Source organism: Amphibalanus amphitrite, unplaced genomic scaffold (assembly GCF_019059575.1).
Source record: "Amphibalanus amphitrite isolate SeventyFive unplaced genomic scaffold, NRLGWU_Aamphi_draft 000985F_arrow, whole genome shotgun sequence".
NCBI classification, from domain to species: Eukaryota; Metazoa; Arthropoda; class Thecostraca; order Balanomorpha; family Balanidae; genus Amphibalanus; species Amphibalanus amphitrite.
The window spans coordinates 43,442-115,530 of NW_024882479.1; the positions used below are offsets into that span (position 1 = coordinate 43,442).

Here is a 72,089-nt window from a genome sequence, read left to right on the forward strand (position 1 = left end):
TCATGTGAAGGTCAGGTTAGGTATTTGATCTTTACTGACATTGATTCATTCTTATGACTTTTACATGTTTCTAGCCTAGTTTTTGGAGCTAATTTCGAATTTAGCAACCATTTGAACTTTTACGAAGTAGTTTTTGTGCCTTCGTAACATGTTACGAAGCTGTCAGTGGTGGTTGACGCCCAACTACTATGAATACCCGACAGGACCACTACTGGTTGACCTGATTCGATCCGACCCGATCTGGCCGACTGCATGAAGACATCATATGGGATCAAAATTAACATAAAATTCGTGATCAGAATCCTGAAAAACTTAACCCCACTCTACGAAGCCTCACTTTACGAAGCTCTGACAAGTCCCGATTTTCCCGACTTTTGAGTCATTGTCGTGGCCTGCAAGGTCAACCAATGACCTGGGACCTTGAAATGGGGTATCGCCGGCTTCCTCTCGTCACAAGCAACACGCTCGTATTTCCGCAAAGCTCTAGCTCGATTAGAGGCCGAAATGACTTAGGCATACCGACATTACCGACCATCTTTTTCGGCATCAAGGCAATATTCATTTACCTCCATAAAACCTGTTTAAAGACTGCAGCTGAAGTTCACTTTCGGAGTGTTCGCTTCAGTTGGGACAGGTCGTGCGCAAGCTTGGACGGACACGTGACCACCTCCTCCCTTCCCCCTCGCTCCCGTCCCCTTCTCCAGCTGTGCCTGCGACCCAACCACGCCCTAGGCAGTCGGCTCGGTCCGATCCTCACCGGTCGAGCCACGGCGCCGCTTGAGTTTGTGCCGGGTGCAAAACTGGAGCAGAAACTAGCGCCGGAATTAGTAACCAGCACGACCATCGTTAGATGGCAGGAGTGAATGCAATAAGCGGTTCCAGGTTTCAGAAGGAGTGGGGCAGGAAATAGCGCTAAAAACAATGTTTTGCCGATACAACCATAAAAAGCTGATTAAATTAGGAGACCATTATATCAATTTGAAGCCTTTCAAACGGCGGTTTCAACAAGCCTACAATCTCTCCCCAAATCGCCTCCAAAGGTGTCACAGGCCAAGAATACTCTGAAATACTAGTGTGTACAGAAGCAACTGCGGGTCCCTGTACACTCGGGGGCAGATTGATGTTCTACAACTCTTTATCCACCGGGTTCCTATGGCTCAACATTGGCAGCAGCCGCCTGGTACCGGTAGACTGTGCCGCTTCACTTACTTGTCAAGCGGCACAGCCTACCCACCCGTATGACACCGGTCTGGGTCGGTGGCTGTAAGGCGATGTGGGCCGCCTGTGACGTCAGCGCAGCGGTGAGGGCCGAGCCCGGAGGCATGGCTCGGGTCGGCGCGGCGCGGCGGCTGGCGAGGGCTGGGGAGTGAGGTGGGGTGGGAGCACGGACATCGCGCGGCTGAGCGAGTGTAGTTAACTTTCGCGTCTCAAGGCGCCAATTATTCTACCTAACAATTGTGCTAAAGCAGTTGTTAAAATGTCCTATCCCCAAGACAGCGCCTATCATCATACTTGCAATGCACATTACGACACACTTAAGCGTGGTAATGGGACAGCCGATAGAACTTATGTCACTCGTGCATCGAGTTGCGGAGCTATATTTTGTATAACATATTAGTATTAAGGCCTTGATTGAGCAGATTGGTGTCTATTGTTTCGCACGGCAATCGTCCAGAGACGTAGGAACTGGGGGTTATGAGTAGTGCCGCAGCCAACGCCCCAATTTAAAGCGATTATTACTGTTGTTCTAAATGTGGTCGCAGCCCCCAATAGCAAACCGTTCCAACTAGGAGCCAAAAAGTCGGCCACTCAGGGGGGGGGGGGGTTCGAACCGGGCTTCTCCCACCGGCCAATTCACGACACGAGCGTTCATCCACTGAGCTACCGAGGATGGTCCCCATGTGCACAAAACAAAATGACATTTACCCGCTGAACACCAATGACAGTATTGTGACATTTGATCGCGTTTGACCGCGGTGGGTGGTCGCTGGTTTCGGCAGCCCAGTGGATACACGCTAGCGTCGTAGGGTGACCGGTTGGAGAAACCCGGTTCGAGCCGTCCCAGGTGCGCGACTTATTTGTTCCTAGATGGAACGGTTTGCTATTGGTGGCTGCGACCACACATCAGAGAAACAGTAAGAGTTGCTTAAAGTTGGGACGCCGCGCTATCCCAAAACCCCAGTTCCCACGTCTCTGGACGTTTGCTGTGCGAAATAATAGACACCAATGAGCGCAATCAAGACCTTAATACTTCTGTTAAAAACAATGTAGCTCCGCAACTCGATGCACGTGTGATATAAATTCTATCGGCTGTCCCAATGCCACGTTTAAGTGTGTCGTAATGTGCATGGCAAGTATGATGATGGCGCTATCTTGGGGATAGGACATTTTAACAACTGCTTTAGCACAATTGTTAGGTAGAATAATTGGCGCCTTGAGACGCGAAAGTTAACTACACTCGCTCAGCCGCGCGATGGTCCGTGCTCCCACCCCACCTCACTCCTCAGCCCTCGCCAGCCGCCGCGCCGCGCCGACCCGAGCCATGCCTCCGGGCTCGGCCTTCATCGCTGCGCTGACGTCACAGGCGGCCAGGGTTGAGCTCGACTCAAAAAAATTTGCCGACTCGACTCATCATTCAACTTCAGAAAGCCCTGACTCAACTCTGACTCAAACAGGGAGCTGATTTTTTTCCTTGACTCGACTCATGACGCAAGCGGCTCAATGAAAATATTAGTTGACTCAAACTTGACTCAATTTTTTTTTGTTGAGTCAAGTGTGTTGACTCAAAATTGACTCAGATAAAAAAGTTGTTGAGCGGGGGGGGGGGTGAAAAAAAATCTGGCAGCAGGGCCAGGCCTAAGTTGTTAAGCGGGGGAGAATGAAAAGCTTATATATTGTTTCTAGAAAGATGAGTCAGCTGACTCATGTTCGACTCATGTTCCTAAATGTTTTTGACTCAACTCAATGTCAAAAGTTATTTTACTGACTCAACTCTGACTCAACTTAACACCTTAATATTTTTGTCTGACTCAACTCTGACTCAACTCAACAGCTCAACATTTTATCCGACTCGACTCAAACCTGACTCATCTGAGTCAGAGTTGAGTCAAATCTCTGACTCGACTCATGAGTCAAGCACAACCCTGCAGGCGGCCCACATCACCTTCCAGCCACCGACCCAGACCGGTGGCATACGGTGTGGGTAGGCTGTGCCGCTTGACAAGTAAGTGAAGCGGCACAGTCTACCGGTACCAGGCGGCTGCTGCCAATGCTGAGCCATAGGAACCCGGTGGATGAAGAGTTCTAGAACATCAATCTGCCCCCGAGTGTACCAGATTTGTCCGGTTCGATGTCGTCCATGTGATATCACGGGCTGATGGTGATGGAAATACATGATTGGTGGCTTAGTAATTTTTATTCAGGAATCTGTGTTCAGGCCTCCTGTTAGTACATGAGAGCCTCAGGAAGGAGGTATCGAATGCGCAATTTTAACTGAAATGGCATTCGCAAGTGTTTATTTTATTGCCACAACCACGATTCTTACAGATAGCCACAAACAACAATTATAAACGATGTAGGATGTTATTATTGTAATCGTCATGCATTCTATATGCATCGTCCTCCATTGTATTGTACATCTATTTAGCATTGACCTTCAGTAAGTTTGTACTTTGTTGTCATGGGTGAGGGCAGTCAAATCGATCACCTGGGCTGAATGTACGTACTGTCGGCTGAAACTGCAAGCTGCATGCCAGGGGAGGGAGGTGCCTGCACACTGCCCGGCTCGTGTTGTCACGTTACCATGGTAACTCTGATGACGTCATCAAATTATCGCGTCCCTCCGCCAGGTTAATGGGTTGGTTGCAAGGCCATGCTAGTTCGGCCTCATGAAAAACGACACAGGGGTGGCACTGCGCAGTGTTAGCGCTGTGACCTCGTACAGAGAGTGGAGGACTGGGACGAAAGGTGTGCTGAGGAAAGTAAGTGTAACCGCCGCCCAGAGGTCATTGGGCAGCGATGTTTTCTTTTCACCAATTTGCCGCCTCCAATTAATAGAACCTTGAACATGGGGCGTGGCACGCGGTGAAGCGTGGCCATTGACACATACGATTGTGATACTGGGACGTCAGATCCCACAAAAGTAAGATTATTGTCCATTGATAATTGATTAATGTATGCATTGCTTTGAAATGATTGGTTTTTGTGTTGTTCGTGTGTCCATGTGTATTATTTTTGTTGATGCTATTGTTTGTTTCCGGTTTTACGTACAATATAGCGGTACCTAGTAGAATGGTGGTTTATTTGTAGAAATTGATTTGAATGGCCGTTACAGTAAAACTTTTTGGATCTAGTCCTGATTTTGAGAGACTTTGTAGTTGAAAGATTGTCTTTATTTTGTTCTTTTAACAGTTTCAGTTGCACTGAATGAATATCAACTGGTTGTAGATTCTAGGGCAGTCAGTGGTTACGCAGGGTTGTTAGTAGGATTCCCCCTGTCGTATCATGCATGATGGTTGACTAGTAGAGGTGTTTGTAGCTAGACACACCTGTATTTGTCACTTTGACCTTGAGTTTTGGCCTCAGCACCTGGACGTCTGACCTTGACGTGTTAACACTGGTTTTGGGTCACAATTTTTTGTGCTTCATTTTTTGTTTTGTTATTGCAGTATTTAAACTATTATCTGCACCTCTTACATTTATTTAAGTAGTGAAACTAAATCCTGTGCCATCTTTTCTTGAGCAATTCCTTGCCTGGTCCACAATGAGTGAGGAACAGAGGATGTTGTCTGCGAAGGGCAGGGAGCTGCGGACCACTGAGAAAGGTAGATGCTACCAGGCTGCTCAGAAGTCAAAGCTGTACAAGCAGTTATTGAAGAAGCTGAGATCACGTGGCAGCTTACTGTTGGAGTCTGTTGAGCAGGAAGAAAAGCCAGAAGTGATCAGGAAGGACTTTGATGTCTGGAAGCATGATTATGTTGATTTTGTGCAAACATATGAAGTGATATGCTCCCTGATGGAGGGTGAAGAGAGAGAAAACCTGGATCATGACAAGAGCCTCACTGAAGTGAATGAGCTGAAAGGCAAGGTGGAGGCTCACCCGTCTTCAGTCTCCGCAGATGATGCTACTTCTGCAAGATCTGACGCTGGTGGATCACGTTCAAGCAAGTCATGTGCCGGCAGTGAAGTAAAGGCACAGGTTGTGCTCATGAAGCTCAAGATGCAGCAGGACAGAGCAGAGCTGGAAGCAAGAGCTGCAATGAGTAGAAGAAGGCTGCATCTGAAGCAAAAACAAGAACAGCTGCTGCTGGAGCAAGAACAATTGGATATAGAAACAGAAAGGAACATAAATGAAGCCAAGCTGAGGGTGGTTGACCAGTTTGATGTTGACAGGGAGGAGGGAGCAAGTCAAGACCCAAGTGATGAAGTTGGACCTGGTGCAAAGGAGGAGAATACTGAAGTGGTCACTGGAACTGGAGCAATACCAAGAAATGATGTCTCCATTGATGCTGCAGTCCAAGTGAAGGATAATGTCCAAGGCACAGGAAGAAACGACAAGACAGCCAATAGTCGAGTGGAGGATGATGAACCCAGCACTCAAGCAGCACTACACAGACTGGCAGATCTGCTTACTGAGCGACACAATGGTAGTAGGCTTCCCGTGCTGGAACCAGGCACCTTCAGTGGCAACATTGAGGAGTTTCCAATGTGGCTGAAGTCTTTTGAAACCTATATTGAACATCAGACATCCTCTCCCATCGAACGCCTTCACTTTCTAGGAAAGTACACAGCGGGTGAAGCCAAGACAGCCATCCTGGGCCTGCTCCACCTGAGGACAGATGAGGCTTACTCGCAGGCGAAGGCGAGACTGAATGACAGGTTCGGAAACGACTTCATCATATCCAACACGTATCGCATGAAGTTGAGGAGCTGGCCCGCAATAAATAATGAAGATGGTCGTGCTCTCAGAGACTATGCTGATTTCCTCGAGCACTGCCAAGCGGCAGCTGCGGGTCCTCTTCGCCACCTAGGAATCCTGGATGACTACCTGGAAATTCAGATGATGGTGAAGAAGCTGCCCAAGTACCTGGTGGACAGATGGAAGAGGGAGGTGGACAAGTGGCTCTACGATGAAAAGGGCGTTGCTAAAAGGAGACATCCACCGTTCTAAGAGTTTGTCCGTTTTGTCGGCATCGAAGCCAGGATTGCTTGCGGACCAGTGGATGTACCCAAGTGTGAAGAAACGCGGCAAGCCCCACAGAAGACACAGAGTAAGGCCAGGACTTTCATGTCCACAACGGGTGTGAAGAGGGCCAATGGAGGAACTCAAGTGGACACAAGGAAGCCTTCAACATGCGAACTGTGTCAACACCAGCACAAGATCAGCGACTGCGACACCTTCAAAAGGATGACTGGAACTGAACGGAACAGCAAGGTCAACGAGCTGGGACTGTGTCGAGGCTGCTTAAGAAGAGGACACAGGTGGAGGGAATGTCGCTCAAGATGCAAGTGTGATGAATGTGGCAGGTGGCACCCTACGATTCTGCATGATGAGTCACTTCTCAAGAAAGCTGAGGTTCAGCCTGAAGGCCAACGGAGGACGTCCCACGCGGCACCGCAGGCGACTTCATTCTGCTCGGGCTCTGTGTCAGATGCTGAAGGAGGAGGCTGCTGTCACTCACTGGTGGTGCCAGTGCTACTGAGTCATGTTGACAACCCGGAACACAGCGTGCTGGTGTATGCTGTACTGGACGCTCAGTCTGATGCCTGTTTTGCTTCAGAGCCTGTTTGTGAAGCCCTGAAAGTCGACGGAAGAGCCACGAAACTGGAGCTGAGCACTATGACGGGGAAGTCGGTCATCAGCAGCCGAGCGGTACAGGGTCTGGTGATCCAGCCCCTGACAGCAGATGAAGCCATCAGACTGCCATCAACCTACACTCGTCCTGAAATCCCATGCTCCAAGAAGGTTGTTCCTAAAAGGGAGACAGCCATGAAGTGGAAGCATCTGGAGATAGTAGCCAGTAAAATACCGGAGTTCTTCCCTGACGCACCAGTGGCTCTGCTTTTGGGGACCAACTGTTCACGCGCCATCAAGCCACTGGACGTGGTTTCTGGTATGGACGACGAGCCCTGGGCGATCCGAACCCACCTGGGGTGGGACATCGTTGGCTGTCTCGGTGGGAGCAACGACCCGGACGCGACGTGTTATCTGGTGGACACTAGCGATGGTCACCCCAAACGTTGTCATTTCGCCTTCAGATCACAGGTGCGCGAGGTGAGCCCCCTGGAGGTGCTGAAGGTGCTCGAATCCGACTTCCAGGAGACTGGCCGAGAGGATAAGACAGCTTTATCGATCCAGGATCGACAGTTTGTGAAGAAGATGAGTGAGGGGACTCGAGCACCGCGAGGATGGCCATTTTCAGATTCCGCTGCCACTGAAGAATGACAAAGTGTCCATGCCAAACAACAAGACAGTCGCCATGCAAAGACTCAAAGGACTGAAGGCGAAGCTGGTGAGAAACGAGGCCTACAGACACGACTACACCGGCTTCATGGCGGCGACGTTAGAGAAGGGCTACGCAAAGAAAGTCCCCAGTGAAGAACTGGAGCTGGATGATGGCAGGGTTTGGTACATTCCGCATCACGGGGTGTACCACCCACAAAAGAACAAGACTCGAATCGTATTTGACTGCAGTGCAGAGTTTCGGGGTCACGTGCTAAACAGCCACCTCTTACAGGGGCCGGACCTCACAAACAGCCTCACCGGAATCCTGTGCCGTTTCCGTAAGGAGCCTGTGGCGGTTTCCTGCGACTTGGAGGCGATGTTCAACCAAGTGGGAGTCGACGTCAGGGATCGCAACTTGCTCAGGTTCCCGTGGTGGGAGGATGGCGACTTGAAAAGAGACCCAACTGAGTACCGGATGAAGACTCACCTATTCGGTGCCACCTCGTCACCCGCGTGTGCAATGTTTGCACTCAGAGCTGCTGCTGATTGTCAGCGAGGTGACACTGAAAGAGAGGCCGCCGACTTTATGAAAGGTGATTTCTATATTGACGACGGTCTCATCTCTGTACCAGACGCCGGAACACAGACACCGACATGTTATCCATCCACGTCACGAGAGTCAGAGAAGTGACCAGAAGAGGAATACATTCAGTGGTAAGTTCGTTTTTTGACCCACTGGGCCTGGTGTCTCCTTTCATCTTGAGAGGGAAATTGCTACTGAGGGAGCTGTGTCGTGAGGGCTGCGGATGGGAGCTGGTAGAATAGGCACCTAGTAGAATGGCGGTTTATTTGTAGAAATTGATTTGAACGGCCGTTACAGAAAGGTAAGCGATTCAAGTTTAACCCGCGCCCCGGACTGGGGTCCTATATTTCCACGCACTGCTGGTGCGGTGTCATAACCCTCGCCGGCCGGGGGTGGATGGGGTGCCGCCCCCCCCCCCCCAAATCGTTTTTTTTCACGATAGCTCCGATTTCCGAACACGCTGGCGATGGAGAGCTGAAACTGAGGATAGGTGACCTTTGACTCAAGTGGCATCTTTAGACACCAACTGCATTTTCGGGTCAGGCAAGGTCACTGACCTATGACGTCACAAAGGAACCTCTGCACGGTCTTCAGATGTCGGAAATTCGCAACGTCCTCAGTGCCAGAGAAGCTTCCACAGGAAGATGAGCATAGTAGCCAAGGCCCATAGAAGCCATTAAGAGTCTCACAACTTGTATTACTTTGATTTTTCCTAAAGGCCACATGAGATCAGGTCGGTCACGTGACGTCACTATTAGAAGTCAACGGGGGAAAAACTGCTGTTTTGGCACCGGAAACGATCTCAAACTATTCCAACCACACGGAATCGTAATTTTATGCACTCCTTGCAAGTTTCGATACTTCACTTTTGCATTGTTTACCTTGCGTGACGTCATTTACGACACCACTAAGGTCATTAGAGTTTTTTGTCACTACCTCCTGATCAAATTGAGCTAGCGAGTCGGAAAGCCACCAATGGACTCGGGAAGACCTGCCGAATCGAATAATATGCGAATGACATCCCTCGACCAAGTTCGTGACCTGGGGGCTCTGATCTGACGGTGACCCGAAGTCAACAGCTTAGGTTGACCTCACCCAAACCAAACAAGAAGTACACCATTCGACGCGTCTGAGCAAGGCGAACACGATGAGCCTGTCAAAAATCGCAGCTCCGTGGCCATTTTTGGCGAAGTTATTTGCAAAAAAAACGAACCCGTACCCTGGGCCACTTTTTTCAAATTAGTTATTCACTAGGGTGACCCGCGTGCTCCGCAACGCGAAAAGGGGCATTTTTGATCGGCGGGTGTTTGGTTGTTCTTGTGTCGGTTGGGTTATCCATCCATTTCGGTCGATTGCTTTTTGACGGCTAAACGATTTGGCTTGGAAATAATATCCATCGCATCGAGGTGCCCGTGTTTGATAAGCATGCTTTCTACTTCAGAACCTGTCATTATAGTTCAGTGAACCCAAGGCCCTAAAACATAAGGTTGGACGAAGTTTTCTACCAAAAATGTACTAGAATAGCGTACGAGTCAAAGCTATTTTCGCTTGTTTGTGACATATTTGTTCAAGCAAGCTTTTTCGCTTGTTTGTTGTCACAAACAAGCTTTTAGTCACACCGGCCGGCGCACATTCTGCACGGACAACTCTAGCCAGCGGCCTATCGTGATTTGTGATATTGGGTGTAAGGTGTTGTTAAAAACCAGAACGGTCTTTTTTATCGTGAACTGTAAACTGTCTCGCATAGCAATACACAGACAATGTCAACAGCTTTTTCTGTAATAAATCATTATTTCGAAGTTAACCCTCGCCCGCACATGCCATTTTCCCATCCTAGAACGCACATGGGGGGGGGGGGGGTGGTTGCCACGACCCCGCGCCATTTCGTTCCTGTTGGAGATAGAGCTTAGCGGTAAAGACCAAAAAGATTCTTTGGGAAGAGACGAATCCAATGATACCCAGTTTTACCTTCTCAGGTCAGTCATTGACCTTCCAGGTCAGGTCAAACTAAAAAATGTTGCTGTTTTGGGTCACCGTTGGATATCAAGTGCGCTGCTTATCATATACCGATAACGATGCTGTTTTCTGATGCCAAGCCAGCTAGAACCTCTTTCTCACACTACCCGACCAGGTTTTTGCTGCTGAGGTCATTTCAGGTCAAGTTAGGTCAAGGTCAATTATATGTGTTTGTATGTCTGTGTGTGTCTGTGTGTATACTGATGTGTGCACCGATTGTTTATGTGTCCATATTACATGAAATCATGATCTGAGAAGCTTTTACCAAAAATGCAGTCAAAAAACTTCACAAAAAGTAAATTCCGCTTGCCTAAAACGCAATTATCTTAGATGACCTAGGTTGACCTTGACCTTGACCTTGACATCTGTACATCGTCGAACAACATGTTCCATGATGGGTGGGAGGTAAGACTGGTAAAAAAGGCCGAAATCAAGGTGTCAAAAGCTCACAAGGCCCATAGCCAACGCAAGATGTCGAGAATTGGCCATTTGGGTCATGACATGACCTGAAAAACAAGGTCATATCTCCGAAACCAAAGATCACAGAAACTTGAAATTGTCAGTGGACATCAAGAAAGGATAGAGGAGCAGCTATACGAAAAATCAGCCTTCTAGCTCTAAAAATGTTGAGTGCAGAGCAGAAAGACTACCTGGGGGGGTGGCAACCACCCCCCCCCCCCCATGTGCGGGCGAGGGTTAAGTAACCAGTTGCTATAAAGTCAATAAGCAAACACTTATTTTCTATATAAAAGCCTAGCTATTACAGTCCAACTCTAGTTGAATAATCAAGTAGCTACTAAATTTTCCAGATGTGACACATATTGCGCACTTCAGACAAGTGCGTTGCTAACAGGGGCGGATCCAGGAAAACTCCAAGGGGAGGGTCATGAATCGAAGTGGTGCCCCTACCTATACCCAAAATTAAAAACTCAACGGATTTCGTCCACTTAATTTTGGTGGTGCCCCCATTTTTTTTTTTTTAGTCAGTATCTTAACTCTTACCCACAACCACATTTACCAATTGTAAGCAAGTATATATGAATGTGTTATGTGTATATATGTTGTGGACGCTGAGTAGTGAGTACTTACCAGGAACGTTATCAGGTAAGCGAATCGTTGTCAGTCCGACGAACTTGACCCTGGCGTCTAAAGGGTCTGTCCTTGACACTTCAGGCTTGTCAGGGGCACCAAAGTCCTTCCAGGGACACCACAAACCTGTCAGGGGCACCTACGGCCTTGTAGGGGCGCCACAGGCCCGCCAGGAAGCAGGGGCACCACAGGCCTGCCAGGAAGCAGGGGCACCACAGGTCTAGCAAGTATACACGACAGGCCTGTCAGGGGCACAACGGGCCTGTTGGGCCCATGAGCACCCCTAGGGGCAGGGGCACCACAGTCCTTCCAGGGGCACCGCAGGCCTGTGAGGGGCACCAGCGGCCTAGCAGGGGCACCAGTCAACACAGGCCTGCCAGGGGGGCACCACAGACCTGCCAGGGGCACCAGAGGCCTGTCAGGAGCACCACCGACCTCGCAGGGGTAACTTGGGCCTGTCAGGGGGCACCACGGGCCTGTCGAGAGGCACTTCAGGCTTTTCAGGGGCACCATAGTCCTCTCCGGCCGCAGGGGTAGCAGGGGCACCAGAGGCCTGCCAGGGGCACTACAGGCCTAGCAAGGGCACCACTGTTCTATCAGGGGCACCACGAGCCTGTCATAGCCAGGCATCTCAGGCTTGTCAAGGCCCAGGGGCACCACAGGTCTGTGAGGGGCACCAGCGACCTAGCAGGGGCACCAGTCAACACAGGTCTGCCAGGGGCGCCACAGACCTGCCAGGGGCACCACAGACCTGCCAGGGGCACCAGAGGCCTGCCAGGGGCACCACAGGCCTAACAAGGGCACCACGGGCCTGTCAGGGGCACCTCAGGCTTGTCAGGGCCCAGGGACACCACAGTCCTTCCAAGGGCACCGCAAGCCTGTCAGGGGCACCAGAGGCCTGCCAGGGGCACCACAGTCCTTCCAGGGGCATTACAAGCCTGTCAGGGGCACCAGAGGCCTAGCAAGGGCACCACAGGCCTGCCATGGACACTGGCGGTCGCAGCCGCTAGCAAAAGGGGGGGGGGCCAAAGTCACACTCGCGCACTGGCGGTCGCAGCCGCTGGCAAAAGGGGGGGCCAAAGTCACACTCGCGGGACATAACATTTATCCGTCACCAGAGGGAGGGGGGGGGGGGTGATCGGCTAATTTGTTTACGCCCACGAGGCGCCGAAAAAGTTGGCATTACTTATGCTTCATCCACCTCATTCTTGCGTGAAATCTGTAAGCTCACCATCACCAGTTCCATTTCCCGTCCGACGGTGTTTCCACCGGTCGGGCCACTGCACCATGGCGACGGATCGGTGTAGCATATACTGGAAGGTCGGGCACGCGGATTCATGACCTTACCACTATGTATAAAACAATTCGGAAAAGTACAGATACCTCTTGCTTTGAACAAGCATGTGAAACCCAGAGAGCATTTTCAAACCATGACATTTACCCATATAGATGTGTAGCGGCGGGAGAAAGTAGGTACACCGACCTCTGGAGACCCCCGGCCCAACAGGTTCTTGGTTTTCAAAATTGGCATCTGAGGGCCGCGCGCGACTGCGGGGCTTCGCAACGGCTCTATTGGGGCTCGGCTCACTCAACCTGTCTTATAGTCCTACTGCTAAAAAGACTGGCCCTGAGCCCTAAGGACTTCATCAGTCTCTGCCAGCCCCACACACCGGCTCATGGGGTCCCGACGTCGAAATATGAGGGAATCTGCGCGGGACCATCAGGACGTAAAGTAATCTGGATCAGGACCAACGTAAGGCTGTGCAGGAGTCTGTGTGAGCCCTGTGATCTTCAGAAGCCCACCCATGTATGTTTTCACTTAGAGGCCAGTTTAGGGCCCTCAGAGACCAGTACAGGGCCTGCAGACTGCAAAGGCCAGTAGTTTGAGACCATCAGAGACCGAGTTGGGCTCTCAGAGGCTAATGTGGGTTCTTACTCATTACAGGCCAACATGGGGCCCTCAGAGGTCAGCGTGGGGCCCTAAGAGACCGGCATGAGCCGTCGTTGGACCCCAGAGGCCAGCAGAGGGCCCTCAAAGGCCAAGATGGGCCCTCCTCAGAGGCCAATGCAGGCCCTTAGAGGCCGGCATCGGGTCTTCAGCAGCCAGTGCGGGGCCCTCATTGGCACCTAAATGTTCGTCTTGGGACACCAGTCAGAGACAGCAACAAGGCGGCACAAGGCCATCAGAGACCGGTGTGAGACCCTCAGACGCTGGTTGGGGCCCCTGAGGCCGGTTAGGGGCCCTCATATGCCAGATGTGGGGCCTCAGAGGTCGATGTGGGCTCTTAGCGGTCAACGTGGGCGCTTGACTGCCACAGAAGTTCCATCAGAGGTCAGTGTAGGACGCTCAAAGACCGGTGTGGGAGCTATATTATAGCTGGGCGTGTTTTTTAGCCTCGTGACGATCGAATCAGGGCCAGGGCCCCATACACCTAAGGGGGCCCATCGGTTGCTTGAGGGGGGGGGGGCAAATGATATGACGGCCCCCTTTATGTGCCTTGGGGGGGGCATGGCCCTGATGCCCCCCCCCCTAGCGACCGCCACTGTGTACACATTACATAGGTACAGGCCTCTGAGATTACATACTAGCTCATGCAAACTCTATGCAGGCCCCGGAGGTCCCACGCTAATCCTTAAGAAACCAAGCCGGCATACGGCGTCACCACCGGGCTTCTGAGGTGCCCAGCACCAACCCATGAGGTCTTATTTGTCGTAGAGCCACGCTCATTTGGCAGGGCCCACCCGCCACTGGCGAAGAGGGTCTCATGCAAGCCATTGCTGGGCTTACGAGAGCCTCAAGTAAACCCACGCTGATATTCCATATAAGATCCGGCCATACTCGTGAACTGGTGCCAGCGACGCTGACCGCCAAATTGACAGAATGCGAAACTGAGCCCACTCATGAGTGAAATTTACGTCCTTTGATGGCGCAAGAGAGAAAATGAAACATACAAAAAGCTTTTCTAGGACTTTTGTTCGATCTGAAAGGTGGGGCCAAAAGATAGTATGGCCCCACCTTTCAGCACCAAAGGGGGGGCCATGGCCCCCGTGGCCCCCCCCCCCCTGGGACCGCCTATGGCCATGGACACCACAGGCCTGCCAGGGGCACCACCGGCCTTGCAGGGGCGCCTCAGGCCTGTCAGGGGCACCACGTGCCTGCCGGGGACACTTCAGGCTTGTCAGGGGCGTTACAGTCCTGTCAGGGCCCAGGGGCACCAGGCCCGTGGTGTCCCTGCTAGGCCTGTGGTGCCCCTGGCGGTCCTGTGGTGCCCCTGTCAGGACTGTGATACCCCTGATAGGCCGGTGGTGCCCCTGGCAGGTCTTTGGGCCCCCGGGCCTCAAGGGGGGGGCCATGACCCATGTGACCCCCCCCTTGGATCCGCCCCTGGTTGCTAAGGCGTTGCTAAGGACTCTTTCGCATGTTTTGCTGCGTGTTTTTTGTTATGAAGTGAGGGAAGTGAGATAGACAGGCTTTTTGATATTTTTCTGGTTTTCTAGGACCGTCGCAAATTATTTAACTTCACATACTTTTCTTTGCTTTTTTATCCGAGGCTTTTTCAATAATTGGTAGATTCTATCGTGGAAATAAAAGGGCCAGCAGGCCACATGGGTAAATGCAAGTCGACTGATAGTGAAATAAAAGGTAGAAGTGTCTGTTCCATTAGAAATTTAATGTGATGTGATGAAACATGAAGCAACAGGATCAGACGCAAGAACCACCAATTAAGAACCCAGAACCAGCAAGCGCTATGCCATCAAGAGCAGCCATGGTAACGTTTGATTAGCTTTCAGAAAACCTTGGAACTAGACGCCAGACGGTGAGCAATCAAGAGATCTTACAAGACCAGTAGTTACTTGAAGACGAGAGCCGCCTGGAAAATCAGTAGATTCTTCAATGGCAACACATTTCAACATCTATCTAGCAATGATTTGCACCAGCGAGGTGCTATCATTTTGTTCTGTGTCTGTATCCCTAACTGCTCAAAAAATATTTGTCAATAAATAAACAAACAAATAATGCGTCTTTTTAAGTCCTCCAAGTGGCAAGGGATGAATAATAGAAGGTACCTAATTAATTGCCATCTATTCATTCAATTCATAAATCATAGGCAATTCAGGGCATCGATCGGCAGCGCCCTTACTGCATGGCACTGCGGATCGTCCATGGGTTTCTTGATGACTCTGACTCTGACTCAGACTTTCAAAAATCAACTCTGACTTTGATTTCAAATGTCGGCTCTGACCGACTCCGACTCTACAGCCCTAGCAGGTCTGCGCAGGCAATGGATTTTTGGTGACTCCGACTCCGACTCTGGCTTTCAAAATCGACTCTGACTCTGACTCTGGTCAGAACTGTCGACTCGGACCAACTACAACTCCGACTACGGAACCCTGAAAGGTCTGCGGAGGGGATCGAATTTCGGTGACTGACTCAGACTCCAGGCTTTTAAAATCTACTCTGACTCAGACTCGACGACTCAGGTCAGAACTGTCAACTCCGACCGACATCATGACTCCGACTCCGGAGTCCTACTGGCAGCTATCACGCCAGGGAGCTGCAAATAATATGTTCCGTGGCGGTTTATGGCATTAAAGTCGATAATGCGGCTGAATCGCACTATGAAACACCCTTATTGGCTGCAAGAACCATGAAAGTTAGCGCATCACCACTGGAAAACGTGACAAGATATCGATTAATTGGCTCTGGATTTGGATAAATAACATGTTGATGATCATATTTTAGCACACATTTACATTAGCATCTATCTCAAGGTTGCCCTCCAGGCGGCTCTAAACTATGGCAATTTCCCTATCTTCAACATGTAAATGCCCTCGGGCGTCCTTGTGGTGACGTAGGCATGAGAGTGCCAGTTTGGTAGGAACTAGACTTCGACGCCCCCTGAGTGAACCTGTAAAATGTGTTTTATAAGTTAGGTGCGTAGTTTTATGACAAATGGAAGCCGTAGATAATTTTCGCTAAAAATGGTTTTGCGGAGGTTTGAAACATTTACATTTTTTAAGAATACTGTTGCTTGTCATGCAAACGTGATAACTGGATCTTGGAGAGAATTGAATGTTCTTTCCAATGATAGTATTTTCAATTGCCAAACGTATTAGGTTAAGCAGCAAAATCCGTGTAATTATCTATTTCCACATTATGGTCAAATGCAATTGTCTTTAGCGATTTATTCCACCTTATTTTAATCAATTAGTTTTTCATAATTTTTCCATGAGAGGCGGTACATTTTTATTGCTAATAGGCGCTGTTTCAACTCGCTCCGTCTGACGGTCACCTGAAATCAATATAAATTCCAAAATCCGTCCAAAACGTCCATTTTTCAAAAGAAAGTGCCCTCTCCGGTGCACGTGGCGCGTGCCAACCCCTGCACCGCACACTGTTCGATAGCCCGTTCGATTCTCTACACGACGCTGTTTTCCCCGTGCCGGTCTGGCTCACGGTTACCGAGATATTGCACCGGGACCGGACCCGTGTCGGGCAAATTTGGCTGTTTTCGCCCGATTTCGCACGCCGATTTATACATGCAAAGTCTATGACGCGAATTTGCACTTTTTGGCCACGCGCCACGCGCTCGCTATCAATCCGATCGAGCTGAGACCCCTCAAAGGCACGTTGTCCATCCTTGTTCTATAAGTTGCACAAATTTCAGCGCGCTGGGTGCAACAGTCTGACCTGTAACCCGCGCTACGTAACACCATGTCGCGACCTCGGTAACAGTCAGAAACTACGTCACCACAAATAGTAATATAGATCTCGCATTTAAACACTGCAACAGACGAACACTGAAACAGACAGACACTGAGTTTGTTAGGCATACGCATAACGATTGTATTGGAATATTCAATGTCTGAACCCATTGAACATAATATGCTTATACTCATTGTCTGCTGTGTTCATAAAAACCATACGAATTCATAGATATTGTTTCGTCTTTCCACGATGAATGATGAACAAGATGAATTACAGCCGGCTGATCCTGTCTCTTTGGTGTGTGTTTCCAGATTGTCCTGATCTCATGGCCGGCAGCCTGGAGCCCCTCACCAGGTGCACTGAGCTGGAGCGGCTGTCAATCACCGCCGCCGACCTCCCGCGACTGAGGGGGCAGCTGCCGGAGGGTCTCAGACTCCTCAATGTCAGAGGTGAGATAACGCAGATCACACATGAAATGCCGGTAGGTGCAAATAGACAGCGGAGACGGCAAATGGACGACCGAATCAGCCTCAACTAGCAAGTTTCACCGTTGATCGTGTATATTATTGTGGTGAGAGGGGAAGTGATTCAATGCATGCACTTCGATAGTGTTCATGCTTGTGCAGGCATAGGTATGCGTGGAATATTAGTGTAACGTTACGGGGTGATTTTAAGTTGAGGTAAAATAGACATAGTGCAACCAATAAGAGTAGTACATATAAGTAGTTTCATAGACTATTGTATTACGCATATACTTATCGCATATACGTATTATGTTCATATTCACATTCTACATATGACTGCTGGTGCTAAAAAATTGCTGTGCGGCCGCTCGGCTATGTCTGTGCTGGCTGTGTCAGCGTCTGACACTCTGGTGTCAATGGTGCAGCGGGGAGCTGGCGGCAGCTCTGTCCGACTGCAGTCAGCTGACACAGCTCTTTCCAACAGGGCGGCAGGTGACGGAGGAGCCGAGGTGGCCGGAATGGTGCCCGTCGGATGGTCTGTCAGTGTCGCTCCACGGGGTGGCTGCCGACACCATCAGTCACCTGGCTGACCTGGAACGGGCGGTCACAGGACTGGAGATATACGGTGAGCAGCGGCAGCACGGACAGACCGCTGATATATGTATGTACGAGATCAGCGAATGGCGGACACCGAGTAACGGTGTGCCGTTGTCGGACCTTATGGAGACAGGTGTGATACATAGCCAATGTGCTTTGTGAAACAATGAAGCCAATTGAGCTCCAAAATGGAGGAGGAGGACTGTACAATCAGTGACATATTCACTCATAGTTGAACATACATGTTGCGATTGTAATGCAATGTTCATTGCACTTCAATGCATTGGCTGAACTGATTGCATATCCATAGATAACATCAACATTCATGTTATCACGTTCATTCATTCATGTTATCACATTCATTCATGTTTACCTATATGGCATGTCATATAGAACCACTGTTATACCATGGCTTACGGTGTCCATAAAACCATGCGAATTCATAGCTATTTCGTTTTTTCCATATATCGACATGTATTGCAGTCCGCTGCTGATCCTGTCTGTATGTGTGTCTGTGTGTTTTCCAGACTGTTCTGATCTCACGGCCGGCAGCCTGGAGCCCCTCACCAGGTGCCCTAGGCTGCGGGAACTCACCCTGTCCGGCGGCGTCACTGACACCGTGAGCCTGGAGCCCCTCACCAGGTGCCCTAAGCTGGGGTATCTCACCCTGTTCGGCGGCGTCCCTGACACCGTGAGCCTGGAGCCCCTCACCAGGTGCCCTAAGCTGTGGTTTCTCACCCTGTCCGGCGGCGTCCCTGACACCGTGAGCCTGGAGCCCCTCACCAGGTGCCCTTGGCTGCGGGATCTCACCCTGTCCGGCGGCGTCCCTGACGCCGTGCTGGACAGTCTCAGCGGCTGCCCCAGGCTGTGGGACCTTACACTGGGGGACCGCCAGCGGCCGGCAGAGACGGCCTTCACAGCAGCAGCGGTCAGCAGGTCAGTCAGCAGACACTGGCGAGGGGTGTCCTTTCAGACACTGACACTGACACTGACACACTGACACTGACACTGACACTGGCACACTGACACTGGCACACTGACACTGGCACACTGACACTGGCACACTGGTACTGACACACTGACACTGAAACACTGATAGTAACACACTGACACTGACACATTGACACTGACACCAACACACCGACACTGAAATACTGACACTGACAATGACTCGTACGGCCGGCCGGCTGGTGCCGCTGTGTTTGTGTGTGACGGCTCTGCTGCTCTGCTCTGTTACAGACTGGTGAAGTCGTGTCGGAAGCTGTACCATCTGTACCTTCACTGCACGGCAGACACCGTCCGGGCCGTGCTTACCGCCCTGAAGGAGGCGGACCTGCGCCGGGACAGTGATGGCCTGCCCCGCACCATCTGGCTCATTGTCCCCGGTAGGTGAGAGGGCGCCGCGCGCCGCGCCTCTGACCAGTCAGTCCCTCACAACAGACGCTGCACGGCACCACCGGCCTCTCAAACACACACTCGACCACCGCCGCAGGCCACGTCACGGACGGTGACTTGACGCGTCACGGCCACCACGGCCGACGGTGACGTCACGTCAGCCGTCTGTCCTGTGTGTGACGTCACTGTTCGGCGGTGTGTGGACATGGCTGTACCGCTGTCTGTGTGTCTGTCTGTGTGTGACGTGTCCACCTCAGACGTGTCTCTGCTCTGTCCACAGAGGAGCTGTACGATCAGCTGAAGAGCCAGGAAGGCGATGGGGTCAAAGTGGGGAAGTGGTAGTATTGATGCGCTGCACTACCGACCGTGCAGTGATGAGCTGACTGCAGAGAGGCCGAGCCAGTCGGCCGGGGTCGCCAGCTGACTGCTGCCGTGTGTGCTGCACCAGCCGGCACTGAGAGCGGCGCCGGTCAGCCGGCGCACGGCCCCTGTGTCCGCTGTAGTGTAGTCATGTAGCTGTAGTAGGTACACCTTTTTGCGTTGTTCGATGGCCAATCAGCAAAACCCATTCGTCCGATCAGCACATAGGTGACGCCAGTGAGAGGCATTCTGGCAAAACCTTCAGCATATGGGCAAAACGGAATGCTGATCCCACTCCACAGCTCGTCAGTTGGTATTACCTTCGCTATTCGCCATAACTGATTGAGTTCCGGCAAAACCTTTGACGATTTGGATAAATGCTTCGTCATTCGTTAATATAAGAGATGTATTAACTTTTGTACCTAACTATTGCACAAGTCAACTAATGTAAAGTTTATATTTATAGCTTTTTTTCTCGAACGATATTACGCAAAAAACGCACGCAGAAAACGCATAGTGTAGCCAGGCCTTTAGGCTGTGCTGAATATCACACATGAAGTGTGTCTTATGGTGATCAATGTGTCACCTAGCCCGGTGCAGTGCGGCACAGCCTACCACTGCAGGCAGCTGATTGCCCGCTGAGAAACGGTGCATCGTTCTGCCGTCAACTGTAGACTGTACAGTGTGTATTAGTTATATTACAGCTGTATGGACACAGCACGGGTACGGATCCCTGTCACCATACCATCGACTGGTGGATACAGGACACGGTCTAGTATCCAGCGGTGCGATACAGCCGGTGCACACTGGGCCGGGGGTCCGGGAAAGTGCTAGAAATTATTTGTGATTGAGTTGTTGATCTCAGTGACAAGCAAACATGCTAAAAACGAAGTGGGGCTGCTTAACCCTCGCCGGACCTATTGTCGGACCCCCCACCCCCTCGGCCGGCCGAGGGGGGGGAGGGTTGGTACGACCCCTTTTTGCCGTTTCGCCCCTAATGGAGCTAGAGCCTCGCGGAAAAAACAAGCATGTGCGCCGTTTCAAGGCGGAACGATTGATACCCGATTTTAAGGCCCAAGGTCAACCGGTAACCTCTGAGGTGAAGTCAAAAAGCCCAAGGTAGAGTTTTGTTTTTGGCAAATAATTTCGCAAAAAATGGCCGCAGAGCAGCGATTTTGGCACCATCGTGTTCGCCTGGCTCAAGTGCGTCGAATGGTATACTTTTTGTTCGGGTGAGGTCAACTTAAGGTATTGACCTCGAGTCAAGGTCAGTTCAGAGCCCATCAGGCCACGAACTTAATCGAAGGAGGTCGTATCGCATATCATTCGATTCGGGAGGTCTTCCCGAGTCCATTGATGACTTTCCCGAGTCGCTGGCTCAATTTGATCATGAGTTATTGACGAGAAACTCCTATGACCGGTGTGACGTCATAAATGACGTCACGGAAGGTCAAAAATGCAAAAGTAAAGCATCGGATCTTGCAAGGAGTGCACGAAATCACGATTCCGTGTGCTTGAGATAGTTTGAAATCATTCCATGCGCAAAAACAACAGTTTCCTTATTTCCCCATTCACTTTTAATGGTGAGGTCACGTGACCTCGAAGGGTAGCAGGCATTAGCAAAAATTGCGAGTAGGGCATGACAGAAAGATGATTGGTGGTTTGTATGGCATGGCCATTTTTAGCGGCTCGAAATAACATTTCTCAAAAAGTCTACCTAAAGAGCAAGTTGTTGTTGATTATCACTGACTTGTGTTTAGGGGTTAATAATGACTGAATTTTTTAGTTTGGCCCAGAAATGTTGACAACATTGTGTGCGTTGATCAATTCTGAGCTCAGGGACATATATTTTATTTAGATTATAAGCGTTTGTTTTTCACAACTTCCAGCGTTTTAAAGAGCGCCGGGCCTTCAGTAGAGCGGCGAGGTGACAATTGCCCCTACATCATGTGGTTTACTGGCGCATATCTCGAAAAGTAGCAGGGAAAAGCAGCAAAGCACCTATATGGAACAAAAGATGAGTAATCAGAGGCTAGTATAAAAAGTTCATTTTTAGCCGCCCGAAATAACGTTTTTATAAAAGTCTAATTAAAAAATTGGATATAATTTTAAATTACGTCTTGCAGCTGCTTGCAAACAGCTAGCTTATCTTGCAGAAAAGCGATGCAATATGTCAGAATGATGTTGGCACAGTGAACAACAGTGCCCTGAACTAGTCTGACAGCAAATTTCGTTCAAAACGACGATTGGTCAACTAAAAAATTACCACTAAAATTCATCATTAAAATCGGTAAATGTGGTGGCCTATAGAGAGCCTAAATTGTCTTGTGTTTGATGACAACTGACGACCTCAATTTTGACCTTAGGGCAAAACTAGCATCGGAATCGTATTCTTCGATCAATTCGGGATTAAATGATACCTATTTTGTTCATATTGCGGACAGTCAGTTTGGGGGAATTTCTAGCGCTTTTTCAGGCTGCCGGCCTACAGTGCGGTGGTCGTTATTTCTTTTAGAAGGCTGGATACCGCCGGTGGACACTATTTCTTTTAGAAGGCTGGATACCGCCAGTTGCCGCTATTATTTTACTGAAGGCTGGATACCCCAGTGGCCATTATCACTTTTAGAAGGCTACATACCGCCAGTGGCCGCTATTATTTTTCTGAAGGCTGGATACCCCCAGTGGCCATTATCACTTTTAGAAGCCTACATACCGCCAGTGGCCGCTATTATTTTACTGAAGGCTGGATACCCCCAGTGACCATTATCACTTTTAGAAGGCTACATACCGACAGTGGCCATTATCACTTTTAGAAGGCTGCATACCGCCGGTGGACACTATTATTTTGCTGAAGGCTGGATACCGCCAGTGCGGGCCATTATCACTTTTAGAAGGCTGGATGTCGCCAGTGGCCCTATCACATATGTAGAGGGGAAGCGTCCAATAGGGCCTTTCGGTCGTTTTCTCAATTAGGTACTCACCAGGGTTGTGCCTGACTCATGAGTCGAGTCAGAAATTTGACTCAACTCTGACTTAAATGAGTCAGATTTGAGTCGAGTCGGATAAATTGTTGAGCTGTTGAGTTGAGTCAGAGTTGAGTCGGACAAAAATATTAAGGCGTTGAGTTGAGTCAGAGTTGAGTCAGTAAAATAACTTTTGACATTGAGTTGAGTCAAACATTTAGAAACATGAGTCAGCTGACTCAACTTTCCAGAAACAAGCTTTTCATCCCCCCCCCCCCGCTTAACAACTTCGCCCTGGCTCTGCTGCCGGACTTTTTCACCCCCCCCCCCCCCCGCTCAACATCTTTTTTTCATTGAGCCGCTTGAGTCATGAGTCGAGTCAAGGGAAAAATCAGCTCCTTGTTTGAGTCAGAGTTGAGTCAGGGCTTTCTGAGGTTGAATGATGAGTCGAGTCGGCAATTTTTTTTTGAGTCGAGCACAACCCTGGTACTCACCTCTAAAAAGTGGTGAATAGTGACGTAACGTTTATCACTCAGTTCTAATCAATACCCTTACCTCAAAACGTTCGTGGTCCGACCATCGACCTTTGAAATTATGGATTGTTTTAAGACAATATTCGACAAGAATGGTGATTCTCCGCATATAGCGCATATGATTTGTACGTGCACTTCACTTTTGCAAGAAGAAGTGAGCCAAAAAAGGAATGAAGTTTGCCCTCTAGCTTATTGTAGCGTCAAGGTCATTCAATTTTGATGAACTTTAGGTCTTGATGAGCACCTTTTCGAAGTTAAAACTCTTGGGTATGTATACATTCAGGAATTTTGTGTGATGCTCCAAATTTGGACGGCCGCGGTGGTCAGCGGTCAAGTGATGACTATCAGTTTACTATACCAGAACTAGTGTCCCCCCCGCTCCACGGCCTTGAGTGCCGCCATTTCCAATGAGTTGCCCCACCCCAAACGTGCCGCTGGATCCGCCACTGCCATCAATTGAAGTAGGGGAGAGTGGGGTAATTTGGCCGCGTTTTTTATAAAACGATATAACTTGAAATTGACGACACGTTTCTGCATTTTCTCAACGCTGGCAGGCATTCATTTTACTTTACTGAACAGTGAACTTGAAATGATAGAGTAATTACTTATATTGAAATTGTGACGCATTACAAAGGTCTGCAAGGCGGCCAAATTGCCCCACTAGCAGGGTTATTTGGCCGGGGGTGTGGGGCAATTTGGCCGGTGTTAGTTTGCGGTCGGGATTCTCTGCTACTATTGCGAGTCAGCTTCAGATTCAGCAATGACGTGTGTCCTATGACGCATTTGCCGCATTTTGGAGGCTGGCTCAGGGGTCACAGGGGTCAAAATAACCAAATTAGCGGCTCTAGATGCGATCACAGTTTTTTACGAATAACTTTTGAAGTAATCAAGCTAGGCCAAAACTTCGAGTACCATCGTAATTCTCTCGTCAGTCCGCATCGAAAGATAAGGTCAAAGGTTGACCTCAGGTCACGTTGCATCAGGTCGCTTGACCTCAAAGTCACGTGATTTCAAGGTCATCATGCATATCATTCGATGCGCTTTGGCGAGCTGAACAGAATGAGACCATTTGTGCGGCTGTACCATTTTTTTGTAAGGATTTATTAGCAAAAAACGTTTGGTAACCTTTGATGACGTCACATGCTCTTACAGCTGACCAATCGGAATTAAGGCATCAAAGTAGTCAAAGTTGGTCATGAATCATGTCATTTATGGTACAATTGACCATGGAAATTGGGCCGTCCCAGCATAGTGACCCTGAGCGCACCGGCCAAGTTGCCCCGCTAGTCCCGGCCAAATTACCCCATATTGCCATTCTGAAATTTTTGTCTATAAAGTCATCACGGCTATACGGAATTAGATAAAATTGCTCTTGGAACTGCTGAACACCCCCAAGAATGGCGCTATAATGTCTGAATTCGTTTTTAGCCCAAATACTACATGTTATACAACTTTGTAAACAGAAGTAAAAGTTACCATTTTCTAATAAAATTAACGTTTTATTAATTTTGAATAAAACTACGAGGGGCAAAGTTTTGACATTTGTCCTCCAGTTATTTCTACCCATGACAAATGAATAGAGACTAGAGTTATTTCACTCACTTTTATTAGACATCGTACAGGTGGGGGCGGCCAATTTACACCACCGGCCAAATTACCCCACTCTCCCCTATTCACGCTCGTCCCAGCCGGTCCACTGATACCTTATCGGTGCAGAGATACCGTATCGGCTACAGTCAATGTCACGAGCCCCGCACAGGGTGTCGATAGGGACAACACCGGCATTGAGGCCCCGGGCGTCGGACGGTGTGACCTAGAGAGGAGCGGTCTTCTGACCTCGTGTGACCCACCGAGACAAGGTATAGTGGCCTGGAGAGGAGCGGTCTAACTACCCCGTGTGTGACCTACCGAGACAAGATATAGTGACCTGGAGAGGAGCGGTCTAACGAACCTGTGTGACCCACCAAGACAAGGTATACTGACCCGGAGGGGAGCGGTCTGCTGAGACCTCGGAACCAGCGAGACATTACATTCAGCATGTTTTTAAGCATAAGTCATTTTCATAATGATAAGGCATTCACTATTATCAACTCAGTTTTGAACGATGCATTGGGGAAGGTCGGGTCGGGTCAGGTCAGGTCAGGTCAACCGGTAGGCGTCACCCCGCTACCGTGTTTACCTGTTTACTGCCACTGACAGATGCATAACCTGCTGCATCGGCACCGAAACTATACATTCATAAGCTGTGAAACTTAAAAGTCAACTGAAGTCATATACAGGCAATGGCCTTTACACACATCCATGCATATGATTCCACGATGTAGCATTTCACGTTGACGTGTTTGCATGTTTCTCATAAAAAGAAAAACGCAGAAAAAATACACCGTATGCTGAATCGCAATACTAGCTGACATTTGACAAAATATCGAGAAGAAGGTATGTGGTCAGAGGTCATCTGAGTCAGGGTCATTAGCTTATAATAGTAATTAGTATATTAATTAACTCGAGAGAAGTAAAGAGCAGGGAGAGCTGGGACGCGGGGAGTCTTGTTCACTGGAAATCGCTGTACAGGTAATCTTTGAATACTTGCAACATCCGGGTGTCCGATAAAGAAAAACAATATCGACTCGGCACTTTGTATCTAGTCGAGGCACGTCACAACCAAACGGTTATATTTTCCTGTTGCATATAAGATATATGCAACCGGAACTCGTATAGGAGATGATGAAGATATAAGATTGGTGATAAAGAAATTCTGCTTTTTTTAATTATACTCTACCTAATATTCAGCAACTTAAAGTGTTTAAGTCGCTCACCACCGGTATCCAGTGGCGCGGGAACTTCTGTCAGACTGGGGGGGGGGGGGGCATAATAGAGATCAACCTAGGGTACCCCCAAATCTAGTTTTCTCACCGGTTTAGGACACTTATTTTTCAGACTTTGGCCTTTTCAACAAAAAAAAAAACGAAAAAAAGCAAAAAAGTGAGGTATTCCGTCTCAGCTGAGTGAAGAAACTACCGTTTTGGCAACCTGGAGTAAAGATTTTAATCTGCCAAATGAGTTGCCGAGCTGGATTTTTCACTTACATGCTTTCTTTCTTTGTGACCCATAACCCCTAATTTGGGGAGGACAAGCTGCCCAACGTTTCCTGGCCTCATGAAAAGTTGTGGGGCACCGCCACCACGGCCGCAGAGTTGTGGGGGCAAGCTTCCCCCACTGCCCCATCCTCCGGTTCCCGCGCCTATGTATGAATCTATGAAATTTTGTTGGTAGATATCCGATTTCGATTCCTCCAGCTGGGGGGAGGCTCAAATACATTACGAGCCCGCCCCCCGGCCGAAAAGCTGGAGGGGGGGGGGGGCTCAGCCCCCGCTAGCCCCCCCCCCCCCGGTTCCCGCGCCACTGCCGGTATCTGTCAAGTTATATGACTGTTATCTGTTATCTGTATGACAAGTTATCTGTAAAGTAAGTTATCTGTAAGTGACGGGGTATACTGAGGTAGATCAATGAGCGCCCGATAGGTGAGCCCCAGCGGCGCCGGTATCAAGGTCCTATATACCCCGCCGGTATCCGCCTGAGGCGGTGGACGGGGTCAACGGAGAGTTATGACAGCACGACCTATGGCCGGTCTCCTTGCTAACTGTTTCGGCCCAGCTGTTAGGCTGTGGTGACGCCTATTTCATGCAGGAGTAGTTTACACCGTAGATAATAGGCACTACCGTTAGCGTACGATTCGTGTATGATACAGGTCACAACATCGCTTCTATGGTCATCAACATCAACAGAGTAGTTTTTTCGGGTCCCCGCGTAGCGGAACTCACACCAATGCTTTCAAGAACTACTGCACCTTTTTGCGTTAGCTTTTGACTACATATTAGACAAAACATTTGTACACATTCACCATAAAGGTGGCGCTACAAATGGGCGGTTGGTCACAAATAAACACCATTGTGCAAAACTATTCGGTGGTCCTCCTCTACAACTCGACATTGAGCGGATGGCTCAACATTGTGCAAAAACAAATCGTCAATGGTCGAAACTATTCGTCATATGCCGAGCTCGAAGCTGGCTCGCTCAATGGCGAAGTCTGGAGAAGTGTCAAACTGTTTTGTAGATCGCTCATTTCAGTGTTCAATCTGTTTTGCTAAATGGCCGAAATGAAACACGCAACGCCGGAATAGTTGTGCTCAATGCCGATTGTCGAAATGGCTACTCAAAGAGTTATGGCGAATGGTTGAATTCAAATGCAAAAAAGGTGTAATTAGTTTCACAGATTACAGATGGTTTGTTTGTCATTGTCTCTTTCTTCTGATTATCTGGAAGCCTAGGATAGGTACAGCCCACCGCTAAAGTAATGAAGGGTTTCACCAATCTCAACGGTTGGCTTTGACTGGCGATTGTTTAACCCTATTAGTGGCAGGCTCCTGGCTACCCCCTATTAGTGGCAGGGGGGGGGGCTGTTTACGACCCCCCCTTGATATCTCGAGATCTAACGGGCCGATTTTCAAAATTCAAACGGCATTCGATTTCCCTCAACGTGATCTACATTTCTAAAAAATAAAAATTAAAAAATGTCAATAGGGGGGGTAGAGGGGGGTAAAAACGGGCAAATTGCAGATACATTTTAGACTGTTTATCACGGCCAGGTTGCTGAACCAATCTTAACGCAACTTTTGCCGATCGATAGAGAATGAATCAGGAATTCACATGGATCCTAAAAATATGCATTTTCAAAAATCATAGGCGGATACAGATCATTGAGATTGGGGGTACACAAAAAGTATAGTAAAAAAGGTTTTTGTTGGTACTGTTTCTAAAAAGGGTGGTAATGGTCTTGTTATGTTATAATTTTCTTATGAGAGAACGACTAAAATTGTATTGGTAATGCATAGGCGGTGTCAGGGCACCTATGTTGGGAGGTAAAACATAACCCCCCTTTTTGGACGCCTGGATCCGCCTATTATAGCAAAAACGTGTCAAAAGAGGATGCACAATAACTGTATATGTTATCACATGATACCTTTTATTCACTGTTCGTAAAACTGGTGCAGCATCGTGATCTTCGCCCAAATGACTCGCTTCACGAATAGGACCCCCCAATTCCCAGTGCTCTGGAGCCGCCCCTGGTAAAGTTATGAACTTGAAATTTTCAGGGAATGTGCCCAATTTAGTTTTAGGAAAATTCAAAAAATTTCAGCATCGTAGCTTCAGCGGTTTCGGAGATATTCCCGAAAAACCTGAGGGGTGGATAAAAACAACCCCCCCCCCTGCCACTAATAGGGTTAACCCGCGAGTTGCTGGGGGGGGGGGCGTTAAACGCCCCCACTTTTTTCGCCGGGCCAGGGCATAAAAACAGCGCGCCGCAGGCGCGCCAAATTTTGCGTACCTGTAGGGAATTAATTGAAGTGTATTGTGACAAAGTTTCAAAAAAATCGGTCGGAAAAATTTTGAGATATCGAGGTTTTAGTGACGTCATGATTTTTGAGTTTTCGACCAAAAACGGCATATGTTCAAAAAATCATATAAAATCAAAGAATAGACATACAGACATGCCGTAAACGCCATTAGACTGCCAATACCATGAACAATCAAATGGCTATCTTCGATTATTGATTATCGTTCCGCATTTTCCAAAATCTTGAACTGAATGTTGGCAGTTTCACGTGACTACTTCACGACCATGATACATGCATTTCTTAAATTGAACTTTTTGAGCCAAACACGTACACATATGATAAAATGAATGTCACCATCGTGTTCTACGCCCCAAATTACCCTTAACACATGTGTCACAGGCTGCGAATATCAGTTTTGATTTTCGGGGATATTTGCCTACCCGGTTGACCTGACCTTGACCCTGAGGCCTGACCTATGCTTGACTGACCCCTACATGGAGCAGACACTCTTGTAGGCCTTATACGATGGATTGTGCACCGTTTTGACAGAGTTTATGACGAGAGGCGCCTATTGCGAAGTCCTGAAGTCCATGCTACTGAAAACCCGATTTCAGGTGTTTGACCTGACCTTGACCCGACCTGTGACCTCAAAATTCAGTTTTAAAGTACTCATCTGAAACGTCTCGTCGCGTTCTTTTGTTTGCCGCTTCGTGCGTTTCGCTGCGCCTATTGGTTCTCGAGTTATCGGCTGGGGGCGTTTAACGCCCCCCCCCCCCCCCAGCAAACGGTGGGCGGTGAAATACCCCAGCAACTGCCGGGTTAACCCGCGCCCGGCTGGGGGTCCTGGATTTCCACGCCCTGCTGGGGGGGGGGGTGTTTGAACACCCCCCCCTTCTAACTCGGCTCCTGGGCCACGTAGCGATACGCGGAAGGCGGCGTTCGAAAGAGCGCCAAAAATAATGACGAAATCACTTTGGTCACTTTTTTGGTCAGGTCAAAGGTCAGGTCACCAGAGGTCATTGAAGGCAAAATTTCGTCGATTTTCAGGTCGAATGTCGACAATTTCCAGGAAGCCTACGCATAACTCGGGAACCAATAAAGCTACAGCGCCGCGGAAAAGCGCATTCGATAGCCCTATTAACGCCCTTTCTGATTAATTCTCTCAGATTTGACCTAACGTCAACGGTTTTGCCTGCAGGGGGCAAAAACTGCAAAAATAGCCGATTTTTTTCGGAAACAGTTTTTCTGCAATAACTTTTGACCCAAGCCTTGTACGAGCTTACTTTTACCGGCATCGTAATCCTCTCGTCAAGACGCATCGAATGAACTATAACTTGACCTTGAAAGGTCAACTTGAAAATTTGACCTCAGGTCAAGGTCATGACCTGACCGGAAAGGGTCATGTTGCATATCAGTCGATCCGTATCGTCGAGCTAAGCATATCTAAGGCGTTTTTACCGCTCTAGCATGCCTCTATCAAAAGTTATTTGCGAAAAACTGGTAGACACCATTCGTGACCTGAGATGACCTCAGGGTCATAAATAGGGGTCACGGACACCATTTTCATGTTCAGTGTGTCTAAACCACTTGTAAGTCAGTGTTTGGGAGTGTTTGTAATGTCTTCCGCCCAAAAGAGGCGCATTTCAATTTTCTCCCATTGACTTATAATGGAGAGGTCGCAAAATTGACCTGACCTTAGGTCATCGATATCAAAATTCTGAGATATACATTTTGTACATGCTATTGCTCTTAGCAATCGCTGAAAGTTTCAAAGCGATCGGTCACTCGGTGTAGCTATGACAGACATTGAAACTTTTTATGAGGTGAGGTCACTTCAAGTGACCTGGTGACCTGACCTTGAATGACCTTGGTCTGAAATTTTCACAACATGTGTAGAATTGATGTATGATAAGGTGTACCAAAAACGGCGGCGCTCCGCGCTGCCGTTTTTGAGATATTGGCGAAAAACCACAAGGGGGGGTGTTCAAACACCCCCCCCAGCAGGGCGCGGGTTAATGCGGAGTGATCGAAAATAAGATGTCAGTAGCTAAAGTTGCAGCTGCAAGGGTGACGATACATATAAGCTACATTCAAAGTTTTATTGTAGTCTGGTAAATCGTTCCTAAGCTTCAGAAGCAGAACATACCCATGACTGAAACCCCACATTACTTCTGCTGTGGACTGTACCTACTTATCATTTGTGTTCCAGATGGACTTAGAAGATCTGTGCGGAGAGCTGGCTGCTCTTCGTGAAGAGGTTGGTGGTTTGAACGGAGAAGTGGCCACACTGAAGGGAGACAACGCCGTACTGAAGGGAGACAACGCCACACTGAAGGGAGAAGTGACCACACTGAAGGGAGACAACGCCGCACTGAAGGGAGACAACGCCACACTGCGTCAGGAGGTGGTCCATCTACGTGAAGATGTGGTCCGCCTGCGACAGGCTGTCCTCGAGGAGCGCACCACTCGCCAGGTCGTCGTGGAGGAGCTGCGGCAGGAGGTCCGCCGGCGAGCGGCGCCATCCGGCCGTTCCCAGGGGTGAGACTGGGAGGCAGCAGGGATGGCACTGGGGGGGGGGGGGGGGGGGCAAAGATAAGGGTAAACATTAGAGTCAGCCGCCTTTGGCTGCAAGGGATGACACTTGGTGTAGACAGTTTGTCGGTAATAGTCAACCCGGTTGTGTAGACAGTTTGTTAGAGTCAACCTGGTTGTGTGGGCATTTTGTCTGTAAGAACCAACCCGGTTGTGTAGGTATGCAGTTTGTCTGTAAGACACTGGATGGGCTTACGTGGGCGCCAATGATACGGTGCTGTCTCGGTAAAATGAAGACATCTTGAAATTATCGCCTTATGACTGACCTTAGATGACGTCTTACTACGTCACTCTGACGTCATTTCACCACAGTGACGGCGAAGAGGTGGTCTCACTGAAGGCCGACACCTGTGACAAGTGTGACGCCACCACCAGTTGTGACGTCACCCCAACTACGGAGGAGATGGGGCCGGCGTCCGGTGAGCGTAGGCCGCCTGCGGCTTGCGGTACCAACATTTACCACCTTGACTACAAGCTGCTGAAGATGGTGCTGAGCAAGATGGACTGCTGGGACATGTTCCGCGCCAGACGGGGTGAGTGCCCTGGCGACTGCTGAGGTCGTGTTGCACAGTAACATCCGGGTTGTTGTTGGTTTTTTCCTTAGCCAACAGACAGTTCAGCAATGGGGAAGCCTGGTCGGAAATCTGAGCGTAATATGGTAGGTAAAGGGCTGCTAGAGACGTGAACGGTCACCGAAATATGGTTGCCGCCGAGTTGCCAGATATATAAACTCGACCGGTTTGTGGACTTTGAGTTTCAGGCTTTCCGTTGACGCCACTTGTTTCTTCTGTTTCGTCGGTGCCAATAGTCTGCCATCGCTGGCGGTCCGCCGTCGACGATATCGTCGGCGACTGTCGGCGGGAGCTAACCGATCAGCAAACCCGCGGTGGAGAGGACCCGGCGCCGGCCACGAGCCTGGAGCTCGTATTGAAGGCACAGGACCAGCCAAAGATGACCGAACTGCAGGCGCCGACCGCTGAGACGGACACCGACCTCCGACTGGTCGGTGAGTACCGTGTGGAACGCGCTACACACGAACTGGTAGGGGAGGCTGGGGTAATTTGGCCGCTTTTTTAGAAAACGATATAACTTAAAATTGACGACACATTTCTGCATTTTCTCAACGCTAGCAGGTGCCGCATTCAGTTTACTTTACTGGACAGTGAACTTGAAATGATAGAGTAATTACTTATATTGAAATTGTGACGTATTGCAAAGGTCTGCAAGGCGGCCAAATTGCCCCACTAGCAGGGTTATTTGGCCGGGGGTGTGGGGCAATTTGGCCGGTGTTAGTTTGCGGTCGGGATTTTCTGTTATATTGCGAGTCTGCTTCAGATTCAGCAATGACGTGTGTCCTATGACGCATTTACCGCATTTTGGAGGTTGACTCAGGGGTCACAGGGCGAGCGTCATTTCAGCGAACGACATTTGAGCGAAACATTTTCAGCGATTATCAATTTAAGCGATTGACTTTTTCAGCGATTGTCAAGTCGGCGAATTCAATCACAGCGATTATCAACGTAAGCGAGGACCAGAATCAGTGAAACCAGATTGAGCGAATATATGGTGGTCAATGGGAGACCAATTGAGCGAATACAGTTAGAGCGAAACTGAACGCGACGAAAGTCAACCATTTCTTCTTTTGGAAATTCTTGCCCTTTGAATACCCGTTTGGTTTGTGTCATGCTTCAAGCTGCGCGCGACAAAATAAAAAAAATGTTTTAAAGCTTGAAAATCTGTTATCTTGTTCTAGTAATCTTGTTGGAAACCTGAAACCACAAAAATATCAGGCCTCATTTCGCAACGTTTAATCATTGATCTTGCAACGTTTCTTTTTTAAATTTTTGTTTTATATCATACGTCACGATAACACCTAACAGTTTGTAATCCACCAGAGGTAAAGACAAAATTAAATAAAATGGATTGGCTGCCGTTCAGTAGCGGCGGAACACCTTCAATTAACCCGCGCCCCGTAGGGCTACCGGCGGACCCTACCACCCGTAGGGGGGGGGGGGCGTTTCGGCCCCCCCCCCTGAGATCTCGGAAAGTTACCGGCCGATTTTCAAAATTCAAACGGCGTTCGATAGCCCCACCCGGGAACTACCTTGTGACCAAATTTCATTGACCTAGGTCAAACCGATGACGTCACAGGTCAGGTCAAAGGTCAGATTTTCACCGTTCACAGGCATTTCAAGAAATGTGTTGTGAATTCGAGTTAATTGGTAATTTATTGAAAACCATCGATGGTACATTGTTCGTCAAACACATACTTTGCTATCTGAAGTCACTGATACCAGGTCAGGTCACAGCGAGGTCAGGTCACCGGGGTCACAATATGAAAGTGTCGTGTGATACATGTTTTATGGTCCATTTTACATGAATAATGCGATTATGTGGGTTAGGCAGCCTTTGGGGCCAGCCTAGGTCACGTTTTGGTGAAGGTCAGGTCAAGGTCAGGTCAAAAAAGGTCAAATTTCAAAGTTGATATTTTTGCATAAAATGGGTATCTATTCGATGCAGCTCGTCACGGGGAGTCTAATGGTGGTCTTTGTTTTGCTCTACGAGGTCTAGAACTGCCAAAAATTGAGTTTGAAAATTTGACGTCATCAATTTTGAACAGTTTTTTCGCTATAACTTGGCCAAAAAACGAGGTATCGATCTGAAATTCGGTATGTAGATAGAAGACGGTAGGTACTATCACATATATTCCGTTTTTTTGAAACTCAAAAAACTTTTAGGATTTTTTGGCTAATATATCCAAAAAAAAATGTTTTTTTGATTTTTTGGGTTCAAAACTCAAAAAATTTCAAAAATCCGAGATAGCAGTTTTGTAGCCCTGTCAATTCTACACCTTTTATGTCTTGATCATTTTTCTGTATCTTCAAAGCTGTAGGCCTGACAGGTCTTCTCGCGAAGGTCTTTATTCGGTCGAAAATGACAGAACATGACGTCATTCTGACGTCATTTGTGGCCAACCTATCATAGCTTCTGGAAAAAATTTTGGTTACAATGTGTAAAATTGATGCCCGGAGGGGTCTTGAAAGTTTGGTGGCGATATCTGAAGCGGTTTAGGAGATATCGACCGAAAAGGACAGGGGGGGTGTTTCGGCCCCCCCCCCCTACGGGGCGCGGGTTAAGGGGGGCACCGCCGACTTTTGGTCTCATTCTCTCCATGCAACGCCCATAGGGCTAATGTTAAAATGCCAAAATCAAGGGGGGGCACGGTGCCCCGGTACCCCCTTCGTTCCGCCGCCTATGAGTAGGTACCGTCTGGACATAACTTAATATAACTATTCTATTTGTTAAATTATATAAAGAGCAGGGGGTGAAATTGAACCGTTGGAATTGTTTAGAAATGTAGCATTACATTTGGAGCTCAATGTCTGAGGTCTTTGGACGTGACATTCGCCATCCAGTTCCGGATAACCATGAGAAATTCCGGAAACATTCGCGCGTATACGCTCGCAAAAAAAAAAGAACGTTACAGGACGATGAAGTGTTTCGCTGAAGTGGCAGTCGCTCAAATTGTAGTCGACGAAATAGATGTCGCTGAAACATAGCTTTCGCTAAAATTGATAATCGCTATATTTGATAATCGCTGAAATTGATAATCGCTGAATTGCCATTCGCTGAAAATGGTTCGCTCAAATGACGTTCGCTCAAATGACACTCGCTAAAGTCGCTCGCACCGGGTCAAAATAGCCAAATTAGCGGCTCTAGATGCGAAGACAGTTTTTTTTTTACGAATAACTTTTGAAGTAATCAAGCTAGGCCAAAACTTCGAGTACCATCGTAATTCTCTCGTCAGTCCGCATCGAAAGATATATGACATGTGTTGACCTTGAGAAGTCAAGGTCAAAGGTTGACCTCAGGTCACGTTACATCAGGTCGCTTGACCTCAAGGTCACGTGATTTCAAGGTCATCATGCATATCATTCGATGCGCCTTGGCGAGCTGAACAGAATGAGACCATTTGTGCGGCTGTACCATTTTTTATGCAAGGATTTATTAGCAAAAAACGTTTGGTAACCTTTGATGACGTCACATGCTCTTACAGTTGACCAATCGGAAGTAAGGCATCAAAGTAGTCAAAGTTGGTCATGAAGCATGTCATTTATGGTACAATTGACCATGAAAACTCGGCCGTCCCAGCATAGTGACCGTGAGCGCACCGGCCAAGTTGCCCCGCTAGTCCCGGCCAAATTACCCCATATTGCCATTCTGAAAATTTTTGTCTATAAAGTCATTACGGCTATACGGAATTAGATAAAATTGCTCTTGGATCCGCTGAACACCCCCAAGAATGGCGCTATAATGTCTGAATTCATTTTTAGCCCAAATACTACACGTTATACAACTTTGTAAACAGAAGTAAAAGTTACCGTTTTCTAATGAAAATTACGTTTTATTAATTTTGAATAAAACTACGAGGGGCAAAGTTTTGACATTTGTCCTCCAGTTATTTCTACCCATGACAAATGAATAGAGACTAGAATAATTATTTCACTCACTTTTATTAGACATCGTACAGGTGGGGGTGGCCAATTTACACCACCGGCCAAATAACCCCACTCTCCCCTACGCTTTGTCCCGCTGTAACTGCCATTCCTTGTCAAAATGAGCGATCACTTCTTCACTGACTGGTGTTGCTTTATTCCAGCGGCCACCTGCCACGCCCTGGAAAAGGCCAACCTGCGCGGCTTTAAGCTGCGGGTCTCTGCCCTGCGCCGGCTGGCGCGTGCCAACGCCTCCAGTCTTCATGAGCTGACGCTGCCGGCCGGCATCAACGACTGGCAGCTGGAGGCGCTGCTGGAGCCGATGAAGGCTCTGGAGCGGCTCGATGTGAGCCCACCTGTGGACAGCTCCGGCAAGTGGCTTCGGCTGCTGCCCAAGTCGCTGAAGAGACTGGACATTACTGGTGAGAAGGGTTGTGGGATATGCGCGTAGCCTAAAAGGGAAAACAATCAATTCTCCTGTAATTGTTACATGTTTTGTGTGTGAGAGGCAGAACATTGTGAAGAAGGGAAAGTCAAATTTGTTAGGTTATACTTCTTCTTTTTTTTGTAAGCTTATAAACAGGTTGGGTACGGTATGTATAGTCTCTCTTGAAAGTATTGCGTCTCGAAAGTATCTCTACTGCTCCATGGTTTGAGATCGCTCCCTGGTTTGCAAACCCTTGGCTTTTTAGGGTTGGCCGCCTCGACGACCCATGACACCGTGAAAACGGTACGGTACGGCCAGGCAGCCGACCCTAAAAAGCCAGGGCTCTCAAACTAGGGAGCGATAGCGATACTTTCGAGACGCGATACTTTCAAGAGGGACTATGCATACCTAATAAAGCCTGAGCCCTGATGTTGCCAATCAATAATGCAATGCGAGTTACACTTACCTTTACAAACTAACCGTGAAGTGTACAGTCACAGTGTTGATAGGTGATTATGTCCCTCTCCACAGGGTCGGGGATGACTGAGGCACCGCTGACTTTCAATAGACGCCCGTCGGAGGGAGTGCTGGTCGGTGTACAGCTGGCAACGGACATACTCCTGGACCCGCTGGCTGCTCTGGCGGCCCACACAGTCACCAAGCTGTTCATTCGTGGTGAGCAACACCAACACGAGTAGAGCATCGGTGCCAAGACATCGTGACCACTGACCAATGGCCATGACAAATGTAGGGAACACGTGGCTCTTATATTCCGCTTACTACTGCTCTTTATCAAGTTGACAAAACGTAGCGCTTATCGTCAAACACATATCGTACCGATCATGCCAATGAGTATAGTATATGCATTTGGCTATTATGTATGGGTACAGTATATGCTTATGCATCTTATTCTCAATAACGAGGGGCACACGAGGCTGCTACGTTATTATGGACTGGTTGGAAGGATGGCCCATATAAAGCAGTTGGATCTTACTACTGCGCTTTTCCACTATTCCTTTATGTATTGCACTCGCTTGTCCGTTTCCCAAAAAGGCGTCCTACCGGTTGGTAATAGGCATATATTGCTGATAATATGTATTATTCAATATATTCATCTTCAGTTCCAGCCATTCCAGTCGGTATGTAGGGTAAGGGCGGGTAAGAGGACGCAGGCGACAAGAGTACGCAGCAGCTGTTTCGGTTGCTTAGCAACGCCTCATCAGCGTCATCTCGAGTCCTAAGAAGCTGTCTCTCACGCGGCTTCGATGGTGGAAGGTGGGCGCGCTACGGGTTCACTTGTCTTTTTTAGAGGCTTAGGCGTGTTTTTCACATCGCTTTTAGACTTTTTAGGGTGCAGGAAAAGGTGTGACCTTCCTCAGGGAGCGGCAATAGAATTTTCATTTTTTCCTATCAAGATACCACGGGGAATCTGGTGTGTGTGTCAAGTCCCAATTGTTCAAGCGACGACTGTGGCGCCAGCTCTCAGTCCGCTTTGTGTCTACCGTATGTGTCGGCCATGAGTACGCATTGCCGTGGCGGACAAGAGTACGCAGTTTTTCGAGTGCGTGGTTGTGTTGCATTAATCAACTTAGTGCATCAGGCGAGAAACCCCTCAGCAGATTCACGGGATTGGCCAACAAGGTGGATGACACTCGGGGGGACGCCGAGCAGTTGGGGAAACCACGAAGAGCATCACTGTTTCTGGTAGACCAGGGGGCATTTGCACGACCACAGCGGGGCGCCTCGACTCTGTTAACCCTCGCCCGTATAGGGGGGGGGGTCGAACGGACCCCCCCCATGGTTTTTCGCGAATAACTCGCGTAAAAAGCGGCCGATCGCGACGAAACTTTCAGTACCCTCGCGTTTATCAATTTTACACCTACCCTGAAAATTTCATGACCCTGACCCCAATGACCTTTGACCTGTGACCTACTTTTCGAGACCATGTTTGGCCGGAATCGCGATTCGGCGTATGTCGGCTCGCATTAGCCGCGCGTTTGCAGTCTTTTCGTGGTTTCAAGCGTTCAAACATGTGATATGATGTTGCCCCCATGCATTAGGGTGGGTGTCAAGGTCACCTGAAGGTCAGGTCAGGTCATTGACCTTTGGTGACCTCGGTTCACTTTTTCGAGTTTTACATGTTTCTAGGCCAGTTTTTGGAGCTGAATTCGAATTTAGCAACCATATAAACATTTACGAAGTAGTTTTGGTGCCTTCGTAACATGTTACGAAGCTGTCAGAGGCGGTTGACACCTACTAGGAATACCCGGGAGGACCCCTACTGGTTGACCTGACCTGACCTGACCCGACCTGGACTAAATGCATAAAGACATCATCTGTGATCAAAACTAACATGATATTCGTGATCAGCGCCCCGAAAAACCTCATAGCAGCCACACTTTACGACGTTCTAACAGGTTCCGATTTTCCCGACTTTTGGGTCATTGACCTGACCTGCAAGGTCAACCAATGACCTAGGACCTTAAAATTAGGTATCATCGGCTTCCTCTCGTCACGGGCAACACGCTCGTTTTTTCCGCGAAGCTCTAGCTCGATCAGGGGCGAAACGGCAAGGGGGGGGGGTCCAACGGACCCCCCCCCCCCTTATACGTTCGCGTCTGGAAAAACACCAATACGGGCGAGGGTTAACCCTATTAGTGGCAGGGGAGGGGGTTGTTTTTATCCACCCCTCAGGTTTTTCGGGAATATCTCCGAAACCGCTGAAGCTACGATGCTGAAATTTTCTGACTTTTCCTAAAACTAAATTGGGCACATTCCCTGAAAGTTTCAAGTTCATAACTTTACCAGGGGCGGCTCCAGAGCACTGGGAATTGGGGGGTCCTATTCGTGAAGCGAGTCATACTATCAAACGCGGCGAAGATCACGATGCTGCACCAGTTTTACGAACAGTGAATGAAAGGTATCATGTGATAACATATACAAAGTTATTGTGCATCCTCTTTTGACACGTTTTTGCTATAATAGGCGGATCCAGGCGTCCAAAAAGGGGGGTTATTTTTTACCTCCCAACGTAGGTGCCCTGACACCGCCTATGCATGACCAATACAATTTTAGTCGTTCTCTCATAAGAAAATTGTAACATAACAAGACCATTGCCACCCTTTTTAGAAACAGTACCAACAAAAACCTTATTTAGTATACTTTTTGTGTACCCCCAATCTCAATGATCTGTATCCGCGTATGATTTTTGAAAATGCATATTTTTAGGATCCATGTGAATTCCTGGTTCATTCTCTATCGATCGGCAAAAGTTGCGTTAAGATTGGTTCAGAAACCTGGCCGTGATAAACAGTCTAAAATGTATCTGCAATTTGCCCGTTTTTACCCCCTCTACCCCCCTATTGACATTTTTATTTTTTTTATTTAGAAATGTAGATCTCGTTTAGCGAAATCGAATGCCGTTTGAATTTTGAAAATCGGCCCGTTAGATCTCGAGATATCAAGGGGGGTCGTAAACAGCCCCCCCCCCCTGCCACTAATAGGGGTAGCCAGGAGCCTGCCACTAATAGGGTTAAGAGTGACCGTTTTGGTGGCTGCGGCAATAAAGATAACAATAGTTTAATTACTTGCATGAATGCATTGATTCCAGCGAGTAGGAATGCATACACGTAGTGCGTACTCCACCCGCACGAAGTGCGTACTCTTGTACTGCCTATCGGGCAAGAGTACGCAAATGCAGGGTGTTAGAAAATTGCTTACGGTCACGCTTTAAATTGGACGTAGGCCTCTGTGGTCATGACAGTTTGTGGACAAATGATCAGGCTTTATCGGAATGTACTGATCGTAGCCGTAAACCAAAACCGAACGGCGTGAGACGACAAAATGCATTAGGTGCGTACTCTTGTACGGTCCTCACCTATGTCTGTATTTGTTTTACAGAGTCACCGTCCGTGACACCGGAGACGACGGGACGCCTCCTGACTGCCCTCACCAGCTTGAAGGACGTCGGTGTTGTCGGATCCGGCGTCATTTCCGAAACTGTGCTGTCCGCCCTCCACGGCTGTCCCCAGCTGGATACAGTGCAGCTTAATGACACCCGGCGCCTCACGGACATCCCTGCCCTGACCCAGTCAGAGGTGGCAGCGGTCAGCAGGTCAGTCGGCCGGACGGCGCCGGTGGATATTATGTGTAACTGGATAGACCGCAATAAGCCCGGAGATAACGCATCCGGTGGAGGTATACATAGGAGTACGGGCACATGGACGTTGAAAATGAAAACGATCACGTCACAGAAGAATATGCATCCACTGACAGATAATATGCTGGAGATTAACCCGCGCCCTGCTGGGGGGGGGTGTGTTTGAACACCCCCCCTTGTGGTTTTTCGCGAATTTCTCAAAAACGGCGGCGCGGAGCGCCGCCGTTTTTTGGTCACCTTATCATACATCAATTCTACACATGTTGTGAAAATTTCTGACCAAGGTCATTCAAGGTCAGGTCACCAGGTCACTTGAAGTGACCTCACCTCATAACAAGTTTCAATGTCTGTCCTAGCTACACCGAGTGACCGATTGCTTTGAAACTTTCAGCGATTGCTAAGAGCAATAGCATGTACAAAATGTATATCTCAGAATTTTGATATCGATGACCTAAGGTCAGGTCAATTTTGTGACCTCCCCATTATAAGTCAATGGGAGAAAATTGAAATGCGCCTCTTTTGGACGAAAGACATTATAAACACTCTCAAACACTGAATTACAAGTGGTTTAGACACACTGAACATGAAAATGGTGTCCGTGACCCCTGTTTATGCCCTGAGGTCATCTTAGGTCACGAATGGTATCTAACAGTTTTTCGCAAATAACTTTTGATAGAGGCATGCTAGAGCAATGAAAACGCCTTAGATGTGTTCAGCTCGACGATACGGATCGACTGGTATGCAACATGACCCTTTCTGGTCAGGTCATGACCTTGACCTGAGGTCAAATTTTCAAGTTGACCTTTCAAGGTCAAGTTATAGTTCATTCGATGCGTCTTGACGAGAGGAACACGATGCCGGTAAAAGTAAGCTCGTACAAGGCTTGGGTCAAAAGTTATTGCAGAAAAACTGTTTCCAAAAAAATCGGCTATTTTTGCAGTTTTTGCCCCCTGCAGGCAAAACCGTTGACGTTAGGTCAAATCTGAGAGAATTACTCAGAAAGGGCGTTAATAGGGCTATCGAATGCACTTTTTCGCGGCGCTATAGCTCTTTTGGTTCCCGAGTTATGCGTTGGCATCTTGGAAATTGTCGACATTCGACCTGGAAATCGGCGAAATTTTGCCTTCAATGACCTCTGGTGACCTGACCTTTGACCTGAGCAAAAAATTGACCGAAGTGATTTCCTCATTATTTTTTACGCTCTTTCGAACGCCGCCTTCCGCGTATCGCTACGTGGCCCAGGAGCCGAGTTAGAAGGGGGGGTGTTCAAACACCCCCCCCCCAGCAGGGCGTGGAAATCCAGACCCCCAGCCGGGCGCGGGTTAACCCTCGCCCGCACATGCCATTTTCCCATCCTAGAACGCACATGGGGGGGGGTGGTTGCCACCCCCCCCCCCCGCGCCATTTCGTTCCTGTTGGAGATAGAGCTTAGCAGTAAGGACCAAAAAGATTCTTTGGGAAGAGACGAATCCAATGATACCCAGTTTTACCTTCTCAGGTCAGTCATTGACCTTCCAGGTCAGGTCAAACTAAAAAATGTTGCTGTTTTGGGTCACCGTTGGATATCAAGTGTGCTGCTTATCAAATACCGATGACGATGCTGTTTTCTGGTGCCAAGCCAGCTAGAACCTCTTTGTCACACTATCCGACCAGAATTTTGCTGCTGAGGTCATTTCAGGTCAAGTTAGGTCAAGGTCAATTATATGTGTTTGTATGTCTGTGTGTGTCTGTGTGTATATTGATGTGTGCACCGATTGTTTTTGGGTCCATATCACATGAAATCATGATCTGAGAAGCTTTTACCAAAAATGCAGTCAAAAAAAACTTCACAAAAAGTAAATTCAGCTTGCCTAAAACGCAATTATCTTAGATGACCTAGGTTGACCTTGACCCTGACCTTGACCCCTGTACATCGTCGAACAACATGTTCCATGATAGGTGGGAGGTAAGACTGGCAAAAAAGGCCGAAATCAGGGTGTCAAAAGCTCACAAGGCCCATGGCAAACGCAAGATGTTGAGAATTAGCCATTTGGGTCATGACATGACCTGAAAAACAAGGTCATATCTCCGAAACCAAAAATCACAGAAACTTGAAATTTTCAGTGGACATCAAGAAAGGATAGACGAGCAGCTATACGAAAAATCAGCCTTCTAGCTCTAAAAATGTTGAGTGCAGAGCAGAAAGACTGCCTGGGGGGGGGGGGGGTGGCAACCACCCCCCCCCATGTGCGGGCGAGGGTTAATAAATGCATGGATGCAAACAGACGGACGGGCAGATTTGTTAGCTAGACCGCATCGTTCTTCATCCTAATGCTGCGTAATAACAATAGCAATAGGTATCTAAAACAACTTCGATTCCAAGTATGTATTACGTGTCGGGTCGCGGCCGGCCGGCCGCGGACCATTTTCAGAAGTGGCGGGCAGACCGTGCGTCGAGTACTTGCTTTCTCGCGCGGCGGTACTGGGGTTCACTAGCATTGTTTAAAATATTTGCATTTGCCATGAACTTGAAATTATACACTGTAATTAACGATCATTTGTCAATTATTACAAGTTCTTCAAAATTCTTCTTTGAAAGCAAATGATTTCATTTCACTCAAGAATTGTCTTGTCCACCACTACAACCGCCACCCAGCCGCCATCCATTGGAAGAGATAGGCTCTGCGGCACAAAGTGTCGTTTTAAACTGGACTGGGAACCAATGTGTGATGACATTTCGAGCTAAATTTATGCTCATTGTGTACCTAGAAGCATTGGGAACAACGCTCTGACTGTACATTTTTAGATTTTTGCCTCTAAATGAAAATATTTACAATCAAGTACTTTGCGAGCGCAGTTTAGAAGCTCCCGTAATGTTAAAGTCCTATCTCCTACAAGTATGTAAATACTGCTCTAGGGAACCAACAGTTCGCATCGTACTAGCTTTAAATTATATCCATATTGTTCCCAGGACTTTGCTGAACACTGTGGTGAGTGTACATTTTTCGTTTTTTGCTTTACAAGCGTAAAATTCGTCTGGTTTTACACAGGGCCTCCTCTAAGGATTTTTCACTGGGTGGGCAATTTTTCCCCCGCTCCCCTGCCTGAGGGCGGATCCAGCCACTTGTTTTGGGGTTCAACCAATTTCAAAACCTGTGCGGGGGGGGGGTGAGGCGAAATAAGCTGTGCCATTATTGGAAACAAGATGATAGTTTGCAAAGATAACGTTTGTCGTGTGTTTTATTTTATCCCTCGCCGGCACAGGCCATTTTGCGTCCTTCGACGGCGCAAGGGGGGGGGGGGGGGGCGAACCCCTCGTGTTACTGTTAGGTCCCTAATTAACCTGGAGATTCGCGGAAAAAAAAACATCGTGTAAGTCATCACGAGACAAAGCCAACGGTACCCAGTTTTAAGGTCATAGTTCAAATGGTGACCTCTGAGGTGAGGTCAGGTCGTCAATGAACCAAAAGTCGAGAAAATCGGGACCTGTTAGAACGTCGTAGTGTGGCTGCTATGGGTTTTTTCGGGGTGCTGATCACGAATATCATGTTATTTGTGACCACAGATGATATCTTCATGCATTTAGGCCAGGTCAGGTCAGGTCAGTTCAGGTCAACCAGTAGGGGTCCTGCCGGGTATTCGTAGTACGTGTCAAAAGCCTCTGACAGTTTCGTAACATATTACGAAGGCACCAAAACTACTTCGTAAATGTTCAAATGGTTGCCTAATTCGAATTCAGCTCCAAAAACTAGCCTAGAAACATATAAAATTCGAAAAAGTGAACCGAGGTCATCAGGGGTCAATAACCTGACCTGACCTTCAGGTGACCTTGAGGCTTGACATCCAACCTAATGCATGAGACCAACATCATATCACATGTTTGAAAGCCTGAAACCAAGAAAAGACTGCAAACGCGCGGTGATGCGAGCCGACATACGCCGAATCGCGATTCCGGCCAAAAATTGTCTCGAAAAGCAGGTCACAGGTCAAAGGTCATTTGGGTCAGGATCATGAAATTTTAACGGTAGGTGTAAAATTGAATAACTCGAAGGTACTGCAAGTTTCGTCGCGATCGGCCGCTTTTTACGCGATTTATGCGAAAAAAGAAACATAGAGGGTTGCATCACCCCGCCCCCTGTGACGGCTAGGGTTATAGTTAGCGATGCTCGTGACGTCTATTCGTTCCATATTACATGTACATTGTTACGAGCGAGCGAGCGCAGCGAGCGAAGCGAAGTCTTTTCAATATAACGGAAAAATCTCAGTATGAGCGGCCCGGCCCGGCCCGGCCCGGCCCGGCCCGGCCCGGCCTGTAACGCTTTTGAGAGGCTTATATCTCAGCAACCGCTGGACCGATTGGCCTGCGGTCTTTTTTGCTGGGTAGCCCCATCCCTTCTACCCCGTAATTGACTACTTTTGATACATCTCAGTGACCGTCGTGGCACGTGCCACGTGAAAAGTCAAGGGTGTTCAAGCAGTTTTGCAAAAGTAATGATTTTGAGAGGCCCATATCTCAGCAGCGGCTTGAGCGATTGTCTTGCGGTCATTTTTATAGGGTAGCTGCATCCCTTCTACCAAAGGTCGGATACTCTTGATCTATGTGAGTGACCCCCACTGCACGTGCAAAATACAACAATAAGAGGTGCCAAATTTGTTCCCATTTCAGTAACTCGGTAATTACTGGGGCGATTTCGCTGAAACTTGGCATACAGGTAGGCACCCACCAGGCAATGCATTCCCATGTGTTGCGGTTAGGGTGCTACTGCACGTGCGCACGTGCAGGGGGCGTTTCCAGATCTCGAGAACGGCTGGGCCGATTGCGCTCAAATTTGGTACATGGTTGGGGACCGGTTAGTAGGGTTCCGTGCAAAAGTCATTTTGGACCCCGTTTGCACGTGCGCACGTACAGAAGGCCGCTTCCAGATCTCAGGAACGGCTGGGCCGATTGCGTTCAAATTTGGCACACCGCTAGCGACCGGTTAGAAGGGTGCTTTGCTGCTTTGCACAAGCCCGTTGGAAGTACCCTCTCGCCCTTCTGCACGTGCAGGGCTCACTATATCGCTCGCTCGTTCTTCGCCCAAATCGGCGTTTTACTGGTACATATGTTGATCAAGACAGCCCATATTCAGCCCAGATTCAGCCCGGATTCAGCCCAGATTCGGGACACCTCCGATCAAGCTGAAACTCGCACACAATGTAGGCCATGACATGCCCAATCCACAGTCCAAGTCATTCGGCGGCACTCCCAGCCGTTTGACCTACAGAGGTCAGCAAAGGTCACGCGGCCCAAATTTGCACAGCAGATTGTGGCCCACCCAGTACAGCTAGAGCGCTAAAAATGGCACCAATCGACTCGCCAGCATCTAATCTTACTTTCCCAACACTCATTTGACCTCTCAAGGTCATTCGATGACCTAAGGTCATTTGTGGGCTATGTCGAAAATACACTTGCACAGCTGTTTTTGAGTAGAGGGATTGACCGAATTCCAAATCAAAGCACATCATCGGGTAGCCCGTGGGCCGTAATAACTTTCCTTAAAAACCGCTTCTCGATAAGTGACCCCGTTTGACCTCGGCAGGTCAAAATGTGCAAATAAACGACACTCCATACGTTGGTGCCATTTTTAGCGCTCTAGCTCTACTGGGTGGGCCACAATCTGCTGTACAACCTTTGCTGACCTCTGTAGGTCAAACGGCTGGGAGTGCCACCGAATAACTCGAAACGTGGATTGGGCATGTCAGGACCTACATCGTGTGCGAGTTTTAGCTTGATCGGAGATGTCCCGAATCTGGGCTGAATCCTGGCTGCGACGTATGGAGTGTCGTTTATTTGTACATTTTGACCTGCCGAGGTCAAACGGGGTCACATATCGAGAAGCGGTTTTTAATGAAAGTTACTACGGCCCATGGGCTACCCGATGATGTGCTTTGATTTGGAATTCGGTCAATCCCTCTACTAGAAAACTGCTGTGCAAATGTATTTTCGACATAGCCCACAAATGACCTTAGGTCATCGAATGACCTTGAGAGGTCAAATGAGTGTTGGGAAAGTAAGATTAGATGCTGGCGAGTCGATTGGTGCCATTTTTAGCGCTCTAGCTCTACTGGGTGGGCCACAATCTGCTGTGCAAATTTGGGTCACGTGACCTTTGCTGACCTCTGTAGGTCAAACAGCTGATAGTGCCGCCGAATGACTCGGACTGTGGATTGGGCACGTCATGGCCTACATTGTGTGCGAGTTTCAGCTTGATCGGAGATGTCCCGAATCTGGGCTGAATCCGGGCTGAGTCTGGGCTGAATATGGGCTGTCTTGACGGACATCATTGTACATGCCTATTCACTCACGAGACAATTACTTTTTTACAAATACCGATTAAAACCCAATGCCGTGAGAGGGATGCTACCTGGGCTTATAGATGCAACAGCGAGTTAGAGTTCCTAATTTACAAGCCTCACCGGTCGGACCTTTATTTTTACATTTCCTTCTGGGTGGGCAAATCGACACCACTGGGTGGGCAAATCGACGCCACTGGGTGGGCAATTGTGGTGACTGGGTGGGCATTTGCCCACCCAGTGGGTATGTTAGAGGAGGCCCTGGTTTTACACCACTTCATTCGCCTCCATTGCCCGGTAACGGCGCCGCGCGGCGCGGCCGGCCGGCGCCCGCTGTAGTTTCAAACACTGCCCGATAGATGGCAGGCGCAGAAGTGGTCCCAGCCGTCCCGGTACGACTGTCATTCCAGAGGTGTGAACTCATTTTAGTCAGGCCATAAAAAGATATTGACGGCCGTTTTACGCAATTTTACCAAAACTACTCGTCGGAGAGACGCAAGGGCGGATCCAGCCGGCCGTCTTGGGGGGAGCCAACCGGTTGGGACTAGCCAAACCTACACTGAGAAAAAAAATTATTCCCCTGGAACACCTTAACCCGCGCCCTGCTGGGGGTCCTGGATTTCCACGCCCTGCTGGGGGGGTGTTTGAACACCCCCCCCTTGTAACTCGGCTGCTGGGCCACGTAGCGATACGCGGAAGGCGGCGTTCGAAAGAGCGTCAAAAATAATGACGAAATCACTTCGGTCAATTTTTTGGTCAGGTCAAAGGTCAGGTCACCAGAGGTCATTGAAGGCAAAATTTCGCCGATTTCCAGGTCGAATGTCGAAAATTTCCAAGAAGCCAACGCATAACTCGGGAACCAATAGAGCTACAGCGCCGCGGAAAAGCGCATTCGATAGCCCTATTAACGCCCTTTCTGAGTAATTCTCTCAGATTTGACCTAACGTCAACGGTTTTGCCTGCAGGGGGCAAAAACTGCAAAAATAGCCGATTTTTTCGAAAACAGTTTTTCTGCAATAACTTTTGACCCAAGCCTTGTACGAGCTTACTTTTACCGGCATCGTGTTCCTCTCGTCAAGACGCATCGAATGAACTATGTCTTGACCTTGAAAGGTCAACTTGAAAATTTGACCTCAGGTCAAGGTCATGACCTGACCGGAAAGGGTCATGTTGCATATCAGTCGATCCGTATCGTCGAGCTGAACACATCTAAGGCGTTTTCATCGCTCTAGCATGCCTCTATCAAAAGTTATTTGCGAAAAACTGTTAGATACCATTCGTGACCTAAGATGACCTCAGGGCATAAACAAGGGTCACGGACACCATTTTCAAGTTCAGTGTGTCTAAACCACTTGTAATTCGGTGTTTGGGAGTGTTTATAATGTCTTTCATCCAAAAGAGGCGCATTTCAATTTTCTCCCATTGACTTATAATGGGGAGGTCGCAAAATTGACCTGACCTTAGGTCATCGATATCAAAATTCTGAGATATACATTTTGTACATGCTATTGCTCTTAGCAATCGCTGAAAGTTTCAAAGCGATCGGTCACTCGGTGTAGCTATGACAGACATTGAAAGTTTTTATGAGGTGAGGTCACTTCAAGTGACCTGGTGACCTGACCTTGAATGACCTTGGTCTGAAATTTCCACAACATGTGTAGAATTGATGTATGGTAAGGTGTACCAAAAACGGCGGCGCTCCGCGCCGCCGTTTTTGAGATATTCGCGAAAAACCACAGGGGGGGGGGGTGTTCAAACACCCCCCCCCCAGCAGGGCGCGGGTTAAAGGGTGTGTACCAAACTGCACCTCGCTGGGGTGTCAGACGGGTGTCACTTTTGACACCAATACAGGTGTCATTGGGAATGAAACACCGGGTGTCTGACACCCTTTTAGGTGTCTGATACCCTTTTGGGTGCACACCCAAAAGGGTGTCAGACACCCGGTTTTTGATTCCCAATGACACCTGTATTGGTGTCAAAAGTGACACCCGTCTGACACCCCAGCGAGGTGCAGTTTGGTACACACCCTTAAAGGTGTTACGAGAGTGTCCATTGGATGCCAAAAAAGGTGTCGACACATTCTTACATTTATTGGTTCAAACAGGCATATCGCATACAATGGCATTCCTATCTTGTATACAGCAACAAATTATAAAGTACAAAAAATATGGGCCCTATATTTACGGAGAAATCCAATGAAAACTCACCGAAACACATCGGGTCCATTCACAGTGAGAAGTTGCTCGCATTTCAGCAATGATAATTAACCGTCGATTATCTCCAACCAGATGTTATTCCGCAGTTCACTTGCTTTCGTTTCCATGGTGCAATGCTGTGTTGTCATCCTCACTCCAGACTTCAAATTTCACCGAGTACCGCCCGCCTCGTCATTTGAATAAACACGGAGCAAGATACAAATAAAAGCTAAACATTATCATTAACGCACAATCACTTGAAGAAGTACACTGCGAACAACGTTCGGCGCCACTATATCCACATAAATTCAAAAAAAGCCCTGCCATCACTCACACCGCACACGCACCACGTGGCACGCCGCCGCCAACTGAAATCTAACGGCTTTCCTGCAAGGTGGCGCTTTTTGATCTTCGCATGGTTGACGCCGTGACTAGCACACAAATGACGTCACACAATGAAGCTTGCTGATTGGGTAATGATTCAAACCACTGGACCTGCTGTGGTTTCTAGCAGTGCTACGGAGTCAGAGTCGGAGTCTGATGGAGTTGGCAGTTCTGGCCGGAATAGGAGTCCATTTTGGAAGACAGAGCGGGAGTGCGAGTCACTGAAAATCCGTTAAGGCCTGGCTACACTATGCGTTTTCTTCGTGCGTTTTTTGCGTGTTTGCGTGTTTTGCGTGATATCGTTCTAGAAAAAAGAACGATATTACGTTTTTGTGATGTTTTTCACCTTAAATTTTAGTTACATAAGAGTTATATTAGCTTTTGTATATAACCAAAGTAAAAATTATATTGTTTATAACTTTTTTCCTAGAACGATATTACGCAAAACACGCAAACTTGCAAAAACGCACGCAGAAAACGCATAGTGTAGCCAGGCCTTTAGACACCGCATCCCTGGTTCCTAACACAAGTGACGTCAGAACAATTTATGTGATAATTTAGGTTCGAATACACGACAGCTTTCAAACATTTCATGACTCATGCTGGAATGTTCCTCAACAAATGACAACACACGTGAAGGTATCACAAGGGTATCAGATCCCTTTTAAGGAACATTTTTGTTTACACCTTTTGAAGTGTTGATGGTTTACGAGGTGTGGCTAAAAAGAAACCGGACTGCTCGTGCTGACCATTAAGTAGGGGGCCCGAAAACCAGCGAGACACTGGACATTAATATTTATCATATTGTCGTGATGTGTGCCATACGGCACCTCGATATCGCTATTATTCTCCTTTCCACAGCTCTTTGTTTTATTGATGACGCTGACGGTGGTCACTCCGGTCTGGATGTCCTCGACTGATTCAAAATGGGTTTCCTTGACGACGTTTTTCATTTCAGGGAACAGCCAAAAGTCACAGGGAGGGAGGTTTGGCAAATAGGAGGGTGCTTGAGCACCGCGACCTGCTTTTCAGCAAAGAACTGCTTGACGCTAATGGCAGAATGCACGGGAGCGTTGTCGTGATGGAGCACCCAGTTCTTTGCTTCCCAGAAACTCCACTTGGTGCGCCTGACTCGTGAATTGAGGCGTCCCAGGTCTTCCTTGTAGAAGTGGCTGGTCGACTGTGGTACACCTCCAGCACGAACTGGCGGTGAACGAATCCCCTATGATCGAAAAAGACGATCAATGTCGTCTCCACTCTCGACTTCGACATGCGCGCGGACGTTGATGGACCTCCAGACCTTGGGGTCATCACCGACATCCTCACGACCAGTGCTGAACCTCGTATGCCATTCAAACACTTGCATGTTACGCATGACTTGCTCCCCATTAACAGCCTTGAACAGATTCAGCGTCTCTGTTGGACTTTTCTCCAGTCTGGCAAGAAACGTGATGTTCCCTCTTTTTTCGAAGTTCATTGTAGAAGCCTGGCGATGACAAGGCCGCCGAACATCGATAAAACAAAGGGCTGTGGAAAGGAGAATAATTGCGATATCGAGATGCCGTTTGGCACACATCACGACAATATGCTAAAGATTAATGTCAAGTGTCTCGCTAGTCTTCTGGTCCCCTAATTTATGGCCAGCACGAGCAGTCCGGTTTCTTTTTAGCCACACCTCGTAGGGTGTTTGACACCCGAATGGATGTTGGTGTAGGACACCCATTAATGTGTCTTTCTGAATCCCATCATGGTGTGTTTAAAAGCGCGTTGCACTTGAAGGTTGTCATCGTGGTGTTGTACACCTCCATGATTCCCAAAACAACATTTTTGACACCAATCTGGGCGTTATATATGACACTGCAATGATGTCCGACACCCGTGAGACACCCCATGGGAATATTTTTCCTCATTTTTTTCACGCTGTTTTTGGTGTCAGATCCTTTTGCAAGTGTCAATGTGACACCTCTAGCAGTGTCGGACACTCTTAACATTCCGCTTCAATAAATGGCAACACCTGTGAAGGCATCATAAGGGTGTCAGATGCTTTTAAAAGAACATTTTTGACACCTTTTAGGGTGTTTGATACCTTAGAGTGTTTGATACCCGGATGGGTGTGGGTGTCGGACACCTATTAAGGTGTCATGCTGAATCCCATTAAGGTATATCTAAACGCTCGCATGCGAACGAACACTTGAAAGGGTGTCATCGTGGTGTTGTACACCTTAATGATTCCCTAAACAGCATTTTTCAACACCAATCTGGGTGTTCGATGACACCTCCAATGGTGTCTGACACCCGTAAAACACCCCTGGGGAATAATTTTTTTTCTCAGTGTAGGGTACCCCCAAATCTAGTTTTCTCACCGGTTTTAGGCCACTTATTTTTCACCCTTCGCCTTTTCATCGAAAAAAAAAACGAAACGAAAACATTTGCAAAAAGTGAGATATTTTGTCTCAGCTGAGTCAAGAAACTACCTTTTTGGTAACGTAGAATAAAGGCTTAAATCTTCCACATGAGCTGTCAAGCCAGGTAAAGAGGGGGATTTTTTTCTTAAATGTTTTCTTCCCTTTAGTTTTCCTTTGTGACCCACAACCGCTAATTCAGGGAGGGCAAGCTGCCCCGAAGGTTACTAGCCCTATGAAAAGTTGTGGGGCGGCGCCCCCACGGCCCCAGAGTTGTGGGGGCAGGCTGCCCTCACTGACCCCCAGCTCCCGCTCCCATGACCACAAAGTTCAGGCCCATGGCCCGGCGTCGAGCTCAAATTCAGACTCGGCAATGTTGATGGTGTGTCCGAGTTCAGACAAGCTGAGCTTATGCTGGATTCAGCTAGGACGATTGAAGAGGTATCCTGTTGGGCTAAATGCCGGACAATCTCAAGCTCTTATTTTGCATTTAACCCTCGCCGGCCGAGGGGGGGGGGGGGGCGGGTGCCCCATAGGGTTTTTTCGCGATAGCTCCGAACACGCTGGCGATAGAGAGCTGAAACTTGGCATACCTGACCTTTGATCCAAGCCGCATCTTTTGACACCAACCGCATTTTTGGGTCAGGTCAGGTCACTGACCTATGACGTCATAAGTGAACCTCTGCACGGTCTTCAGATGTCGCAACTTCGCAACGCCCTCACTGCCAGAGGAGATGTCACAGGGAAATGAAACTTGCAGGATCTAGTATCCATTATGAGTCTCACAACTTGTATATCTCGGATTTTTCCTAAAGGTCATATGAGGTCAGGTCATTTTCGTGACCTCACCATTATAAGTCAATGGGGAAAAATTCAAACTGCTATTATGGCGCCGGGAACGATCTCCAACTATCTCAAGCACACAGAATCGTGATTTGATGCACTCCTTGCAAGGTTAGATGCGTCACTTTTGCAATGTTGACCTTCCGTGACGTCATTTATGACGTCATCAAGGTCATATTAGTTTTTCGTCAATAACTCCCGATCAAATTGAGCTAGCGAGTCGGGAAAGCCACCAATGGACTCAGGAAGACCTGCCGAATCGAATGATATGCGACATGACCTCTTTCGATCAACTTCGTGACCTGGGGGTGCTGACCTGACCTTGACCTGAGGTCAACACCCCAAGTTGACCTGACCCGGACAAAAAGCATATCATTCGACGCGCCTGATCAAGGCGAACACGATGCTGCCAAAATCGCGGCTCTGCGGCCGTTTTTTGCGAAGTTATTCACCAAAAACTGAACCGTACCCTGGGGCACTTGACCTGACCTCAGAGGTCACCGGTTGACCTAGGACCTTAAAATCGGGTACCAATCTCTGCGTCTCGTAACGGCGCACACGCTCGTTTTTTCCGCGACGCGCTAGCTCCACCAGGGGCGAAACGGCGAGGGGGGGGGTCGTACCCGCCCCCCCCCTCGGCCGGCGCGTATGTAGAAAACCAATAGGTCCGGCGAGGGTTAATGCTTAATTATCCTACTATGTTGAGTGAAAACTACCCATGTGTCATTAAGTATAACTTCAAATAGTGGGTTTAGTTAGTGACATATGGTGGAACATTAGGGGTTTTAGGGGTGCACATGCACCCCCTAACTGAATAAAGCACCTTCTCAAAATGACGCTTGAAACCCTTCAAAAACAAGTATAGGTAAGGGGAAATTGTGTCTTCCTCTGTTAACCCTCGCCCGTATAGGGGGAGGGGTCGAACAGACCCCACCCCCTCGGTTTTTCGCGAATAACTCGCGTAAAAACGGCTAATCGCGACCAAACTTTCAGCACCCTCGAGTTAATCAATTTTGCATCTACCCTAAAACTTTAATTACCCTGACCCAAGTGACCTTTGACCTGTGACCTATTTCTCGAGACCATGCTTGGCCGGGATCGCGATTCGGCGTATGGTGGCTCGCATTAGCCGCGCGTTTGCAGTCTGTTCGTGGTTTCAAGCGTTCAAACATGTGATATGATGTTGGTTCCATGCATTTGGATGGGTGTGAAGGTCACCTGAAGGTCAGGTCAGGTCATTGACCTTTGATAACCTCAGTTCACTTTTTCGAGTTTTACATGTTTCTAGGCTAGTTTTTGGAGCTGAATTCGAATTCAGCAACCATTTGAACATTTACGAAGTACTTTTGGTGCCTTCGTAACATGTTACGAAGCTGTCAGAGGCGGTTGACAGTGACACGTACTACGAATACCCGGCAGGACCACTACTGGTTGACCTGACCCGACCTGGCCTAAATGCATGAAGACATCTGGGATCAACACTAACACGATATTGGTGATCAGCACCCCGAAAAAGCTCAGCCACACTTACGACGCTCTAACAGGTCCCAATTTTCCCGACTTTTGGGTCATTGACCTGACCTGGAAGGTCAACCATGAACCAATGACCTAGGACCTTAAATTGGGTATCATCGTCTTCCTCTCGTCACAGGCAGCACGCTCGTTTTTTTTCGCGAAGCTCTAGCTGGATCAGCGGCCAAACGGCAATGGGGGCAACGGACCCCCCACCCCCCATACGTTCGCGGCTGAGAAAACGCCAATACGGGAGAGGTTTAAATCCATATACCTTCAGGTATGAGACAAGAAAGCTACTGGTTAATAGTGTTAATGATCTATGAAGAAGCTTCAGCGATTAAAAAGCTTCTGAAATTTCTCAAGCTTAAGTTGATTATACTCAGTGTTGTTATGTTATGATCATTCCTCAGTTTTCTGACAAGAATCACACATTTGGCCATGGCAAACGTTAAAAATACCTTTTTCTTTAATAAAAAGTGCTCAATGACAATCTAATTTTCCAACAAATTTGCAATTAAAACCAACTAGTACACAATACAGAACACGTGCCTATGAATGCGAATAACAATGTGATATCATGTCGATTTCTCCTACATGTTAACCCGCGCCCGGCTGGGGGTCCTGGATTTCCACGCCCTGCTGGGGGGGGGGGGTGTTTGAACACCCCCCCCCCTTCTAACTCGGCTCCTGGGCCACGTAGCGATACGCGGAAGGCGGCGTTCGAAAGAGCGTCAAAAATAATGAGGAAATCACTTCGGTCAATTTTTTGGTCAGGTCAAAGGTCAGGTCATCAGAGGTCATTGAAGGCAAATTTTCGCCGATTTCCAGGTCGAATGTCGAAAATTTCCAAGAAGCCAACGCATAACTCGGGAACCAATAGAGCTACAGCGCCGCGGAAAAGCGCATTCGATAGCCCTATTAACGCCCTTTCTGAGTAAGTTTTTCAGATTTGACCTAACGTCAACGGTTTTGCCTGCAGGGGGCAAAAACTGCAAAAATAGCCGATTTTTTCGGAAACAGTTTTTCTGCAATAACTTTTGACCCAAGCATTGTACGAGCTTACTTTTACCGGCATCGTGTTCCTCTCGTCAAGACGCATCGAACGAACTATAATTTGACCTTGAAAGGTCAACTTGAAAATTTGACCTCAGGTCAAGGTCATGACCTGACCGGAAAGGGTCATGTTGCATATCAGTCGATCCGTATCGTCGAGCTGAACACATCTAAGGCGTTTTCATCGCTCTAGCATGCCTCTATCAAAAGTTATTTGCGAAAAACTGTTAGATACCATTCGTGACCTAAGATGACCTCAGGGCATAAACAGGGGTCACAGACACCATTTTCATGTTCAGTGTGTCTAAACCACTTGTAATTCAGTGTTTGGGAGTGTTTATAATGTCTTTCGTCCAAAACAGGCGCATTTCAATTTTCTCCCATTGACTTATAATGGTGAGGTCGCAAAATTGACCTGACCTTAGGTCATCGATATCAAAATTCTGAGATATACATTTTGTACATGCTAATGCTCTTAGCAATCGCTGAAAGTTTCAAAGCGATCGGTCACTCGGTGTAGCTATGACAGACATTGAAACTTTTTATGAGGTGAGGTCACTTCGAGTGACCTGGTGACCTGACCTTGAATGACCTTGGTCTGAAATTTTCACAACATGTGTAGAATTGATGTATGATAAGGTGTACTAAAAACGGCGGCGCTCCACGCCGCCGTTTTTGAGATATTCGCGAAAAACCACAGGGGGGGGTGTTCAAACACCCCCCCCAGCAGGGCGCGGGTTAACCCTCGCCGGCACAGGCCATTTTGACTCTGGCTGGCAGAGTTTTTCACGTTTGCCCCAAGGTCACTCAATCATCAAAGCAATATTTCTTGACTTATGTCTTGGGGGGGGGGCAAAAGATAGTATGGCCCCCCTTTGACCGTCTTGGGGGGGGGGGGCCATGGCCCCGTTGGCCCCCCCCCCTTGGATCCGCCCCTGGAGAGACGAACGAAGTATTTGCGCTGTTGCTCCGTGTGCAATGTATCACCCACAATGGGAAAAGGCGACACAAAAGATCGTGTCCGTAGTCGGACCGTACACTGTAAAAAATATTGACAAGCTATGTGTCAAAACAAGGGTCTCGAAACAGTCACCAGGTTGTCAATGCTTCCGGTACCTACCACTTGACTAGTTACCGCTTAGTTAGCTTACAGGCTGAGAACTATCCAGATCGTTATGATCCGGTATTGTAATGATACCCTAGGTGTACCTTTGTTTTGAAGTGCTGAATTAACTATCAAGGTTGTTTGACGTTTGTTTTCGCCTCAATCCGAAACGAGGAAGACCCTCATCAAATTATTAGGTGAAAGCCAGCCTCAGGATGATCAAAATACTAGGGGTAGTTTTGTCATAGTAATCTGTGAAGGGTGAGGAACAAGCCGTAGCAATGCACTCGTCACTAAACCAGCCTGAGATTATTCGCCAGGTAGCTGCTGCGTTTCCCTACTTGCTGAATCATGTTTGCAACTTTCCATTTCCAGACACTGTTTTTACGGCAAATAAATTGTTGAGTTATTTGGAAGGTGAATGACAATTTTATTTCTATTCATTTCTATTCATTTGTATTTTCGATTGCCCTAAAACTTTTTTTTAATCGTTTGCGGTAGGTTTTTATTGTTCGCAATAAAGTTGCGCACCTGTGAATCCTTCACTTAATGCGTTCCCGGCTTCCCGGCGCCAGTTGCGCTGTGCCGTGCCACGCTCGGTCGGGGGTTTGCGCGTCTGTGAAGTGCGAGTGTTTATCACTGGGCAAACCTGTATCGTTTCCATTTGTGCAGTGTCTAGTTATGAAGAATTGCTTGCCGATATATGACCTGCAGTGATCGACGTTCTGATTCAATAACTTGCCATAAGCCATTATTCTCAACCAAATCGCGCAGAGACGTTTGCAAAGTTGTCGAGGGGGGGGGGGGGGAACAAGAGCGATTTTAAATGAATTGCTCTCCATGCAGTGCAATAGGACAGTGCACAACGTACACATACATAACAATTCAGCACAAGACCAAAACAATAAAAATGATACCAACGGGAACGTTGAAGGGTGAATAAGCATATGGACAGGACATGGGCTGAGCTAGTTTCTATAACGTTTGCCATTTCAAGTGCATGATAGACCGGAAGTCAACTCCACTGGAATTGAAGACACAACATATCAGTACGGCCTATAGACAGTCTCATTGGCCTGAGAACTGCAATATAATATTTATTTATGCCTACATGTCTGAGATGGTCAGAGTATGGCATGGCCTGGCATGGCCTGGCATGGTATGGCCTACACGATAGGCATTATCACAAGTGTATTCGCGGCCATTGGGGCGACGTAAGAAAAGAAGAAAACATCTGGCCCCAAGAACTTTGAATTATCAGTTAGCATGCAAATTTTCCTCGATGTGTAGAGAATCTACGTATAATTATTAGAGAAAATTGCATTTAAAATTGTCCTATTATGTTTTTTTTCATCGTTTGAACGATATATTCTTTTACTAAGCTAGAAACACTTATTATAAATAGTTCCAGCATCATCATCAAGAACAATAAGGACGGCTTGAAGTGAATACAACTATCTAAACGGTTTTATAAGATTTGAAGATCACTTCTAAAATTGCCTGTAGAAATATTGAAGGCAAAAGTTCACCTTTTTCACAAGACGGATGTCTATAAACCTATTTAACGTGTGACAACTCAGCCGGTATTTCGTCGCCTACAGCCCAGCTTTCCCTAATGACCGCTAGAGGCGCTGCTATCGATGTCCGCCCGTACCGCCTAACGAGAGATGGCATGGAATATCATATGGCTCACAGTATCGTGTGAAGCATCCATAGCGCTCCACTGTATCATACTGGGAACTTGAGATAGCCGGAGGCACATTTTATATTATGAACGACATTGACAATGCACTATGCAGTGTCTCCGTGTTTAATCGCCCACTGGTGCCACTGTGTGACTGTGTCCCGTATACTAACCTGTTCTGTTTTGTTCTGATCTTGTTGCAGGATGGCAGTGACCTGCAGGAAACTGTATAGACTGTACATCAAATCCTCAACTGAAAACTGCCAGGCCGTCCTGACTGCCCTGCACGAGACAGACCTGGGATGTGACAGTGACCAGTCCCGCATCATTAATCTTCGGGTCCCCAGTAAGTGGCGGCGTCTCTGACCACCCACACCAGCCGACATGGCGCCACCGGCCTCTCGGACACCACACTGACGCACGTGACGTCACCAGTACTGACGTCACACTTGGTGACGTGTATCCCCGTAAGTGGCGTCACAGTATCAGTACCAGCCCTCATGACGTCATTACTCAGTGAAACACACATTGTCATTGTGTTCGTTTATGTATCTGTAGGTGACGTCATCAGTTTGAGTTGCCCCATGTAACATCACTAGCAATCACTGTGTAATCTGACGTGTTCCGTTTCCAGAGTCTGTATACGACAAGCTTACCAAGCCTCCCAACGGCAGCAAAATCTGTTTGAAGTACTTTGGCTAGACGACTATCTTCCCGGTGCCTCGTCCGCTCATGTGCCGTCAGCGGTGTCGGAACTCGACAACAGATGGCAGCACCGTGTCCCGTCGGCAGCGCTGTACGGGGCACAATACACATCTAGACCTTCATATCCAGAAGTACTTCGAGCCGCCCTGTCCCATAGGGTCAGATCCGTGGGTACTTTACCGCCGTGCCAGTCTGGTTTGGGCTGAGTAGCCACCTGAAGGCTGGTCATTTGATTTAGGCACAGATTGCTACGTTTGTTGACACTGCTTTGATAGACACTAGTTATTTTCCGAGATGTATCACCCTCGGGGCCACTGTCCAGCCGTCGGTAAACCGTTGTCACTGTGCCGGAGGTACAGCCGTGGTGACGTCACGTGTGTTGTGTTGTGACGTCACGCTGGCTCACACCGCTGTGCTGTTGTGTTGTAGTTTCAGTTTAGACCAAGGCCCTCTAACCGTTTAGACCAGAGAGTGGTTGGAGCTAGCTGTGAGGGTGGCCGGTCCGGGCGATATCGGACCTCGACCGTCACTGTGTCGGACCGTCGGTGGTCAGGTCGGCTGTGGTTTGTTTGGACCAGATTTGTCCGGTTGTGGTTCGTTTAGACCAGATATGTCTGGCTGTGGTTCGTTTGGACCAGATTTGGCCGGTTCGATGTCGTTCATGTAATATCAAGGACTATGGGAAATAGAGACGATTGAAATACACAACTGCCGGATCAACAGGGCTCTTCATGTACTTTGACCTGAACTGTGACGTCATTGGTGACCTCGAGGTGAATGAAAATAGGCTTCATTCAACAGTTTTTTTCAGGGTTATTAGACGGCAGACGCCGTTTGAATTTTGACGATCGGCTCAGTAGTTTCGGAGATAGAAGGGGGGCTTTGGAGAGCCCCCCCCGTCACTCGCGTTATGGAAAATACCCCAGTCATACGCGGGTTAAATTATACAGACATTGTTTTCGAATGAAACACTGAAATACATTTATGATATATATATATATATATATATATATATATATATATATATATATATATATATATATATATATATATATATATATATATATATATATATATATATATATATAATAATAATAATAAAAAATGGTGCAGATTTGGTCAAATAAGGTGCATTCGCGAGATAGCCCGTCGTGAAAACGGCTAATATTAACAAAATGCCAAAAACATTACGATTGAAATAGCAGATACCAAGTCAGTGTCGCTTTGGTACCGGTGTACTAACAAGTTGGTATCCGATTGACATGTCTACCATATACCTATACATTAACAATCCGGACAACTCTATTCCGCAATTTTCAAGTCGTTGCTACACCTTCTTTATATTTTTAAGCTATTGCTGAATCAGATAGTCGCGTTGGTTTGCTGGCCTAGTAACTAGTTCCCTGTAAAGTACCTACTGCGTAACTGTTTCCGTCAAGACCTTACCACCCACGTCATGGTTCATCCTGGGTGACGATTCTGCATCTCACCGTAGGCTTTCATATCATTCATGGAACGCACAGATCATCACCGTGCCCTGCCTGCCGCCTACTGCCAAATCCGGTAATATCCGGCCTTTTCTGACTAGTTCCGGCTTTGTCACCAGCTTCAGTGAAAGCCGATCTTCTCAAAGCGGATATGATGGCATTGCTATCCCGCGCCCTGCTGGGGGGGGGGGGTGTTTGAACACCCCCCCCCCCTGTGGTTTTTCGCGAATAGCTCAAAAACGGCGGCGCGGAGCGCCGCCGTTTTTGGTACACCTTATCATACATCAATTCTACACATGTTGTGAAAATTTCAGACCAAGGTCATTCAAGGTCAGGTCACCAGGTCACTTGAAGTGACCTCACCTCATAAAAAGTTTCAATGTCTGTCATAGCTACACCGAGTGACCGATCGCTTTGAAACTTTCAGCGATTGCTAAGAGCAATAGCATGTACAAAATGTATATCTCAGAATTTTGATATCGATGACCTAAGGTCAGGTCAATTTTGCGACCTCCCCATTATAAGTCAATGGGAGAAAATTGAAATGCGCCTCTTTTGGATGAAAGACATTATAAACACTCCCAAACACCGAATTACAAGTGGTTTAGACACACTGAACATGAAAATGGTGTCCGTGACCCTTGTTTATGCCCTGAGGTCATCTTAGGTCACGAATGGTATCTAACAGTTTTTCGCAAGTAACTTTTGATAGAGGTATGCTAGAGCGATGAAAACGCCTTAGATGTGTTCAGCTCGACGATACGGATCGACTGATATGCAACATGACCCTTTCCGGTCAGGTCATGACCTTGACCTGAGGTCAAATTTTCAAGTTGACCTTTCAAGGTCAAGTCATAGTTCATTCGATGCGTCTTGACGAGAGGAACACGATGCCGGTAAAAGTAAGCTCGTACAAGGCTTGGGTCAAAAGTTATTGCAGAAAAACTGTTTTCGAAAAAATCGGCTATTTTTGCTGTTTTTGCCCCCTGCAGGCAAAACCGTTGACGTTAGGTCAAATCTGAGAGAATTACTCAGAAAGGGCGTTAAAAGAGCTATTGAATGCGCTTTTCCGCGGCGCTGTAGCTCTATTGGTTCCCGAGTTATGCGTTGGCTTCTTGGAAATTTTCGACATTCGACCTGGAAATCGGCGAAATTTTGCCTTCAATGACCTCTGGTGACCTGACCTTTGACCTGACCAAAAAATTGACCGAAGTGATTTCGTCATTATTTTTGACGCTCTTTCGAACGCCGCCTTCCGCGTATCGCTACGTGGCCCAGGAGCCGAGTTAGAAGGGGGGGTGTTCAAACACCCCCCCCCAGCAGGGCGTGGAAATCCAGGACCCCCAGCAGGGCGCGGGCTATGAATGTTCTCAGTTTGACTTTGACTGAAGATGACCAGAAGAAAGTGTTGAACAAGACTGCATAGTATTTAAGTGCGGAAGAAGTGTTCACTCAAATATAAAGGCCGCCCCAACTCGCACGCGGGTTGCAAGTCTGCGGGTTTTTGATTCGCGGGTAAAATACTCATTCATTGAGTGATTAAACCATTCTATTATGATCACTACAATGCAATGAAGCCGGTACACCCTAATAAAGTTGCATATTTGCAAAACGAACCAAGAAAATTGCCCAACGAACCAAAATTGACTTCATCAAAACAGACCAAAACTCCCAGCCCTCTCAGCGAGGAAAATCGAAAGTTGACTCGAAATAAACTTTTTGAATGCGATAGAAGTTAGCTCGTATGCTGAAAACATGCAATTGCAGACTCGCTTGTTACATGACGGTGTGGCCTGTGGGTCACTCAGCATAGAGTGTATTCTTCTGTCACGTTCGACGTCCTTGATGGAAAAGGATGGCAGAGGCTTGAGCTCCCTGTTTCAGGGAAAACTAGGTATCATAAAAGCAAGATTTCATGTACATGACTGGCAGAAATGGCAAAAATATTTTGAAATTACGCACTACGTGATTGATTTTTCACACACTGTGGATTTTTCCTGTGGTCTAGTCCCGATATCGCTTTGTGCGTGTTCAATTCTTCTTAAAATATGTATTTCATGGCATTTATTAATTTGTGAGGCTAAATGCATTCATATCTTACAAAAACAAAGCAGTTTTTGTTGTCAACACAACAACAGTCAGCAAAAGTAGACTTCGTCAGCAGACGCTAATCGTAGAGCTATTCTATTCCCAATTGGATGAAATCGTTCTAAACGATTTGATACAGACTTAGCAAAGCTTACCTAACAGGTGTGAAGGCACATTGGCACATTGGTCTCCCATCAAACTTATTTCTGTTTAGTTTCTACTTTATTCGACTTTTCTGATTTCGTTTGAGGTTTGAATTGGACAGGTTGAAAAGTACATGAGATGTAACGGTGCTATCACTCTTATATAGTTCATACAAATTACACAGTGGCCCCAGTTTTCAATATTGTTAACCCTCGCCGGCCGAGGGGGGGGGGGCGGGTGCCGCCCCCCCCCCCCATAGGGTTTTTTCGCGATAGCTCCGAACACGCTGGCGATAGAGAGCTGAAACTTGGCATACCTGACCTTTGATCCAAGCCGGATCTTTTGACATCAACCGCATTTTTGGGTCAGGTCAGGTCACTGACCTATGATGTCATAAGTGAACCTCTGCACGGTCTTCAGATGTCGCAACTTCGCAACGCCCTCACTGCCAGAGGAGATGTCACAGGGAAATGAAACTTGCAGGATCTAGTATCCATTATGAGTCCCACAACTTGTATATCTCGGATTTTTCCTAAAGGTCATATGAGGTCAGGTCATTTTCGTGACCTCACCATTATAAGTCAATGGGGAAAAATGAAAACTGCTATTCTGGCGCCGGGAACGATCTCCAACTATCTCAAGCACACAGAATCGTGATTTGATGCACTCCTTGCAAGGTTAGATGCGTCACTTTTGCAATGTTGACCTTGCGTGACGTCATTTATGACGTCATCAAGGTCATATTAATTTTTCGTCAATAACTCTTGATCAAATTGAGCTAGCGAGTCGGGAAAGCCACCAATGGACTCAGGAAGACCTGCCGAATCGAATGATATGCGACATGACCTCTTTCGACCAACTTCGTGACCTGGGGGTGCTGACCTGACCTTGACCTGAGGTCAACACCCCAAGTTGACCTGACCCGGACAAAAAGTATATCATTCGACGCGCCTGAGCGAGACAAACACGATGCTGCCAAAATCGGCGCTCTGCGGCCGTTTTTTGCGAAGTTATTCACCAAAAACTGAACCGTACCTTGGGGCACTTGACCTGACCTCAGAGGTCACCGGTTGACCTAGGACCTTAAAATCGGGTACCAATCTCTGCGTCTCGTAACGGCGCACACGCTCGTTTTTTCCGCGACGCGCTAGCTCCACCAGGGGCGAAACGGCGAGGGGGGGTCGTACCCGCCCCCCCCCCCCCCCCTCGGCCGGCGCGTATGTAGAAAACCAATAGGTCCGGCGAGGGTTAACCCTCGCACCGTTGGGGGAGGCCATTTTGGCTCCCCCTGTGGTTTTTCCAGGTGTCACGACTGTTTGAACACCCCCTTCTAACTCGGCTCCTGGGCCACGTAGCGATACGCGGAAGTCGGCGTTCGAAAGAGGGCCAAAAATAATGACGAAATCAATTCGGTCACGTTTTTGTTCAGGTCAAAGGTCAGGTCACCAGAGGTCATTGAAGGCGAAATTTCGCCGATTTTCAGGTCGAATGTCGACAGTTTCCAGGAAGCCATTAGCCAACGCATAACTCGGGAACCAATAAAGCTACAGCGCCGCGGAAAGCGCATTCGATAGCCCTATTAACGCCCTTTCTGAGTAATTCTCTCAGATTTGACCTAACGTCAACGGTTTGCCTGCAGGGGGCAAAAACTGCAAAAATAGCCGATTTTTTTTCGGAAACAGTTTTTTCTGCAATAACTTTTGACCCAAGCCTTGTACAAGCTTATTTTTACCGGCATCGTGTTCCTCTCGTCAAGACGCATCGAATGAACTATAACTTGACCTTGAAAGGTCAACTTTGAAATTTGACCTCAGGTCAAGGCCATGACCTGACCGGAAAGGGTTATGTTGCATATCAATCGATCCGTATCGTCGAGCTGAGCACATCTAAGGTGTTTTCACCGCTCTAGCATGCCTGTATCAAAAGTTATTTGCGAAAAACTGTTAGACACCATTCGTGACCTGAGATGACCTAAATAGGCATAAATAGGGGTTACGGACACCATTTTCATGTTCAGTGTGTCTAAACCACTTGTAATTTAGTGTTTGGGAGTGTTTATAATGTCTTTCGTCCAAAAGAGGCGCATTTCAATTTTCTTCCATTGACTTATGATGGGGAGGTCGCAAAATTGACCTGATCTTAGGTCACCGATATCAAAATTCCGAGATAAGCATTTTATAGATACTCTTACCCTTATCAATCGATGAAAGTTTCAAAGCGATCGGTCACTCGGCGTAGCTATGGCAGATATTGAAACTTTTTATGAGGTGAGGTCACTTCAAGTGACCTGGTGACCTGACCTTGAATGACCTTGGTCTGAAATTTTCACAACATGTGTAGAATTGATGTATGATAAGGTGTACTAAAAACAGAACTTGAACTTTTAAGACAGTTTCAGTTTGGACTTTGGAGTCGAAGTTCGTACGCCGGCTCTCTTCTCCGTAGGATGATTTGTGACTTAAATATTAAAGCTATGCGGATATAAATTACGAAGTGCTTTCAGCCGGGCACATTGGCTGCTAGGCTGATATGGAACAGATTATTCGTTTAGATGCCATAAACGTGAACTCCTGGCCTACACCCTAGCTACACAATACATTACCTATCTAGCTTGCTAGCTTATCTTAGCTTATCTTACTAGCATACTAGTTAGGTAGGAGGTTATCTCTAGCTTAGCTACTGTCAGCTTTAAGGCGGCCGCACACTGGGCCATTCGGCGGGCGAGATTCCGCAAAAGCGGAATGTCGCGGGCGACATTCCTACAGCGGCTTTCCGCTTGTTTTCAGCAGTTTACAGGACCATTCGGCGGTGCGATTTTCTACTTAGTATTTTCAGGAACTTTATGTGAAACATTTTATGATAAATATAAACGAATGCAAACTAAATACATTTAAGCAAATACAATATTTGCTTATTTAATGCGATTATGCTATATTTCTGTACAATAAAGTTTTGAATATCTATTAATTTGACATAATTTCTGGAGGAAGTTGCAAAAAAATAAAGCTCGTGAATAATGTAAACAACCGTGTTTGTCGACAAATGCAAGAAACCTAAAGACAATTGTGGAGAGGCACATAGTAACCGATTATTGGAATAACCAATGAAGTGTATAAAAACCATTTAATATGGGGAAAGAAGTGCCGCTACGATTTTTTATCAAGTGAAGTCTATTTCTCGGCTGCTCCATCAATAGTTGGTGAGTTTCAAGTTCCACAATTTCGGTGTCCGCGGCGTCGCCGCGGAAAAAGCTGAACCGGTCCAGCTTTTTCCGCAACTCCGCGGCTGTTCGCGCGCATGCGCACTCTACCCGCGGACAGCTAGCTGGCAGCGGTCGGCTGATAATTTTGTCGTTTCGGCAGATGATTCGGCGTCCACGAAAGCGTAATGTCGCCACGGAATTGCGTTTTTGCGGAATGTCGCCCGCCGAATGGCCTAGTGTGCGGCCGCCTTTACTCTTTTTACTTTTTAGCATACTTTTTAGCATTTACATTTAACAGCTTATCTCTACCAACAGAAGGGGGGACAGATCTACGCTCTCCGCTCTCCGCACTTCCAACTGGCACAGGATGACGAAGGACCGGTCCAATTGACATAGGATCGATGTCCAACTGACATAGGACCGGTCCAACTGACATAGGACCGGTCCAACTGACATAGGAGCGATGTGCAACTGACATAGGACTGGTCCAACTGACATAGGAGCGATGTCCAACTGACATAGGACCGATGTCCGAAAATGACATAGGACCGATGTCCGAAAATGACTTAGGACCGTTGTTCAACTGACATAGGAGCGATGTCCAACTGACATAGAACCGATGTCCGAAAATGACGACACCACATCATCATACCCCAACTCAGAAGTTGGACGCTATCGAGCCGACATCCTCCAGTTCACTGACCCCGGTAATTCACCAGGCAGTGCACGCGTCTGACTCATCTTCGCTCCGCGGCGGCCGGCCGTGTGACGTCACCAGGTACGTCACCGCGCGGTGATGACGTCACCGATCGGCCTGCCGCGCGCTATATCAGCGCCGAACACGATCGGTAGGTGGTCACTGTCTTTCAGAAGTCTTGGGTGCGGTGTGTGCGGGCGGCTGTGGTGCGGCTCCGGTTGAGCTTCAAATCAGAATCAGGATCGGTTTATAGTGGATTTTTCAGTCGGAACTGCAGGATTTGGCGGCGTGCCAAGAGACTTACTTAGCGGCTTATCAAGAAGTACAGCACGAGCTAGGCAGGTGAGCAGCGCAGAAATTCCCCGAGACTCTGACTGAAACCAGGGCTGAAACGAAAGGAACTTGCGGCATGGTTTGAACCAAAATTAGATATATTGCTAAAGAGCAATCAGTTTTCAAAATATATGTTGAGCTGTGGTAAAATGACTCAATACGATGCATGCATAATAAGCGCAACTTAACTGGTTTCTTCACCTCTATCATGCAGGGCCTGGGCAATATACAGCCGAAACCTAATTGCAAAGGGACTTTTTATCCCCAGAGGTGTCCGGTGTCCTTTGCCTGCTCTTGGCACTAACAAATCTGTCCGATTATTGTAGGGGAAAGTGGGTGTATTGCGCCCTCCTAACCAATTGCGCCCGCCCACATTCCCACGAATTCAATGGCATGTTAAGCATTTTGTTTTCGAAAACATTATTTTCACCACTGGATAGTTCCTTTTACGGCCCAAGCTCTCCGATGAAGCCAATCAGCACGGCTCATTACGCCATCAAAGATATTACGGCGTTTTCTTAACTTTTTTGCAGCATTTTGAACCGTTGGCTATAAAAATAGGCGATACATGTGTGATTTTGAGAGTGATATTTGGAAAGAAAAATCCTTTTTTCATTATATTTCACTGAAACAGTAAACATCCTTCAGCATCTTTATGGTAACTTCTACGCTTTTATTAAAATGTACCTCAATTTTAATTGCGCCCATGGCAATTGCGCCAGGGGGGCGCAAATAGAATAATGGTGTAGCTATTGTATCACGACAGTATGAATGCATCATTAACTGATTGCAATAAAGAAGGAGTTTTATGTCAGGCAGGGGAGCAACCCGCCATCGTCAGTCCAAAAATTATTTCTCTTATCGAACTTATAATGTAGCTGCCATTTGGGCTATGAACTTGCGGTGTAATTGACAAAATACGGCATTTTTAACATGGACACAGGCGTGAGAGGTGACAGCTATGATACAAAGTAAAAACCGATGTCAAAAAAGTTGTAGAAGCAATAAAAAATATTAATTTTGAGAGAAACGATTGAAAATATAACCGTCTAGGCGCATACGTTCATATTCATCTAGTCGGTTACATCAAACATTTTCGTTCCACTTCACAAGCATACCGGACACAAGTAAAGTTATTTACCTGCGTAAAAAACATCGCAATTTATATCTACATTTATTATGTATTGAGCTTGATTCACATAATACATGTTCAAGTAAGCCACAATGACATAGAATGCCGGAGTGTATGCATTCCGTCTCCTTTGCCTAGCCATGTTAAAGGATAGGGCGCAATTGGATTCTAATTGCGCCATCCCCTTGGCGCAATTTACAGCAGTTGTTGGTAAATGCGCCCTTTTGCATGTTTCTGAAAAAGCAGCTGTCAGAAGCAAATGAAACATTCTTAATTGATCGGGAGGCTCTTAAATCGTAGCCAAAGAGTTCCTCTTTAAAATGGTTACCAGTGCATGCTTACATCTCCAGTGGTTTTCCTGTATGTTTGATGCAGTCTTGCAATGCAATCCAGCCATCCAAGAAACTTTGCGCGAGACGTTTTCTTGGATGGTTTTCTTGGATTGCTTGATTTCATCGAGGGCTTCTGTTTTAAAGAAAATTTGTAAGCTTTGCTGCACTGTGAAGTAACTAGAACTGCCAGTATTTCAGTACCTAACGTGTAGTTAATGTTACTGTATTTTATTTATGCATATTTCGGCCTTTTTTAAGCAGATAACGAGCGATATTAAGAAACATACAGGAAATAATATCTAGGACTCTACCGCGACGAAATATTTCTATCTCGAGTTTTCCAAGAATTTCATGCACTCGGCCAAGGCCTCGTGCATGAAATCCTTTGAAAACTCTCGATAGAAATATTTCGTTTTCGCGGTATCGTCCAAGAATGTATATTCTTACACTTAGCGTTTTTGCTTAAGGTGGCGCAATTCACCCTCCTTCCCCTAAATGCAGTTGCCCCTTGAAACCGTCAAGATCATTCCTTGTCTCACGTGTGGTACTGGTGACCGTTAGTGAGTCCATGGGTGGTCTCTCCGTTATCACAGGCTCAGCCCTGGCGGTGCATTGGTGGTGGTAGCGCAGTCCCATGTTTTCCCTAAGGTGATTAATTAATACCAGGTGACGTCACGAGAGAATGCTGAAAGCATGGTGTGAGCTTTTCGGGAGAAAAAAAATATTTAATAGTTTTAGACATTGAAATTTTTGTTTTTGTTGAAGTGATCCCGAATCTTGCGAAATATCCTCACTGCATTATTACGGAGCGAGCGAAGCGAGCGTAGTCTTTCCTTAGATTAACCCGCGCCCTGCTGGGGGGGGGGGGGTGTTTGAACACCCCCCCCCCCTTGTGGTTTTTCGCGAATATCTCAAAAACGGCGGCGCGGAGCGCCGCCGTTTTTGGTACACCTTATTATACATCAATTCTACACATGTGGTGAAAATTTCAGACCAAGGTCATTCAAGGTCAGGTCACCAGGTCACTTGAAGTGACCTCACCTCATAAAAAGTTTCAATGTCTGTCATAGCTACACCGAGTGACCGATCGCTTTGAAACTTTCAGCGATTGCTAAGAGCAATAGCATGTACAAAATGTATATCTCAGAATTTTGATATCGATGACCTAAGGTCAGGTCAATTTTGCGACCTCCCCATTATAAGTCAATGGGAGAAAATTGAAATGCGCCTCTTTTGGACGAAAGACATTATAAACACTCCCAAACACCGAATTACAAGTGGTTTAGACACACTGAACATAAAAATGGTGTCCGTGACCCTTGTTTATGCCCTGAGGTCATCTTAGGTCACGAATGGTATCTAACAGTTTTTCGCAAATAACTTTCGATAGAGGCATGCTAGAGCGATGAAATCGCCTTAGATGTGTTCAGCTCGACGAAACGGATCGACTGATATGCAACATGACCCTTTCCGGTCAGGTTGCATACCTTAGCCTGAGGTCAAATTTTCAAGTTGACCTTTCAAGGTCAAAGTATAGTACATTCGATGCGTCTTGACGAGAGGAACACGATGCCGGTAAAAGTAAGCTCGTACGGGACTTGGGTCAAAAGTTATTGCAGAAAAACTGTTTCCGAAAAAATTGGCTATTTTGGCAGTTTTTGCCCCCTGCAGGCAAAACCGTTGACGTTAGGTCAATTCTGAGAGAATTACTCAGAAAGGGCGTTATTAGGGCTATCGAATGCGCTTTTCCGCGGCGCTGTAGCTCTATTGGTTCCCGAGTTATGCGTTGGCTTCTTGGAAAATTTCGACATTCGACCTGGAAATCGGCGAAATTTTGCCTTCAATGACCTCTGGTGACCTGACCTTTGACCTGACCAAAAAATTGAACGAAGTGATTTCGTCATTACGGAGCGAGCGAAGCGAGCGTAGTCTTTCCTTAGATTAACGGAAATTTCTGAGTATGAGCGGCCGGCCGGCCGGCCGGCCGGCCGGCCGTGGTCACGCTTTTGCGAGGCTTATATCTCAGCAACCACTTGACCGATTTACATGCGGTAAATTTTGTAGGGTAGCTTCATTCCTTCTACCAAGTATTGGACTATTCCCGATGCATGTGGGTTACCCCTTATGCACGTGCCACGTGCAAAACGAAGAGGTGTCAGTTTTGTAATTGTTGCAATATCTCGGTAACTACTTGGCCGATTGCGCTGAAAGTTGGCATGTAGGTAGGCACCCACTAGGCACTGCAAATCCATGTGCCAGAGTTGGGGTGCTGCTGCACGTGCGCACGTGCAGGGGTCGTTTCCAGATCTCGAGAACGGCTCGACCGATTGCGCTCAAATTTGGTACACAGTTAGGGACCGGTTAGTAGGGTGCCGTGCACAAGCAGGGTTGTATACCAATCAAGTCGATTGAATTGATTGATTTGATTCAGCGCGTATTTTGAGTTGATTGGATTGAGTCGATTGACTTTTCGAGATGACTGGTTGACTGACTCGTTTGACTTTAGCGACTGATTGACTGATTTGATTCCCGAAAATTAGAGTGACTCGTATGATTGAGTCGATTGAATGGAAAGTTGAAATAATTTTCAGTTGACGAAAAATAATGACACCAATTGATGACATCAAAATCACAAAACTACACTGAAAACTGCTTGTCATCACAACTGCAATATAGAGTAGATGGCCAAATAAAGAACAGGGCCTAAACATGAACAGCCAACTTTGACTTTCAACTGCAATAACTGCTCCAATCCTGTGATAGAACCTGGCGATGCACCTACCTACCTTTCTGCACTCAGCAAGAATTTTTTTTAATCCAGATGATAAAGTGCAAGGCCCTATATACTAATAAAGTGTGATTAATTACTAATTCACATCTCCACATCTCCTCAGAAACAACCCACTGAACTCTATAAATATCTGAAACCCGTACAAAAATAACTGAAACAAAAGCGCCGTTTTCGTCTCGCTAATTACGTTTAGCTAATTTGCTGCATTGTTTAATTTGCAGCAGAACGTTTGTTGATCCTTTTCTCCTGAGAGCCTAGGCATAACATATTTAATATATTTCATTTTCCTTAACCCTATTAGTGGCAGGCTCCTGGCTACCCCTATTAGTGGCAGGGGGGGGGCTGTTTACGACCCCCCCTTGATATCTCGAGATCTAACGGGCCGATTTTCAAAATTCAAACGGCATTCGATTTCGCTCAACGTGATCTACATTTCTAAAAAATAAAAATTAAAAAATGTCAATAGGGGGGGGGGGGTAGAGGCCGGGGGTAAAAACAGGCAAATTGCAGATACATTTTAGACTGTTTATCACGGCCAGGTTTCTGAACCAATCTTAACGCAACTTTTGCCGATCGATAGAGAATGAACCAGGAATTCACATGGATCCTAAAAATATGCATTTTCAAAAATCATAGGCGGATACAGATCATTGAGATTTGGGGTACACAAAAAGTATAGTAAATAAGGTTTTTGTTGGTACTGTTTCTAAAAAGGGTGGTAATGGTCTTGTTATGTTACAATTTTCTTATGAGAGAGCGACTACAATTGTATTGGTCATGCATAGGCGGTGTCAGGGCACCTATGTTGGGAGGTAAAACATAACCCCCCTTTTTGGACGCCTGGATCCGCCTATTATAGCAAAAACGTGTCAAAAGAGGATGCACAATAACTGTATATGTTATCACATGATGCCTTTCATTCACTGTTCGTAAAACTGGTGCAGCATCGTGATCTTCGCCCAAATGACTCGCTTCACGAATAGGACCCCCCAATTCCCAGTGCTCTGGAGCCGCCCCTGGTAAAGTTATGAACTTGAAATTTTCAGGGAATGTGCCCAATTTAGTTTTAGGAAAAGTCAGAAAGTTTCAGCATCGTAGCTTCAGCGGTTTCGGAGATATTCCCGAAAAACCTGAGGGGTGGATGAAAACAACCCCCCCCCCTGCCACTAATAGGGTTAAAATATTTTACCGAATATAATTAAGTGGTTTTATTTCAATTGAAATAATAATTAAAGCGAAATTGGTGTTGTACAACCGATTTATTTTATGATGATCTACCATACTACATGATAATCAATGACGTCATCTTACCAAAAAATCAAAAGACGAAGAATAAGGATTTATAAAAGCTTTGCATACTTCTTGGCAAAACGTTTTCTTTGTTTTTTTTCGCAGTGTCGCACCAACGGCATTTAATTTTCCTTGTTCTTTTCCTTTGTCCTTAACCCTCGCCCGCACATG

The 72,089-nt window shown here is 47.4% G+C and overlaps 1 protein-coding gene across 1 annotated transcript; it reads left to right on the top strand.

Moving 5' to 3' along the window:
- Window positions 1-24,924: 24,924 nt before the first annotated feature.
- LOC122368882 lies at window positions 24,925-59,150 on the top strand. The gene is made up of 9 exons (XM_043343192.1): window positions 24,925-25,013; window positions 30,760-31,088; window positions 31,455-31,675; window positions 31,951-32,148; window positions 35,803-36,060; window positions 36,597-36,740; window positions 39,966-40,179; window positions 57,921-58,063; window positions 58,352-59,150. The coding sequence occupies exons 2-9, from the start codon at window positions 30,760-30,762 to the stop codon at window positions 58,417-58,419; spliced, it is 1,575 nt and encodes a 524-aa protein (XP_043199127.1). The 5' UTR covers window positions 24,925-25,013; the 3' UTR covers window positions 58,420-59,150.
- Window positions 59,151-72,089: the final 12,939 nt, after the last annotated feature.

Coding starts and splice junctions, on each gene's coding strand:
- LOC122368882 (XM_043343192.1), top strand. CDS start 30,760: ATGGACTTAGAAGATCTGTGCGGAGAGCTGGCTGCTCTTCGTGAAGAG. Junction 31,676..31,950: donor CATGTTCCGCGCCAGACGGG/GTGAGTGCCCTG, acceptor CGGTGCCAATAG/TCTGCCATCGCTGGCGGTCC. Junction 32,149..35,802: donor CACCGACCTCCGACTGGTCG/GTGAGTACCGTG, acceptor GCTTTATTCCAG/CGGCCACCTGCCACGCCCTG.